At 47.0% G+C, this 72,089-nt stretch overlaps 2 protein-coding genes across 2 annotated transcripts; one reads left to right on the top strand and one right to left on the bottom strand.

The window, feature by feature from the left end:
* The first annotated feature begins 32,408 nt into the window (after positions 1-32,408).
* On the top strand, positions 32,409-35,700 carry LOC115311409. The gene is made up of 2 exons (XM_029970061.3): positions 32,409-32,580; positions 35,241-35,700. The coding sequence occupies exons 1-2, from the start codon at positions 32,451-32,453 to the stop codon at positions 35,672-35,674; spliced, it is 564 nt and encodes a 187-aa protein (XP_029825921.2). The 5' UTR covers positions 32,409-32,450; the 3' UTR covers positions 35,675-35,700.
* Positions 35,701-43,647: 7,947 nt separating this feature from the next.
* Positions 43,648-45,335, bottom strand: LOC121047937 (putative nuclease HARBI1). The gene is made up of 2 exons (XM_040503667.2): positions 44,559-45,335; positions 43,648-44,146 (listed from the first exon to the last, which is right to left on the bottom strand). The coding sequence occupies exons 1-2, from the start codon at positions 45,141-45,143 to the stop codon at positions 43,850-43,852; spliced, it is 882 nt and encodes a 293-aa protein (XP_040359601.2). The 5' UTR covers positions 45,144-45,335; the 3' UTR covers positions 43,648-43,849.
* Positions 45,336-72,089: the final 26,754 nt, after the last annotated feature.

The raw sequence follows: 72,089 nt of genomic DNA, 5'->3' as shown, positions 1-72,089 counted from the left end.
CTCTTTCAATTATTTCAGCGGCATCGGTAGTTCCTGCTTAATATCGGCCTTTCTATTAATGACACCTTTTTTTTCTGCGCTCTACGCTTTTCATTTGTCTTGTATATGAGCATGCAATGAAATTTTAACATAGTTATGCAGACGTGAAGCAGGGGCTAACAATCGTAATGCAGGTGATAATAATGTTCAATTAAGTATATGGCTAGACGACCACCCTTACAACGTAGTTTCTCTCGTTCTTTTCGGTGTCTTAGTTTGTCAAATTTGGAGCCCCTCTCCAAGCCATTTCTTTACGCACGCTTTTTTTTGCACTGCTGGAAGTGGGCTGCGGGCCGGGCTTCAAAGGAAAGACCGCGGTCAGCTGAGCGTTGGTCGGAATACATCCGCGTGCCTGACGGCCATCGGGCCAGTGTTTGGAGATTCCTGCCATGAACGATAAGGTTACAACTCGCTATACAGATAACAAAATATAATGCTCAGATTTCCTTCTGTTTTGAAGCGGTTAGTTGAAATTTCAATTCATAGGTTTTAACACTGCGACATCCCGGTTCGTGGCCGCCTTGGTAGGCTGTAGGCAAGGCGGCGGCCTATGGGTCCTGAGGCAGATGGTTCGAATCCCGAGCAAGGGGCCCACAATATGAGAGATCCTTATTGCAGAGCAGGCGACGTGTAACTGTGATTTTGGTCGCACGTAAAACTGTCCCCTATTGGCCGAAATTTATCCTCCGTCCTTTGCCGGGGAGTGCAGGATGCCCTTCTTTGGTCCGGCATGTACAACCCTCAAATGTGACACCAACCTGTCGTACTAGTGCTTAGGAGTCAAGGCTGAAAAAAAAAGAACAGGTTTGTTTAAACCGCATTAGGACACGAAAGAAGTAGCTCGTTGCCGAGATGCACTGCATGATAGGAGCAGAAATATTTGAGGGCAAAAAAGACCGCATCTACCTGTTAAAGAAGAGAAAGGCCTAGAATTAGTCATTCGAAAGAACGCGATAAGTTAGGTACAGCAACTTTGTTTTGCTTGCGTTGCTTAGCGTAAATAGTAATATCGCAAGCATCGTTAAGGGGATTAAAACTTGAGCCAATTATTTTACTCCTCTAAACTTTTTTTTTAACTTGCACATTGTCGAAAATAATTTCTGTAGTAGGGGAACAAGGGGGACAAAGGACAAACAAAAAACTCCGAATACAGCCAGGGGACTAGTGCGCTACCATAAAAACACGCCTGGTTCTTGTATTGATCCAGTGACCACTCAATTTCCAGCGCAGCGCCCTACCAACTGAGCTAACCAGGGGTTAGGCGTCAGTAAAGCAAACGGATTTTATCAGTTGTTACTAGTGGTAGCAGCTGATAAACTCCGTTTGCTCTACTGACGTCTAGCTCCTGGTTAGCTCGGTTGGTAGAGCGCTCCACTGGAAATGAAGAGGTCCCTGGTTCGGTACCAGGACCACGTGGATTTTTTCGGTCACGCACCAGGCACCTAGCGTTGTTTGGAGTTCTGTATTTGTCCTTCGTCAGCCTTCTTCCTCTTCTCCAGCGATGATTTTCGTCACCTTTGACCAGCTCGTTCGCACCTTTGCATTTAATTGCATCATCATTATATCCACAAGTTTTTTTTTTCTGGCAGTAGCATCTACGAGCGATTGACAGTAAAAGAAACTCACCGACCAACCCATAAATATGAGCTAAGGAGATCAAAATTTAGGGGGCGCTTTATCGAGCCTGTTTTCTCCAGAGCTCCGTGTTTATTTGAAACACAAGGTCCGGAAATTGCATTACCCACGTCGTTTACGTCGATGAAGCTCGCATAGCAGATGGAACATAAGCGCTGTGTCAGTGTGCGGCTACGATTAGCCGAACGCTGAGTTTGAAACACGCCAGAAATTTATGTCTGTTGTTCAAACGGAAGAAGTGAACCACTGTTGGCGTGGCGGTTCGATCTTCTGTACAATAGGGTTAATGAACCGGGATAATGCGAACATCTTAAAACAAAGTAAACAAATATTGTGCTAATCAGTATCTCTATTAATAGGGGCTTGAGAAAGCTATACTTTTGTTTCACTCTAAGTTCCAACTGAACCGCCTCAACAATCCGCTATCTAGCCGCTCAAGAAGCGCCAAAAGTTTATCGGCTGTGCGTTTGTAGTTTTTCTTGGTTTTCTATCGTTGGCAAAATCAACGAGGCACAGAAAAAAACCGCCTTCACTGTGCGTGATTGCTTTGGTTTGCGACTGGAAACAAACGAGGACAAGGGGCACAGAGCGATAAGCTGACAGCTCAAAGTGACCCCCACCAACCGCCGCTGTGTCGCGCATTTTGTCCGCTAGACACGTGAACTTGTAGTTTTACGTCCAAACTTTAATCAAGTACCGCGCACGGACACTTGCTTAAAGTTGTTTCATAGCAGTGCCGACGAGATAAATTATGCTTCCTTCGTTGTAAGTCCAAAAATGTCTTTTTACGACAAAAACTCGGGCAGCGTCGCTAGATGCATTCAGCAGCGGTGCTCTATTTGGGGTTTTTATCGGAGCTAGACACTGTCCTTTTAGGCTAACAGTATTAAAAAATGTATCATGTTGTTTTTTTGTGCGATCGCAATGCAAATCTTGACTTAGTTTTGCGTAAAAGCCTCAGGAATAAATACGGTGACGTGTCTAGTGGTCAAAATTGTACAACATTGCGGCAGCCGGGGGGGGGGGGGGGGTAACAAATTGCCTGGTGAACGGGATACCAGTTCGCTGCCCTAAGCCCCTCTAGCTGAGTGCTGCAAACGCACAAAGACCACGAGCGCCGTGAAGTTGTACATTTGGCTCGGCTTGATTTGTTCTAAATTGAATCTAATGACGTGTGTTCAACTAAACCCGCGTGTCGCCATAGTAATTTATTTTTATGTAACATCGGTGCTGCAAGGCTCACCCTGAGCATAATTTTGTTTATTGTAAAGGCAGCGTGCGCGAAAGGAAAAGCGATGCGCAGCGCGACATCGCTAGATTCTTTTGCAGGGGTTGTGGTGACGCCAATGCGCCGAGACCTTATTAGCTCTGATCGAAGGATAGGGGTAGACTTCAAAGCGAGCTGACTTGAGGTCTACCCCTTACCCTTCAATCAGAGCCATTTAGAGCTCGGTGTCGTTCTGACGTCACCGTTACTCCTGCGCAAGAAGCTGACGACTTGCTCTCCGCATAGGTTTGCAAATGTCTCTTGCCTACCCCTCTTCAGTTGTCAGTGATCTGAAAGGTAAGAAGCATGACCGGTGTATCACGAAAGCGGAAATTGGTTCCAGACTCCTTCTCGATAACGAAAGGGAAATTGTAACATCATCTCTATCTTTTAGTGAGCTTTGCTATGGACGGTGACAATTAGCGTGAAGTGCCAGATGGCGTCACCAGACGTCCCCCGATGAAAACCTGAGACTGAGAAACACATAAAAGTCTGTTTTTTCATTATGAAAACATATTGCCTATAATTATTTTATTTATTATTACAATATTATCTTTACAACAGGGGGATGCAAGGTGTATCAGAATCATATTCACTTGACCAGCGACATATTCTTGAACTTCTGGAAAAAGACCGGGTTCATCCCGCCGGAAGCTCCAAAAACGGTACGTTAAAGTCAATTACCCCATGAATATAGAAACGTAGGGCTAATTCTAGTTGAAAATATATTCCTGAAAACCAACCCCGCTTTGTTCTAAACATAATGGTAAAAAAGCGTAGAGGACCAACTTTTGTTACTGAAGAAATATCAGGCTCTTTCATTCTGTGTCGGGCGAAAATATCTCCAGCCAGCTCTCTATATGTTTGGCACGTCCTCGATCGTAAGCATTGGCTTATGAAATTAACGTCTTTCTTCAGCCATATAAACGATGCCTCTTACCACTTCTAACACAATTTTAACAAAAGGGTACGTGGGTGCTGTCTCCAGTGAGTAATAACGGGCTCAACGGGCGTGAGAGGTGGTAATATTTATCACGATTCGTCGTCGAATTAACTAAACATACCTAAATTATGTTTGAAGTATTGGTTTTAGGAGTCACGTTCCAATTTTAGTTTTAAAACTAATCGCTAATGTTGGCTAGACCAATTTATACAATTTACGAAAAGGCAATGGTCTTTTAGATATTCCTCCAAAAGTTATCGCAAACGGAAGTCACAAATTGCGGGCATAGAAGCGTGCTTGATTATTCAATGTGGGGCACAAAAAGGATTCGTACAAGCGCGACTGGTACGTTACCGTTATCTAGGCAGCTTCTGGTCGACGCTTCCACCAACAACACGCTTCCTAGATATTTAAGAGGTGGCCGACACGGGCACGTAATTCTTCTATCAAATCAAGCGCACTTCGTGCGCGCACTTTATGAATTGCCGAAATATATTCAAAAACGTATCGCTCAATATGTCCATGATTCTTGCCTATTGAAGGTTGTATAAATTTGTCTAACCACTATTAGTGATTGGTTTTAAAAATTAAATTGTCACATGACTCATAAAACCGATACTTAAAACGTTTATTAGGTAAATATCCGACGAAACAGGATGAATATCGCCTAGTTGAAAGTCAACGAGTACGTTAAGTACACAGTAAGACAGGATTCATATAAGGTGCACCACCTTTGAAAACAAATAGTTTACAAGTAAACACGTACACTCCAAAAGGATGTGTTTTTTTTTTTTTTGCCATTTCTTCTACTACGAAAAAGTGCTAACAAGGCTGTAATCACCGCAACAAAGAGACATCTAAAGATTTGTGCACTTTCGTTTGGTTGCAACCGAGTGCACTACAACTGGCCTCTAAACTTCTTTTCACTGCTTAAGAACAGGCTGCTCGTAGTTTCGGTGCATTAGAGAATGTTTATGTCATAGTAAAGCTGGCCTAGATCCGAACATATTTATTATTCTCAACGGTTATTTACTGACGGTACATTAGCGACATTTTCTTTTCTTCAATATTATGTCTATTGGAGAAGAAGGAAAAACGCCAAAAATAAAAGACAGTGATTTTTTCTGTTGTTGTTTTCAGGGTATACCCATGTCTGGAAAGTGTGACTCGGATGACCAAGAGGACAAGTGTGAATTGATGATACTCACGAGGGAGTCAAACGCCTAGGGCAGACGCAACTTGTACGCTTAACCAGCGATCATGCAAATATTTTTATTTATAATGACTGATGGCAAACATTGTGGAGCCTATGTTTCAATTACGTAAATGTCATCATTGAAGAAGTGTGCATGCCTAGGGTCTTGTGCAAATGGCGTACTTCTCATAACCCGATTGTTTCGTTGTTACGTTATGTCTTATGCAATTAGAGAGAACATGGCGATCAATTTCGAAAGTCGTGACTGATATGATTGGACTTCTTATAAAGTATTTCGCATTCAATAAAAAATTACCTACGATTCCTGAATTTTTTTATTGTGGGAACCCCTTAGTATTAAACTTACACACAAGGATATAAGAACACACTTTCTGGCGTAAAGTCTGCTGCTACATATCTCACATTAAAACAAAGGTGTGTCTGACAAAATTCAGAGCCTAGCTACTGTATATATATATAACGAAGTGAAAAAAAACTCAAGTGAGGCATATCGCTGCGGCAAAATACAAGTGAGGGCATATCGCTGCGGCCACGAAAGTTCAAAACTAAAAAAAAAACGTGACAACACAAACGAAAAAAAAGTTTGGGCAACATAGGCGCTTCCACATAGCAAACAACTTGACCTGAGCCCGCTCCTCTTGCGGGGCGGCGAAATACAATGTGTGCTTGAACGTTTACAGAAGTGGCTACAATAGGCCGTGAACGGGCGACATCTTCTTGACCTATGGCCCCCAATGATGCAATGCATCCGCGCGACGCTCACCCCTGCGACGCCGCGCGTGTCAAGGAAACCGAAAAAGCAAAACATCGCAAAAGCATGTTTGACCTTCTCCCAATCGAAAAAAAAAAAGGAGAGAGGGTACGGAGTTTGGGAGGGGGGGGGGGTGGAGGGTACTTTTGTAAGATGTGGTTAATGAAACACGCGTGTGAGAGAAAAGCACGGGGATAGCACATTTTCATAAAAGATAACATCCACAATAGAGCAGTAGTAATAGAATAATCACGTGGTCCAATTCCAGTCGAAAATACAGTACCACTATGAAAGATAGTCTAAATAATGCTCTTATTGATGCAAGTGTTCCTGGACTCGCATTTATTCCTTTTTCTATGGTATTGAGTTTGTATATGATGTATAATTCTCGCTGTTCGCGCACCCGGTTTGATCTATATCCAGTTACCAGTAATGTCACAGATAATTCATCGTAAAAATGCTCTCGGAGACGGATGTGTTTCAAAGAGGGAGGCCTAGATTAGTTCTAGAGTGAGACCTGTGGTTGTTAAAGCGTAGTCTAAACGCTGTCTCGGTCTGTCCTACGTATTGCATTTTGCATACTCTACACTCTAGCAAGTACACTACGTTTGAAGAGTTGCATGTCAGTTCCCTTTTAATTTTCATTGCGTACTGCGAATGCGTGCTTTCGGCTGTGTCTGTTTGTTGAATTTGTAGGCAGATTAAACACTGCGGTGTACTACAGGGCCTATGATAAGTCTCTAACATTGGGGCGATTAATGGTTTCTAACACTTTGAAGAATGAATAGTTGGGCGAGTCGGTGGGAATTCATCGTAGGAAACAGTGCGAAAACGGACAAGGACGTAGAAGAATCACGCGACGAGCGCTGCGCTCATCCCGTATGTTTATTGTACGTCCTCGTCTGTTTCCGCACTGTTTCCTACAATGAGTTACTAACAGTGCCACGAGCACAGCAAGCATCCAAGGCACTATGCATCCCTGCAATTTTATACATCTTACAGGTTTAAAATATTCTGCATTCAAAGAAAAACTGACACTGTATAGAAATGGGGTTGATGGTTGAGCGTGTTAGTTTCTAACTTACGATAAGGAAAGAGGTATATTGAAGACGAACGGACAAGACAGGTCTTGTCTTTTTGTCTTCAATAATCCTCTTTCCTTAGAGTAAAATCAAAATGGCCTTCCTTTATATCTGCTTTGTAATTGTATGATTTGTGTTTTGTTTCTCGTTTACAAAATATCACGAGCAAGCACCCAGTCAAAGTATGGAGCTAAACATGTAAAACTGGCGGATGGGCGCTCCCTATAGGTTCATTGTGGAATCGGCAGGTACTCTCTATTTGGCAGTAAACGAGCAATATCTTTTTATACAACCAAGCACATGCAATTGCAAGCCTGCTAAAGCCCCTTTCATATGCACAATGGATGTGTTTGCAAGCTTGGGGAACAAAATCGGGAACAAAATGGGGAACAAAATCGATATAATTAGAATGCAATTATATTTTCATCTTCAACAAAATCGAGAAACTGTGATTGCTGTTGTGTGTAGTCCGTTGCAACAAGATCTTCAGGAGAGGCTTTGTATGTGGAAAGCAAGCCTTCATCCTGATAAAAGAAGTCTGATATTCCCTGGACTAACTCTATATGGTGTGCCCGTGGCACTTACAAGGGGCAGTTACTAACATCATCGACCTCACAATAAGCAACTGTAAGAGGTATGGGACGTAACGTTTCAGTGTTCCAGTCTGCAACGCGGAAAAAAATAGCACATATGTATTGCATACAGCATTTTTTCTCTAGATAATACGACGCTGAGTTTCTGCAGAGCAACGGTTCGTTGTTTGGCAGCAGTGATAGTTCAAGTCATTACGTCAAGTGCACAGTTGCCTGCAAAATCAAGGCAAAATAGTACCAGAATTTTTCAGTGTTCTGAATACTAAAATACCGCAAAAAACATATAAAAAAGATGGGGAAAAAAACTGCCAATAATATAGAGCATTTAAACCTTGCGGATTTCCGGAAAACCCGGTGTTAGGTAAGAGAGTCATTTTGATAACTAAAAACAAGTTGTGGTTGTTTCTGTGCTCAGGCACTTGCAGCGTCTTGAACTAATAAATTTTTGGTATGAACTCACCATCTTGAAAGCTTCTGGCACGAAATCGTGCTTACGCACAAGTGGCCACTGAGTGCGCGAGCCATTCGTGGGAACCGGCACGACAAGCACAGGCACATCACAGGGCGTCTCATTTCGATGTCCGCTTTCCACATTCGCTCGTTCCGCCATCCTTCGGCTGCACATACACGCCCCAAGCTCGCGAGACGACGAAGTGTGTTCCAAATTATGAAGCTCGAACCGGGGGTCTGGCTGTTTGAGAAAACAGAGTCCTGCATTTTGGTCGAAATGAATAAACTGTATCGCAGAACATGACGACAGCGAGTGTTCAGGCGAGCTAGTGGATGCTGATCATGTTGAAAATTACCCGACTTTGTGGTAAAAGATAGCTAAAAAAGATCATGACGTTATTAGGCTTGGTGGACATCGGCTCGTCGACAAATTTAGTCTTGCTTTGGCGTACACAAGCCATTCCGGTGTGAGAACATCGCCTCGCAAACTTTCGCATTCTGTTGCCACCACTAGCCGCTTAGCGATATTTAGTTTTCTACCACGCGTAGTTTAGTAACGCGCGTCGAAAAACACGGTTCTCTCTTCTACCAAACACCCTCAGTTCCGAACACGCTTGTCGCGCAGACTGCTGTACAATGCGACGTTCATGAAACTAAAAAAAAATCACCAAAACACTCACCAGGACTTTCTCGATGGTTCCCCGCTCGGTCCAGTCGGCAACGGGAAACAAGGCGTTGGGAGAGCGGACTCATGGCGTCCACAACTGCAGTTACCGCTGGCGAATGCCTCGAAGTCTTCGAAGTCGTCCGCACAGAAACCATGAATTGGAGGAGATCCTCGATGTCGTTTTCTTGCCGGTGCAACGTAACCATTCGCGTCTTCGCAAATTTTGCTTCAGGAACGGCATGAAGTTGGAGCCTCGGGAAGAAAACCGATTCCTTAACGTTCTCGCGGCCAGTCGGCGAGACGAACGGCTGGCAACCCTATTGAAAAAGGCCAATATGAACTCGGCTGATTGGAAATATTGTATTCCACTGAGGTTGGTGGAAACCAATAAAAACTTATTGTTATCCGATTAACCCAATACGCGCGATGTGAATTCATATCGGAGCACAATAACCCGATATAGTATGCGGTTATTTGTATACAACAGGATATTGGAGCACAATATCCCGATATTACTTGCGGTTATTGGTATACAACAGGATATCGGAGCACAATTTCCCGACAGAACTTACGGTTATTGGAATAGAATATGACATCGCGTGCATATTGGGGACCGACATGGACATACTGTGCGGCCACACTGGCCACACGATATATAAATATCGTTCGTCGATCACGGGCCCGGAAAGAATACAATATGATATCGCGTGCATAAATCTCAGAACGAATTCCAAGTTACCAACATGAATTACGTCGGCATCTACCGCGGACTAAGAGGAAACGTAACACAATATTGATCGTCCGTGAAGCAACATGCGGATATCGGTATGCCCACATATTCGACATCGCGTGAATGATATCGTAAACCAGCAGGAGTTACCCTACGGCAATACGAGAGAGAACGATATTGGAGGTGGATGCACACAGAAACACGAAAGTTCCGCGTTGCAAACACATTCACATGGATCGAAAGCGCAAGTACTACGTACGGCTGTTGGTACGGCACACAGTACAGACAGCCTCGCGCGCTTGAAATTCTAGACAACCACCAAACCATTCAGAATAACTAGCTGGAACACCCGGGACCTACCTTTTATTGAGAAAGCCCAATAACGACGTGCTTATTGGAGTGATCGTTTTCAAACAAATGTTTATTGCAGTTGTTGTAATGCAACAAAAGTTAGGTTCCCTGTGTTGAAACCCAAATCGAACACGATGCGTGACAATGTCAATTCGCACGATAACATCACGTGCATGTAGTTGCTTCTTACCCGCATATTTATCGATATTGACCCACCTTTCTGGGTAATCCTACGTCGTACAGAAAGTCCACGACCACATGCGAGCACATTTCACCCACCACTCTTCATCGCCTGTTTCGCGAGATGCGCAAACTGTAAAAAACGACGTGAAAACTACGTGCATTTGCGCCATCAAACGATACGTTACAGACTCGTTTTTTTGAGAAGGCAAGTTTCCATTATCAACCCGCGCGCGCGAAAGCTCGAGCTTCGGAAACAGCTCGCGAGCTCGCTTTGGAGCGTTCGGAGGCAGTAGGCGGTTCGCTTCGCCGCGAGCCGGCGAGCCTGCGCGCATGCGCTGCCTGCGCTGTAGCCCATCGAGTCAGCGAGCCGCCGTCCGAGCCCAGCGGCCCCAGCCGCCCCAGCGGCCGAGCCAAGCCTGGCCGAGCCGTTGACGCCAACTGCGCAGCGGCGCAGCGACCGACCCGACGGGACGGCGAGATTGACGGATGACAGTTCATCAAGTTCGTCGCGCACTTTGCTTGTGGGCTCCACGTGAAACCAACGCACTTTCAATCGCTTCGAAAGGTACGTATACACGACTTTATTGCTTGCAGCATTGAGTGCTTTGATATACACAGATCAAAGTGAACACTAAAGGAGGGAAAGGAGACATGATGTTTTGAAATCGCAGCTCTTTACGAAAGTGCGCGATCGACGCTCGGCTCTGAGCTCGTACTTTTTTCTTCCCTGGTAGACTATGAGTGCCGACCACTGATCTGTGGTGCCGAATGGCGCCGAACGAAGTTGAGAAACGCTAGCGAGCCAGTCGTATTTTCGTGACGCCGCCCAACTGCTCTGCTACCGGCTGCGCTCAACAAATAATGTAAAAAAAAACAACAAAAAAAAAGTTTTTTTTTTGTTGTTTTTCACTTCATTTAACGCAAAGTAAATCGCGGCTGTACGTTGGTTGACTCCCGATTACTGTCTCTACATGGTAGATAGTCTCATTACAACAGTGTCTCTTTGGTGTGATCTTATTCTGATATCGTTACATCTTGCTTTTTCATCTTGGCGCACTTCTAGACGACCTTCTACACGTTGCACATCTTGTCGACATGTCGCTGGTGTTTGAGACAAATTGGAAGTCACTGTTTGCTCACTCCTTGGTGCACATAATTCATGTTCAACATCAGGTATCTTAAGGAGGCGGCATGAAACCCTGGAGTTTGTTCAGAGGTACCTCAACATACTGTATTAGAGTGCCGTTTTGTGTGGTGTAGTTTCATACAAAACGAAGTTGCACTTTCTTTGCAATATACCCTATAATTGTTCACTACAATTAGAGTTGCAATGAAACATTGGCCACAAGAAATAACTCGGCCAACGCGGCCGAAAAATTCCTCGCATAATTTCCTCCATTGGTCATTTTGGACGTTGACAAATTTTCTTGTGAGTAATAAGTGTTATGGACATGTGTTTCTTCTACTTTTCGTACAGGCACCTCAGTTAGATAAACCCCAGCAAATGCAGCAAGACAGTCTCATGGGGTTACACGAAGGATAACGGCATTCCTGCTCGAGTCCAAGTCTTGTCACCGAACTTCACTGAGCATAATGGTACATTCCCTTTCCTTACCTTTTCCCTCTAAAATGTGTTTTTCTGTTGTTGTTGTTGTTGCTTTTTTTCTTTTGAAAAAAATGTTAATACAACGTTTAAACACCCGATGTTGTTTATTTTTTTATTTTTTTTTCTAAAATATGTAGTACATCGTTTAAACACCCAAGCGTTCGTAAATGGTCTCTGTACAAGACAATAGGGTGTCTTATACTCCATTTCATACATAGTGTGCAACGCTGTCAAAGGTACTGAAGTGGTGCGCATAAAAAAATAGAATAAAAAAAAATGCGTTACTCCGCGCGTTTCGTGGACGAGTGGTAGAAGGCACTGCTCTGGTGATACTGACCTCTCAGTGGCGGTGGTATGAACCCACTTGACGCGCACGTAGTGTTTTTTTTTTTTTACATAATTTTTGTGCAAGATTGTGCGCATTGCCGAACTGCATATTTCAATTCCTCCTTTCTTGCTTTTTATTTATAAGTCGCCGAGGAGCCAGATTGCTACCATCTGCTCTGCCGCTTTGCAAGTGTTATTTGCCTCCGGCACAGAGTTATATTTTTCTTTCGTGCAGTGTGGAATGAGGAATCGCCCTGATAGCAGCCTTGTCCCAAAATTTATAATAAGACATTCATCCACAGTAGTTGCAGCCTGTACAATTTATTTTGAAATAGCTGTCAAGGGTTGGAATCTCCCTCTCAGAGTACTTGCGAGGCACCTTCAGATGAATGGCGTGTGTGAACTCATCATGCTTGACGGTCCCCGTGCTCGAAACTTTCATTCCTTGTCTTCGCTTCGGGGACGCCACCTTTCCAGATAGGCACTGCGCCTTGCACTTAAACCAAAACTACAGTCTAAGTTTGAAATTTGACACCTTAAACCACTAGGCCCCCACCCAATTTTATTTCCAGGTTGTTTATCGAGGTATATGAATTTCGTTTGCAGCTGTCGGCTGCAAGAGAGATTGCCTTATTTTCATTTATTTTACTAGCCCCACCAAATATGACAATTGACAAAGAATAGAACCTCGTTTGGCGGCCGAGGCACTGTGCTTGCATCAAGGCAAACTAGCCTGGCTTGGTAGGCTTATATTTTGTTTCATCACCCGTTTAGCATTCTGTTGTCGCTAGGTACCCTTGGCAGTAAACTCTGCTGAATGGGGCAAAATATATATATTTTTTTAGCAAATATGCATTGTTTTAGCAAAATGAGCTACACTATTTCACTAAGGCGAAACAGAACGAGCCTCTCCACCTGGGTCTGTTTTTATCTCTTGCAGACACTATTTCCTGCTTTTTGTGGTTTGTATCAGACTTTTGTGTCTCTGTCCGGCCAAAGCATCTGTGTTAGATTAAGACTGGGTTCTTTAGGATATGTGCAGGTATTCTTCGCAGCAAATGGTTGCCAATCAGGAACACGAGTTCGCTCTCGGCCACCAAGAGCAAATAATTTAAATGTGGGCTATTACCCACCTATATAAGTTTTGTGCTTCATTCCTCTTGGATGCCATTTCCTATGTGTAGTGGTCTTGCATTAGTATTTTGTTGTCTCTCTTCTGCAAAAACACCCAAGTTTGACTAAGATCGAGTTCTTTCTTATACATGCAGGTCTTGGTGGCAAGCACCAGCCAATCAAGGCCAGAAGTTTGCTCTTTGCCGCTCATGGCAAGTGTTTTTAAGGTGAGTAATTGATGCCTATCCAAGTATCTGTTTCATTCCTCAGAGACACTCTATTTCCTGTCTTTATAGTGGTCTTGTGTCAGGCTTTTGTGTCTCTGACCAACCAAAGCATCTGTGTTGGACTTTGCTCTTTAGGATATGTGCAGGTATTCTTCGCAGCAAATGGCTGCCAATCAGGAACACGAGTTTGTTCTCGGCCACCAAGAGCAAGTATTTTCAAGGCAAGCTATTGCCTGCCTATATTTTATTTATTTATTTATTATTTATTTATTTATTTGGTGATACTGCAAGCATTCTGTAGAACGCCGAGGCAGGAGGTGTACAAAAACAATATTCAAAAACAAGCGGAAGTAGTATAAACAAACAGGCAGAGCCACTACTCAACAAATTGCGACAGTAGTGCTTCACTAAAAGTATCTAATGATCTCAAATTTACAACACTTTCAGGAAGCTTATTCCACTCACACGTGGTTCTAGGAAAAAGGATGCTTTGAACAAAGTGGTTCGACATAATGGTTCGACAAGTGTTGATTGGTGTTTGCCTCTCGTGGCCCTTGTTTTTGTAAATGAAGTGTAATCACAGAGGCCCGTTCGCAAATTACCTTGTATCAGATTATAAAGAAACTTCAGCCGTTCTGTTTTTCTCCGGGTTGCTAAATCACTCAATCCCGATCTTGGGTACAAATCTGCAACGGATGACATAAAACCATAACGGTTGTACACAAACCGCAGTGCTTTTTTTTGCACAGTCTCTAACATATCAATTGACAGCTTTGTATGAGGGTCCCATACAACACATGCATATTCTAGCATTGGTCTTATGATGGTTTTATAAGCAGTCAGTTTAGTTTCAGGTGAACACAGGTTAATATTTCGTTTCAAAAACCAGAGCTTCCGCATTGCTTTATGAGCCATAAACTCAATATGTGCACTCCTTGACAAATCAGAGGTAATTAAAACTCCGACGTATTGATATTGTTTAACAGTCTCGAGTGGTACTCCATTGATAGAATATGTAAAAAACAAAGGGTTGTTCTTCCACGTCACGGCCATTTGAACACACTTTTTACAGTTCAGAACCATATTCCATTTTATGTACCATGCATGAACCAAAGATAGACAATAATTTAATTTTTCTTGATCAGACAGGTTGTTTAGCTTAGCAAATAAAACTCAATCGTCAGCGAAAAATTGGCTTTGTACAATGGGGTGGTGTATCCTTAAATTGTTAATTAAAATTAAAAACAAAATCGGCCCAAGGACCGAGCCCTGGGGCACGCCCGAGAAAACGGGGGACTCGGGGGGGGGGGGGGGGGGGGGAAACAGAGCCAACACTAACATACTGCGTTTTGGGTTTTATTCCTCTTGGATGCCATTTCTTAAATGTAGTGGTCTTGCATTAGTATTTTGTTGTCTCTCTTCTGCAAAAACACCCAAGTTTAATTAAAACCGGGTTCCTTCATATACATGCAGGTCTTGGTGGCAAGCACCAGCCAATCAAGGCCAGAAGTTTGCCCTTTGCCGCTCATCGCAAGTGTTTTCAAGGTCTGAGTTGTGTTTTTCATTCCTCACAGACACTCTATTTCCTGTCTTTATAGTGGTCTTGTGTCAGGCTTTTGTGTCTCTGTCCGGCCAAAGCATCTGTATTAGACTAAGACTGGGTTCTTTAGGATATGTGCAGGTATTCTTTGCAGCAGATGGCTGCCAATCAGGAACACGAGTTTGTTCTCCGCCACCAAGATCAAGTATTATCAAGGCGAGCTATTGCCCGCCTATATGAGTTTCAGCATTTGTCAAGGAGTGCAAAATCAAAGCCCGTGGGTTGGCCATTGCAAAAATGTTGACTCGGAAGCACATTGGGAGGAAGCTTTACAAAAGTATCTACCTGCCTCTACAAGTGAAACCGAAACAAAGAATGTGGGTTCCATTTGAAAAAAAAGCAACATTGTCAGCCCGAATTAACTCGGGGACCGCACGGAGCAAACAAGGCACGGTGCGAGTATGCTTGGTTCAGGCTTTTGGGGGGGTGATCGATGACTCGGGTGTTTTCTAAAAATTTTTTTTATTTTCTAAAAGTGTGGAGGTCGAATATTCGGGGATGGGCCTTGAGCCGGGATGTTAAGGTAAAAATTTCATCCACATGCCAGGATTCATCTGCCTTGTCCCCCTAGCGAGGGGGACGAGGCCTTCAAAGTTTTAGGTTCGCAAAAGGGGTGCATCAGTATTGACGTTTTGTTTTACATCAGGCCTCTCATTTTAAAACCCACTATAAATTACATGCCTAAAATTCGTTTGGGTGTACTTCCTCCCAACAAGTACACCGTTCTGTCTCAAAAGGTCTAATCTGATGTTGACCGCACCTCAGGTCTCCACCGATGATTCATCAGGACGAGACCCAACCGGGACACTAGGGAGGAGCGGCTTAAGCAGGGGAGGCTACATATACGACAGCTTCTTGCGGACAAGAACCGAAAATAGATAGACGGTGGGTTTTTTCATTTGCTTTTCCTTTTGGCGTGCACATTATGTTTGTTATGTTTCAAGATTGCTGCAGAGTTCAATTTCAACTATTGTAAAATATCGAGCATGCACCCAGATCGCTGAAGCGCCTACCCTCTGATTCGAAACGATCCGCAACTAATCAAAGGGCATACCAGACACCCATCCACCTGTTTTCAGCAATGCTCAAAATATTAAAAGAGCATATCAAGCGCCAGGTGCTGTGGCGTCCTTGCCATAATGGCGCCGGTCGCAGAGCTGGCAGATCCGTGACTGGCACAAGCCATGGCATGGCCTTTGGGAACCAGGGAATCGAGATTAAAGAAGTAGCACAGAAATTCGAGGCGAGTGGTGGAGGTGAGCAGAGTTAACAAAAAACAAGGATGAAGGGAGTTCCGTTGCATGCGTGCATGTAACTCTGAATGTGCTGTAGTTGGCTACTCAAAAAAAGTGTTACTTGGACGTAACTAATCGCAAATCTCTCTTGCAGTTTCCACGGCCCACAAGCCAGCAGGCGCCAGTTCTCGTTCAAAGGCGAGGATTCTAGATTTTCTAGATTGCTCTGAAGCAGCAATACTGCAGCCAGACAAGCGGTACGGCATATTTAATTGACAGAACTCAGAACGATTGGGTATGCTTTCACTGAAGCTTGTTTTGCTGCAATACATGTGTTACGGCATATTTAATTGACGGAGCTCAGAACGACTGGGGACGTCTGTCTGGCTTCAGTGTTGCTGTAGGCGACAAAACATGTGCACGGTTTTCTCACAGGGGGCATATTATGTCGCGCACATGTAATTTTGAATTTATCCGGCTTAGTGTGCTGTAGGTGGCTGGTCAAAGAAATTGGTACTTGGATGCAACTAATCGCAAATCTTTCCGGCAGTTTGCACGGCTTAAGAGCCAGAAGGTCCCAGTTTACTTTTCCTCAAAGGTGAGAATTCCAGATTCAAGAAGCAGGAATACTGAAGCCAGACGACTGGTACAGCATTTTTAATTGACGGAGCTCGGAACGACTGGGGGCTCCTGCATTGCAGCTTATTTTTCTGTAATACACGCGGGCGACATTGACATGTGCCCAGTTACGTCGCAAGAGGATATCTATGTCCCGCGCATGTAATTTTGGATCTTTCAGACTTAGTGTACTTTACGTGGCTACTCAAACTGCTACTTGGACGCAACTAACCGCAAATCTCTCTTCCAGTTTCCACGGCCTACAAGCAAGCAAGCACCAGTTCGTTTTTCCTCAAAGGTGAGCATTCCAGATACTCTAGTTAGGTGCGAAGCAGGAATAGTGAAGCCAGACGAGCGGATACGTATATTTATTTGACCGAGCTCAGAATGACCTGTGGCAGTGGCATTGAAGCTTATTTTTCCACAATCAAACACAGACATAATTTTGAATCTATCCGGCTTGGTGAAGGATTGCTACTTGTCGCAAACTAATCACAAATTTTTATTTTGCAGTTTCTATATGGCTACAGCTAGCAGGTGCTGTTTTTATTAAGGTAAGGATTTCACATTCTGTTTTCAAACATCAAGTTTTTGAATGAGAGTTCTAAACAATTTACTTTCTTTTGCAGTAAATGCCAGATCCTCCAGTTCAGGAATATGTTAAATATATTTGGTATGGATAAGTCCAGTGTTTTGCTTCTTTATTCACAATTTGACAACAGCAACATTTTTTTAATTTATCACTCAGAAATACACACAAGAAGAGACTGCGTTGCAGAGAAATGTTGTGCTGAACGTGATATTCCAGCTCGTATATAGTTTTATTGGTAGCCGATATAATATATTGGATTCCAATATCCATAATACACTGAGTATATTGGAATCGTAAACCCTTATTGGATCCCCATACGACACATGGGGATCCAATAAGGGTTTATACGGTATTGGATTCCAATATTTTCAGCGTATTATGGATATTGGAATCCCATTACAAATCCTTATTGTAATACAATACAATAAATGTAATGTTTTCCAATACACTGTCTATATTGTATTGCAATACAATAAAAAGATATTGTTTACCAATATCCATAATACGCTGTTTATATTGGGGTTTTCCAATAGGGAAGGCACTTCCGCACGGGCACATCACTCCCGCTCAAGGAGAAAACATAGTTCTGTCGTTTCCAAACAATAATAGCCTTATTACGTCACCTACATCCTAAAACTTGACGTCGTTGTCAAAACATAATGTGCATGTGTCTAAAAAGAGCAATAATAATAACTTTCGGAATATCCACGAAATTAAGAATTTTTATTGGTTGAATTTTATGGCGGTGGTTGGGACACAGGATGGACTTTCCAAGAGAAAATAGTGCCTGCACATTTCTATTGCTGCGAGTGTACTTGGGCGTCTGGCCGTCTAGAACTAGTCATTTTCATTGAATTAAGCCAAACAAACAATATGCTTTCGAAAACAAGCTTCTCCAAAAAGCACTTGAGTCCCCTTTAAGCAAACGGCGCATGCCGCGCAATTTACTTGACACCACTTTCTGTGGCTGGCTGTGAAGCCAAAGCATAGTCAGACAGAAGAAGCACTCAATTTTTCGATTCCTCAAACTGGGGGAGGAGCTATCATCATCATCATCATCATTTCCATAACGGAGGGTAACTAATTTTATTTTAAACAAATACGTTTGATATATTTTGTGACTGATAATACAGATAGAGCTATACTAAAACTATGTATTAACTACACATTTGCCTATGAAAATTATGTTTTTTTTTCTTCTACTTTCCATGCAGAACGACGACAAAGAGGCAGTGGCTAATCTTACTGTTATTCTCGCTCCTACTCATAGTCTGCTTTTTTTCCCGTGACATCCCTTACAGAAATGTCATATATGACCCAGATATATTTCATATAGGGCCGTATATGGGCATATAAGTAGACATATACGGTCATATATTGCCATACAAGGGCTGAAATCAGGGCAGATATGGTAAGGTGACACCATATATGACGACATATATTGCCAGATAAAGCCATATATGGTGCCAGTGGTGCCATATATAACAGTATAGGATGCCTGATACTCCTGTATATGGCACTATATGGTGCCAGTCGACATGTAGATGCAAGTAGCACTCCGCGTCGGCCGGTATCGGGACTACGCCGGCCCGCCCATGGTAACAGGATGGCAGCACCCGGCAATGGGCACCGGGGAGCTACCGGCCCCGGCCGGCGTCGGGGTTTCGTCTTGCTCGCTGGCCTGTCCAGCCGTAGAACTGGCCGGCATCGGGTGTTTGCTGTCTTTGCTGAGTAGTCTTTCCATGGAGGTTCCAGTAACTGGCCGGCATCGGTATTTTGCTGTTTTTGATGGGCAGTATTTACATGGAAGTTCAGTGACTGGCCGGCATCGGCGCTTTGCTGTTCGCAGGCTGGCGAGCCCCGGGAACTTCCGTTTACTAAGCGGCATCGTTCTATTTTTTTTTTTGCCTTCTTTAGAAAACTATGCAGTCACGTCATTGAGATTCTGACGAACTGCGGCGATTCATATGTAGCCAGTGGAAATGTTTGCGTTAATCAATCTTTCGTAAATGACTGCAGACGCTGGCGTATTTGAAAAGGCTGACGTGTTTTATCGCGAAAACGCGAAAAAAACAACAAAAAAAAACAATGCCGTGAGGAATATTTCCAGTTCAGGATTTGAAAACCTGACCCCTTACGCCACGAAAATTAAATTAAAAAAACATCACAAACTTTCGGTCATCACTGCGGCAGTTTTACCACTTACATTTTCCCATTTTGCTCTAAATGTACCCATTCTTATTATTTTATTTCTTCGTTGAAAGGACTTGCGCTGTTTGCCTACTACACTGACCCACCTATTAGCACGGAGGGAGCGAATCATCCCGGCAAAACAAGAGGGACAGGGTTTCTGAATTGCATCAATTCAAATGTGGGCTCGCTCTTTTTATTTTCACCTTCTGCGTGATTGTTACCCTGAAGAACGGTGCCGACGACAGCATGAACATAGAAAATATTTAAAATAATAAAAACTAATACACGAAGTGAGAAAACTTTTAAAAAATAATAAAAACGAATTCAAAAAGGCGAGAGAAAAATATTTAAAATAATAAAAAGTAATACAAAAAGATGAGAAAAATATTTAAAATAACAACTAATACAAAGAGGTGAGAAAAAATATTTAAAATAATACGAAATAATACGAAAAAATACAAAAATACACAATAAAACCAAATAAAACAAAATAAAACAAAATGAAACAAAATGAAACAAAATGAAACAAAATGAAACAAAATTAAACAAAATTAAACAAAATGAAACAAAATGAAACGAAATGAAACGAAATGAAACGAAATGAAACGAAATGAAACGAAATGAAACAAAATGAAACAGAAAGGTGATAAAAAGAAATTAAGAAATAAAAACGAATACAAAAAAAAGTGAGAAAAATTATTTACAGGAATAAAAACCAATACAAAAAGTTGAAAAAAAACATTCAAAATAAAAAAAAGAGTAAGAAAACAAATGCTGCTTACCGCGATTCGAACCAACGACCACGAGCTCAAACCAGAGCGTTGCAAACCAGAGCGTTAACACACTACGCTACCGCCGCCCGGATGTCCTCCGCTCTTTTTTTAGAAGGTTAAATATCGGTTAAATTGTTGTTCACGGTTTTCACCATTGCAGGCTTAGTTTCGTATTTATTATTTTGCAACATGTTCAGGACTTATTCATAATATTGTAGCGAAATTGATGTGCGCAATAATTTATTATTGGTGTGTATTTAATGAGTTTTATAATGCGGTTTGCTGATCGTTTTATTTCAAACGTATTGAAGATACGAATACAATCTCATCGAAGCAACGGCCTATGTTTCGCACGTTTTACCGGCCGTGTGCGTTTGAATGCCTGTGTTGACGGCCAGCTAACGGTTCAATTACCCGATTAGTGGTGATGCGTGGAGTTTGCCTTAGTTTCAAACGTGTCCGACAAAGACGGAAGCGACTGTGGGACGTGGAACTACGTCAAATCTGCTCAACAGCCAAGATCATGGAACGGGATCGAAGTAAGTTCGTGTTTTGTTCGTTTGAAGCTAGATTATTTCCTGCGTTCAAAAGGCTTGTTATTGTCTGCAGATCGCTTGCTTTTACCAGTATTACTAATTGTGCGCGAATGGTGTTATGCGAGGCTGTTTTTCTTTTTTCCCCGATGCAGAGGCCGTCTACTCGCTTAAGGTCGATCAGTCGCGGCGGAACTCTTTGGGAGACGGATTGAAAGGTGTGTGTGTGGGGGGGGGGGGGGGGGGGGGCGGCAAAGGCGGAAGAGGAGGGTGGGGGTTGATTTTCTCCCTCCGCCGTATTGTTTACTGGTAAGCTACAATGTTTGGAGGAGCGCGGTGCCCCTCCATCGCCGACGCCACTCTCCGTACTTGCGTGCTGAGAGCTGGACCCGACAAAAACAGCGATTAATTGATTGAGCAAGTTCGTAGCTTTCGCCGCCCCAGTCGTCTGCAGACGCCTTCATTTTCGTAGTTCGTACCCAGAAAAAAAATTGCCGAAAATTGGTGCCGCGATGAATTTACCCCATGGTGATTAATGCAGAGCATACCACTTCCGATCGCAAAAATTTGTGCCCGCGAAATAATTTTTGACGCTGGCATTTATTCCTCGCGAAATGTCGAGCTCTAAAGATCATTTGCTGTACACGTGTTTCGTAAGATCCAACGCACGTGTAACGAAATTCACACCGCCAGAAACACTTTTTTTCCGAACTCTGATCTCCACGAGATCACAATACCAATGTTTCTGTTGTAGTGGCACGGCAGAGTCTATACTTGTTTTGCTCCAGTCTTTATAAGGGGGACGCTGTAATCCGATTCTACTCAATTATGGTGTACTAGATAGCGCTATATTTGCAGAGCTAGTCTTCTTTTTTTGTAGTTGCATCGAAATATATTTCAGCTTTGAAGTTACTTGTTATTTAGCGTGTAAATTTACAAGCTTATCTACATTGAAGGCAGCAAATATCTTGCCAGCACTCATGCTACTTCTTTGAAGTATATTGCGTTAACATAATTGACCAACCTTTGATTTTTATTTGTCAGTGCCTCAAGGGAAGCAAGGAGAAGGAGTGGATCCCCACCCCTGCCCGTTTCGGTCTGGATGAACATCGTACCGGCGTGCGGTTGTGTATCACTACTGCGTGGTGCGCATTAAAGACCCCAGGCTAGCAGTTGTACCGCGCTGGCTAGATTACTCTACAGCTGAGACAGCAGACGCCCACTGGGGCAAGCTAACTTCCTACTGTATAAACATACATACACACAAATTTTTTTTTTTTTTTTTTTCAGAAGGAGTGGGATTATGTAGAGAAGCTAGTGGGTTTTTCTATGGGTACGAAGCTGTCGGAAGTAAGGTTAGAATGGAAAAAAGCACCACGAAGCTCCGCCTGGTCCTAAACAGCCACAATAATGAACACGGAATTCAGAAGAATAGTAATACGAAGGACTTACGCAGGCAGCCACACTTTCTGAGTTCGCAATGACATTTGATTATGATCACAAATATTCCTGCTTTGCTCAAGGTGGCCTAGTTTACACACCATATTGGTGATCTTTAGTGCAGCAAGAATATTTTTTCTCAGAATTAAACGTCGTTGTTAACTGAACAAATGTATGCTGTCTGTGTAAGTCCTTCGTGTTTTTATTCTTTTTACTTCTGTGTTCATTATTTCATTTTTTTTAATGATTTAGTCCTTTTGTTTTTGTTTCTTATGTGTTCATTATTTTATTTTTTATTTTTATGAGATTTTAGTTAAAATATGATGCCCTCGTCATTTCCTAGTCCGGGAAACAGTGGTGACCTCGTCGTGTTCAAGGAGCAGTAACGACCTTTTCATCTTGTATAGCTTCCGCGGCGAACAACGGTGTCTGTGTGCGTGTGTGATATGTTAATCACACGGGAATATTTGACGACCGAACGGAAAAAGAAGGCCAGCGAGAAGCGACTGGTGGCTTTGAACATCACACGGTGCAAAGAAGGACTTCAACGACGAGGCTAGCAAGCAAGCCCTTGTCAAAACTGCTGTGCTCGACCGGAGAGTTGAATCAGGACTGTGACTCCGTGAGTAAGAATCAACGACTTTGGAACTTCCGTATAGTTTACAGCTTAATTGTTGCCTTCCGTTTGTTTTATTTTAGTAGGTGTCTGTGTGCTGATACATTTTTAGTTTATTTTAATGGTTGTCTGTGTGATATTACAGTTTTGTTCCTTATAATTTTTTTCTTGAGCAGGGAAGTGCTTGTTTGGAGTTTTCACGCTTTCTTGTATAAACCTTCCTTTGCAAACCATACTCTCGGTCTGCTCTATCGACAACCAATCCCGCCAAAGGGCTGTGACTTTCCGACGTCGAATGATATGTTACAATGTTTTCTAACTAGCGATCGCCTATGTTCTATCTTTGTAGCATACATATTTGTTGAATGACAAATTCCGAACCAGGCCAATAAAGATTGGTCAGTGGACTATTCTGTAGATATATCTACGTGAACACACGTTTGGGGCAGTGTGGGATAGCAGTACGATGTATATTTTGTGGAAACTCATAGAAATGCGTTATATGATCCCATGTCTGGACCTGGAAAGTATGGTAACTGTCCCATGGCAATAATTTTCATGTGATGCCAGAAGGAGCATCACATGAAAATTGCTTTATATGGGGTGGGTACCCTATCTACCAGACCCAAACACGGGATCATATAAAGCAGTCTATATATGGTATATAAGGAATTGGGCAGATATGGATATATAAGGAATTGGACAGATATGGGTATATAAGGAATTGGGCAGACATGGCTATATCCATCCAGATATGGCCTGATTGTGCATATCTGGCCATATCTGCCCAATTCCTTATATATCCATATCTGTATTTTTTAATATAAGTCCAGATATGACATTTCTGTAAGGGATCCAACATGGACGACGGATGGACCGAAGTCACCAACCTCGAGATTCGCCAGCAAGTATAGACCTTTCCAGCGCTGATCACCTTGGCGAAAAATGCTGAGTCACTGAACTGTGGACGCATGCGCAGCGTCTAATGGGCTGCACAACGGTGCAACAGCACATCTTCAGAAGGATATGCACAGCCCAGCACACAAAGATGGCAGCGCACAGAAGGCTAATTTTCAAAAGGCCGATACTGCACGATCATTGCCAAATTGATCGGCGGCATCGACATCAGCCATTTCAACCTCAGCCAACGTTACTAGAACACTCAGTTGGGAAACTGTCCGTTAAAACTTGGGCCACTGGCGCTCGCCGAGCCCGAGCTAAATACGATAACTCCATTACCTTTTAGCGACGACCTTAAACATGAAAGTTGCCTACTTTGGCTACTGCTAGAGTCACTGAATGTTTCCCAGAGTATTGAAACTCTCAGGCTCGGGGTACAAAGAAGGCGGTCCAATCTTTTTTTTTTTTCTTTGATGTGATCACCTTGAGATTTTAGGAAGCATGTCTTTGCGTAAAAACGAACGGAAAAATCTTTTTGTGGGAACTTTTATTGGAGTTTAGTACAAAATGGCAGGCCATGGTGTTTGCAAAAATATCTAGCTTACAAGGTTTCCCGGCACAATTAGTATTGTTTTTATAAAACCATGCCTCACCGGTTATTTCAAGTCGAGCGTCCCGACCTGGGCGCATACTAACCTCGGTATTAAATCGCGGCGCATCCGCTTAAGAAACGAGGGTTGGCATCCCCGAAACCCCTTCCACCTTACATGTTTAGGCGCCAAAATGAAAGCTTAGAGCAAGTATCGAGCAGATACAGCGGGCGCTATCGAATGCGATACTCGTAAACCAATACAAGCAGCCCTGCAGTTCCCCGAGTGGCCGCTGCAGGAGAAATGGGGACGTTGCTATCGCGATTAGCTCTTGTATCGAGTACAGATAGGTGCCACGTTTCGAGAGGAGGTTCTATGGCAGTTTTCCAACTGAGTTGTTCTGGGCAAGCGCCTTTAGAGCGCGCGCCACTAGAACGTCGGCGTTAGAGCGCGCGACACGAGGGAGCTGCGTCACTAGCCTGCTTGACACTAGAGCGCACGCCACGAGAGCGCACGACCAGTTGAGCGCGCGACACGAGAGCGCTCACCACGTGAGTGAACACTGCGAATTGTGGGATGTGACCGCGGCTTCACATACAAAACAAAATTGTGCGACTCATTGAATCGGAGCACTGGTGATTTTTTATTGATTAAATATGCCTTTAATGAAATATAAATAAAAATAAATTAGGTGCGACTCTTTCTAACCAATTGTTTGGCGGCATCGGAGAGTAAGGAGTTAGGGAGTTGGGGTGGGGCGTATAGGTACCATGAATGTCGGCAGTTGGGTGGAGCAACAAGTTTAAGATTTATTCACAGTGCTGTGGTGCGCCTCCCAAATAGGCTATAAATTGTTTACTTTTTGCTATATTTGGTCTATTCTTGACAGTCATTCGAGTTCCGATTGTAGAGATGTTAAAGAAAGGACTAGAACTGCTCCGTACCGTTTGCGTCCATTTTATCTACAAGAACAACTCGATCGCCGGTGCGCCGGCTCGCGAGCCCGCGCTGTAGCCGGGCTCTCCTCTTCTAATATTCAACATCCTCGCCCCGGCGGCGTTGCGGATGGTGTTCCCGCCTCGAGGAGATAGAGGTGCTGAACAGGGCAGCGCAGTTGCGAGAAGTTAGAAAGGCGTAGCGCGCATGCTCGAGTTACGCCGTCCCTGCCCGGGAACGTAGTCGTCACCCGGCCAAGTTTCCATAGCAGAGGAGGTGTGTTGTCGTCCTCTACGATGACCACGTCGCCGATCTGTAGTCGAGGCGGTGATGTTGTGGTGCTGATGTGGGCGGAGCGTAACTGCAGCAGATATTTTTTTCTCCACCGCGTCCAAAGGTGTTCCAACGTCCGCTTCCACACTTGAGCACGGCGGTGAAGGCCCACAGGTGTCGAGCTCAGCGATGTAGGCTCTACTTCCAACGGTAGACTGATAGCGCGTTTTCCTAGGAGGAAGTGCGAAGGTGTCAATGCCTGAAGATCGTCGGGTTCGGAACTTAGATAAGTCAGTGGGCGGGAATTTAAAACGGCTTCAACTTCAAGAAGCACGGTGGTCAGTTCCTCGTATGAGAGACTGTTGCAACCCAGACATCGCTTCAAGCAGTCCTTTACAGAGCGGATGACGCGCTCCCACCATCCTCCCCACCAAGGGGCTCGCTCCACGTTGAAGCGCCATTGAATTCGGAGTCCGCTTGTGTAGTCTTGTACTTCAGGAGACGAGGCGAGGTTGAGGAGTTTCGCGGATTGGTGGAATGTTCGAGCGTTGTCCGAGTAGACTATAGATGGCAGACCTCTGCGAGAGACAAAACGACGAAAGGCGAACAAAAAGGCTTGAGACGTCGTGCGCGAAGTAAGTTCGAGGTGCATGGCTCGGGTGACCGCGCAAGAAAAAACTGCGATGTCGGCCTTCGTATCGACCGCGGTGTTACGAACATATAGGGGTCCACAGAAATCGGTGCCGACGACATTAAACGGACCTGTTTCTGTGATTCGCTCACGCGGGAGAGGAGCCATGGGTGCAGTTTCTGGTACGAGCCTCCGGCGCTTGCGTGGTAAGCAGGTGTGCAAGACCCTTTTGACGGTCTGCCGTCCCCTCGGTACCCAAAATCTTTCCCGTACCTCAGTCAGGGTATCTTGTATTCCATCATGAAGCAGTCGGTTGTGTGCGTCCAACACTAATAGGTGTGTAAATCTGTGCTTGGGCGGTAACAAATAAGGGTGCTTCAAATCTTGTGATGCATTCAGCTCCTGTAGGCGGCCTCCAACACGCATTGTACCTTGTGGTCCGATGAACGGAAGTAGACGACGGATGCCTGAGCTGGAAGGCAGGGGTCGATTCTCTTGTAACGCTGCGACTTCAAGTGGAAAGGCTTCGATTTGGACGACGCGAATCCAGTAAGTCTCAGCAGATATCAGTTCTGTCGAAGTTAAGGGTCCCGAGACAGAAATACGACTGGGCGACGCATTGTTCCTGAAGCGCCGAATCCACGCAGTGAGACGGATGACGCGAGATAGCGATCCGTAGTTAGACAACTCGAGTAACGGGCTCGTGTTGTTTGACGTCGTGACCGGTGCGATCGTGCTCGACGATGCTACCGTCTCTGGAAGAATGGTGAGTTGGTTGCGAGTTTCTTCGACGGGCCAATCTGTCGGCGACTGGGTTAACCAGAGGGATCCATTCCACCATTTCTGACTTTTGAGTAAAAAGGTAGCTGATACCCCTCGTGTGAGTAGATCTGCGGGGTTATCGTGACTCGGGCAGTGGGACCAAGGGAATCCTTCGGTGAGACGCTGGATTTCGGTCACGCGGTTGCGGACGAACTGTTGCCATCTTGCTGCGTCACCGGCGATCCAGCATAAAGCAATCTCGGAGTCCGTCCGAAATTGGACTTGCAGGTGGGCAATTCTTGTTGTCTTCTTTACGTAGTCGAAGAGGCGAGCTCCTAACAAGCAAGCTAACAATTCCAAGCGGGGTAGCGTCACTGGTTTAATGGGCGCGATGCGGGAGCGGCTGATTAGGATGTTTGTCGTGAACGAGCCCTGCTTGACGGGTGTTCGCAGATAGATTGCTGCACCGTAAGCGCGGGGGCTAGCATCGACAAAGATGTGCATCTCCACCGGCGTATCTCTCTCGATTGCTAAGGGTAGGGCGTTTCGTAGTAGACGAAGAGAGGAGAGCGACGGAAGCTCGGAATACCAAGATTCCCATTCCCCTTGTTCCTTGGGGGTAAGGACCTTGTCCCATGCGTGGTTGATAATCCAAAGTGTTTGAAACAGAAGTCGTGCACGGATCACGAATGGCGCGAGGTATCCTAGGGGATCGAAAATTCGTGAAAATGCCTGAAGGAGTGTGCGTTTTGTCGCTCGATGCGGTGGGAAGGAGGCTCCATTTGTGCTGATAAGGACGTCGTCAGCTGTGCGGTCCCATTCCAGACCTAGCACCTTTATCGTGTCTGTTTCCGTTGTCGCATTGTCGTACGAAACACCATCCTGCAGGAACAAACTCTGGAGGCGAGAAGAATTCGATGACCACTTACAGAGTTTCATCCCAGCCTTCGCCAGGATGGACGTGGCATCGCGGTAAATGTGAAGGGCCTCCGTTTCTGACGCAGCACCCACAACGAGGTCGTCGACGTAGAATGAGTTCTGTAGCTCGGAAACGACTGAGGAATAGTGATTCTTTATTGATTCAAGGTGATAACGGAGCGTTGCTGCCAGAAGGAACGGACTCGATGACGCTCCAAATGGAACACGAGTCATCCGCCATTCGACAATGGGAGGTGGAAGCCCATCTTCTGGTGGCAAGTGTTCGATCCAAAGAAATCTAAGGGCGTCACGGTCTTGTGCTCGGATGCCGATTTGAAGAAAGGCCTTGTGAATGTCAGCGGTCAGGATGACTGGACTGCTGCGGAACGTGAGGAGGAGTTGTACCAGGTCCGTGTCCAGTTTGGGGCCCTTGTCCAGAACACTATTCAATGACGGCATGTTCGGAGCGTGGGACGAAGCGTCAAAGACTACGCGAAGCTTAGTTGTGACTGCCCCCTTGCGCACCACGGCGTGATGGGGTAAGTAGTATACACTTTCAGAAGGAGTGGAAGAGGCTGGAATTCGCTCAGCGTGCCCTTCGCGAAAATACTGTCGGATAGCGTCGTCGTACTGTATAAGAAGTTCTGGATTGTGCTGAAATCGCCGAAGTTGAGCATGTAATCGAGTGACAGCTGTCAGGCGATTGTTGTCACTGATACCAAGTTCTGGGTGCTTGAACATCAGAGGTACTTCATAGCGGTCCCCCTTTTTAATGATCTGTTCTCTGAATTGAAGCAACGCTGGGTGAGTTGCCGGGTCAGTGGAGGGAAGGTCAGAGATTCCGATTGCATCCAGTCGCCACATCTCGGATGGATCAAGAAACGGTCCGGTGTTCGCTATTTCGTAGCTGATTAATGAAAGGGCTGTTGTGTTACTCCGGCAATCAGTTGAGCAATTGTAGCGACCTTGTACCATCCACCCAAAAAGGGTATGGACTGCTGTCAGTTGTTCGGTTAGACGACGGATTTGTCCAGTTACTACCTTCCAGTAGAGGTCGGAGCCGACAAGTACGCTTATCTCTGTGTCGGCCTGTAAACTCGGGTGAGCGACGTCAGCCACAATCAGCCCTTCGGAATGTAGCTGATTCAAGATATCAATGTCGAGGCGAGGTGTTCGTACGGTACAGAGGTCGGGTACTTCGAGCGCCTCCATGGTAACCTTGCTCGTACTGTACTGACTCTGTAGCGTCAAGCTCACACGGCGGCAACGATAATTTGTCGGGTGTCTAGTGTTTCCGAATGTGTAGACTGTGAGCTCTTCGGTACCGAGGACTTCGCATTGAAGCCTCTCGGCGGTGTCTCGCTTTCTTGGACTCAACCGCTTCACCGACTTGAATTACTTCGGAAGGCGGAATGTAGCCCTCATTGCCAGTGACGCCTGGCTTGACTCCTGAGCCAACCACACAGTTCCAGAACCTTGGTTTTCGGTGAGCTCAGCTTTCAACTTGCATCAAGAGTCAAGGCGATGACACCGGCTCTGCTCAGACCCCGTCCATCTTGGGGACGACGACAACGACCATTAAGTTTCCCGAGTTCTGGTCGGCCGACTCTGAACTATGGTTTCTGACGACAGAATCCATTTTCCGAAAGCATAGAATTACGTCGTCCTCGACGAAGTTCGATTACGTGGTTTCGGCTCTTCCGCAAGCAACAGCGGCCATGGTACGGGATATACTGCGCTCACCTCCAGACGATCAACCTTACGAGAAACTACGAGTCGGGACACAACCTGGGAATCCTCACGACAGTGGCTTCCGCAGAGACGTAAACGCTCGTCACCTCCGCCTCCTCACTAGGGGGGGAGTACTTGTAGTGACCGCTTACGAAGAGAAGAAAGAGGAGCGGTCACGGGACTCGAAGCAGCGAGACCACATTCAGAACGGCGTAAGCCAAACTGTAGATATGTAAAAAAAAATACGTGATGTAGAGGCACGCACCTCTACACGATCTATTTAGGGGCTATTTAGATGTCCCTCACATATTTTTATATAGTATTGTGACGTCCATGACCGTAATGAAGAAAGCTCACCGCTAAAAAACTATCAGTAAGGAACTCGTCAAAGGAAAGCTGAGCGCATTTTTATCGGATACAGAGCTTTCCAACCTTTTGACGGATACAGAAAAACCTCCATATTGTCATTTTTGACAATATGAATGGTTTGCGTATGACAATTGGCACGAGAACTACTTTCCCGAAATTCATCTTAAAAACCCCAAAATACGGGGAAGAATTTTCCATGTTGCTTCTTTCCTTTTGAACGTTTTAGAATAATTGAAAACAAAAATTTGTGAAGGCTGTCATGAACGTTATTGATTCAAATCAAAGAAATAATAAAGCTAGGTTAGCAGCAATGCTTTTTTCTGCAGAAATAGACGCTACAAATATTCCTTTTTTTTCTGCTGTCAGCTTTTTGCAATCCTTCTTGGTTTGGCACGAACAAAATTTCTTCGACTCATTTCACAATGTTCTTTCTGAATGCCGCGGCATAAATCCCCGCCTATTTCACGTAAAACATGGGATGTCCGAACAAGTGGTCAGTCGGGTCGGGCCACTTGCGCTGGACTGGTTGTGCGCTCTCGTGACGGGCGCTCTAATAGCGAGTTTTAGTACACCGTGTTTCCCCGTCCGCTAAACCCCTCCGCTACCCGGAACTCTACAGCCAAGGCCATCGGCGCGCAGGCGCACTTTCGGTCCCTTCGTAGAGAAGGGTTAGCGGAGGGGGAAACACGCTCTATTAAAACTCCCTAATGACACGCGAACTAATAGCGAGTTTTAGTAGACTGTGTTTCCCCGTCCACTAAGCCCCTCCGCTACACGGAACTCTACAGCCAAGGCCATCGGCGCGCAGGTGCAGTTTCGGTTTCTTCGTAGCGGAGGGAGAAACACGCTCTACTAAAACTCACTAATGACACGCGAACTAATAGCGAGTTTTAGTAGACTGTGTTTCCCCGTCCACTAAGTTCCTCCGCTACCCGGAACGCTACAGCCAAGGCTATCGGCGCGCAGGACAGTGGCAGTTTCTACGAAGCAAAGGGTTAGCGGAGGGGGAAACTCAGTCTCTTCGTCTCACCTTAGTATGGACTGTTAGCTGCGCGTGCTAAAAGCGCGAGCTAGTTGCTTCGAATTCAGCCTCGGCGGCTGAACGAGCGCTCGTGCAGCGAGTGCTCCAGTAAAGGCAGTCAAGGCCTGCCGCTCGCGCTAGCACAACATTCGCGGTTAGTCCATGCTAAGGGGAGACGAAGTATTATACCCCTGTCAGACGGGCTAGTTTAGTGTCACTACAAGCGAGTGCACTTTAACCCGTCGAAACACACTCCAAGTGTGTTGGTGCTACACGGGAAAACTTACCCCCGAATTCATAGATGTAACTTAACTTGAAGCCGCGCCTCGACTTGCTGAAGACCGCCTCAAGACCCGCCTTGACTTGAACGCGCTCAAGTTGGCTTTTTCATTTCATAGACCCACCGGCGCACTTCCTTCGTCAAGTCCGGTTGAAGTCACGGCCAGTCGCGGGACTCCACCTCTGGGAGCGAGAGTATCGTGCTCTTTTACACTTAAAATGTGTTGTATATTTGGAAAACAAATTATTTAGTAAAGCTTTTTTTGTTACACTTGTTTAGCACTCAGAAATTGCCAAATCCATTATCATAAATGTTTTAAAAACGAAAGTTGCACGCGCATTTTAGAGAAAACGATGTTTTCATCTGGCAACGTCCGCACCGCGCGAGCGCAGGTGGGACTCGCGAGCGTGCTTCAAGCCGATCGCCGTCGTCGCTCTCATCTTTTCTGTTTGAGATTTCCCCAACCTCTCAATGGCAACTAACAAAAAATCCGCGCCGCGCTTTACTCTCGATGAGAAGCATATTCTAATTGGGCTTGTGCAGAAGCATAAAACTGTATTAGAATGTAAAAAAACCGACATTTCGTCAGCAACTCTGAAGGCGGAAACGTGGGAGCGACTCAGCACTGAGTATAACTGCATGCCTGGCGTGAGTCCACAAGACTCTAAACAGCTAAAAAAATGTTGGGGAAATCTCAAACAGAAGTGGAAAGAAGAAGAATCAGAACAGAAGAGAAAGATTCACAAGACAGGTGAGTAACCGAGTTACTTTAAGCAATCGAAGCACTTCAACGAGTGCGATTCGCGGCTGCCTTTTCGCCAGCTTGTGTCATTTCGTATTGTCAGAGCTTCCCCATCAATATTTATGTTGAGAAGTTAGATCAACGAGTATGGCAAGACCGTAACATACGCACAGTGTGACGAGCGCAGTTGAGTTTTTGATTGTCTTCATAGCTATGTCTGCTCAGTTTTATCTTAATCTTTTACAAATAACACGTTGTGGAGTGTGTGGGGAACGATTGTTTTGTCTGTGCAGTGGCATAACTTTATTTTCGTGACGATTCAGTCGTTGTCTTTAGGTTTTTACATAACAAGTAAACATGCTAGTATTCCCTTACCTTGTCTTTGTATGGAATTAGGTGCGCGTTATCCGTGATTTTATCCAGTGCCTTGACATATATAAAACTGCCATTAGGAGGGGGATGCCCCCCTGCCCCCGTGAGTGCCATCTCACTGCTTGTCGGGGCATTGGCGGGGCACATGGCCGCTCGCCTCCCCAACGAGGACGACTGCGATGGGGCATCCTACCTGCCCCCTGTCCAGAGCGAGCCGGTGGTGCGGCTGCTTCAGCCAATGATCGACGGCGAGGAAGAGCATTACGACTACATGGGTACAGTGTTACATGCATAATGCGTCTGTGCAAGTTGCAACACATTGGTACAGATTTGTGACCGTCAGACTTGTATCTTCACGTGCGACTTACGTGCAAGTTGTGTGCGGTGCATTCTGGGTGCATCACCATCTTTGGGTCCCTGACAGCAGACAATCGCGGCCGCGCGGACATGAACATGAACGATAAGATTTCCACAAAACCTCGCCCGTCGCTGCTGGTTATCGTAACATGCGTCGGTTGCATTTGGTTTTGACAGACCGAGCGACAGCGGTGTTGTGTCGCATCTTTTGGAATCAACAAGAAAAGAGCCGTATGAGAGCGGAAGGGGAGTTTGATTCTTTTTGCCCAAACTGTGGCAACCAAAGGGTGGCAAAAAGAAACTTGTGAGTGGAGATTTGTTACAGTGCCGTTTTTCCGCTGCTCCTGAGATAAGCTCACATTCGAGTTTCTTGAACATGTTTCTTTGTTGCTATTGAAATTTCACAACTAAGCCTAAGGTATGAACCACATATTGCCGCACGCAGGGCTGAGAAAGCGACGCTCAGTCACGGACCTCTAGAAAGTTCTTGTTTATTCTTGTTCTAGACGTAACTTCTATCATTTATTCCTGCTTTTGTTCTCCCTTGGACAGCGCCCGGCTTGCATAAGCGATTACTCTCTCTGCTCCTTCTTGTCGCTGAACGAGTACCGCACCGAGGCCAGTATTGCTGGCGTCCATATGGATTTCTGTCTCCGCCGACTGATCAAAATGCCCGAGGATAGGGGGTGACTGGAGCTTTCGCTTGAGTTTGCCGAACGCTGAATCGGCGTCCACACTCAAACTCTGTCTCCGGGCTGGAAGTGGACGTCGCGGCGACGAAGATTGTACCGGCGAGCGTCGACACTATGTTGATCGTGGATTCGAAGGCGGGCTAGTTGGCGGGCCTCTTCGGCTCTCTGACTGACCGCATGGGCATCGTCGCATCCGGCATCCACTGGCTCATGGGGCAGCATCGCGTCCAGCATGGTCGCCACTTTTCTGTCATGCACCAGCTCGAATGGTGTAAACCCGGTTGTTTCTTGAACTGCAGTATTGTAGGCGAACGTGACGTAGGGTAATACCTCGTCCCACGTCCTGTGTTCTACGTCGACGTACATGGAGATCATGTCGGCGATCGTCTTGTTGAGGTGCTCCGTTAGCCCGTTGGTCTGCGGATGGTATGCGGTGGTCCGGCGATGGCTGGTGTGGCTGAGCCGAAGGATCTCTTGCGTGAGCTTAGCCAAGAACGATGACCCTCGGTCCGTGACCGAGCGTTGCTTTATCAGCCCTGCGCGCGGCAGTATAAGCAATTCTTCCAGGCAAAGCGACCAAACTGGACCCCCTGTCACTCGTTTCATCGAGACCACATGCAAGCGACGCACGTCACGATGAGCTGCAGCGACGGGCGGCTGCCGAAGTTTTGTGCAAATCTTGCTGTTCATGTCCGACGAAAGCAAATGGGGCCCACACTTACTCGAGATGAAGTGCCTTGAGCACACTCGGTACTTGTCGGCGTTTACGTCGAGGTATTTCCGGTTGACGCGTGCAAGCCATTTGCGGTGCCTTCTTACAGAGAGCGACCAGACTTTCTCGCACTCGAGTCTTCAAACTCTCGAAGTCTTGAAGAAATGGGAGTCCCCAAGCTTGCTCTCTTCTTTTTTCTTCTTCAACTGCAACTTGCTTCGGCAGTCGATCATTACGAACAACACCATACTGGCGCTGAAAATTCTGGTGTCAACAAAACCAGAGAAAAGTGAGTTTTCATAGGTTATTTACGCTGTCCCGCAACGTTCTCCGCAACCCGCTATGAGATCTGGGACTCTGCAGGCAAGGCTAGCGCCGCTCAGGTGCAGTTCTGGCGTCCTTGTTTCGGAGAGCGGAGGTGGGAAAATGGTTTACGAAAACTCTCTAAAGATTCGTGGTGTAGTGCGGCTGATCCTGGTGTGGCCACGCGACTGTCTGCTGTCAGGGAATCCAAAGATGGTGATATACCCAGAATGCACCGCACACAACTTGCACGTAAGCCGCAAGTGAATAGCCTCTATACTTATAAAGCTATGAAATGTGTATCAAAACATTTGCACTTTCAAAATACACTTGAGCTGCAGACAAAGTCACGCTAGGAGAGGGCCATGGCATCTTTCCTAGTGTAATGTTACATAATAGCTTGACCAAATAGACTGCTTCCATAAAACCATGCACGCAACACTGCATGTTTTGGTTTAAATTCCTGTATTCACTAAGTCGGACATATATAAAGTGTGGACCATGTGAAGCCTGGTTCAGAGTTGCGTTCAAAGCGACTGGAATGACAGAACAGAGACTCACTGAGACAATTGTTTGCTACACTTCCAGTGTGACAACCAGTACAATTAATAACATTATCAAGCCATCACAGGTTCTGGTTGCCTCATCTCTGTCATTAGAGTAACTTTTGTTACTTTGCATGCAAGTGACTTGAACAATGAACATTAAGCAGAAAAATTAACACCAGAATAGAGACATGCAGTGGAGTGAAATATGGCTGATTGCCGTAATCAACAATTGAGCTCACTACATAATTTCTGGTATGTAAATTGTATGCAACGTGCTGCATATAATTCCTCAACCAGATATCTGCTCACCCTTTTTATTTCAGATGCCCACAATCGACCTACAAGCCCAAGCCCCCTCAGCGAGCCGGAGGTCACATCAGCAGCTTGCACAAGCGCCAGTGTTGTAGACACGGGAGCAGCTCAAAGCAATGGGCACTCTCGAGCTCATGCTATCCAGCCGCCTGCAGCCGCCGCCGCTAGGTACAGCATTGATGGAACTGACGCCTCAAGCCACGCCGCCACTAGGCTACCCAAAGGCAGGATGGCGGTCCTAGAGAATAGCTTAGCCAAAGAAAATGAGGTGAGAGAAACCTTACTGCGAGAGGAGCACGCACTCCGCCTCCGTCTCATGAAGGAAGACCACGATGACAAACTGCAGAAAAGGGCAACGGAGCACAGCTTGGAAATGGAAATAAAGCGAGCCAAAAAAGAACTCGTACTTCTGAAGCTCGAGCAGCTCAAGCAAGCTGAAAAATAAAGAGGGTGCTCAAATTTAACCTGGAACTTTAAAAGGTGGTTTAATTTCTTTCATAGAACTTGCAAGAGGAAAGCTAGGGCTATATCACATGACTCGCTCAGATGAAGGTAACATCAAATATACGTGAAAGGACCACCACAGAATTTCCCACCATCATTGCTTAAAGGGGCCCTGCAAGGACTTTTTACTGCTTTTTAATTTGCACCGAACCTGAGCGCACTGAACATAGTAACTTAGTGAAACCTTTCTTTTCGCGAAATTCGCTTTATTTTAAAAGTTATAGGCAATTTAGAATTACAAAAACAAGCAAAAAATAACCTCCTTCATGACGTCGTAGGTCCTGGCTTGAGTGGCCGTGAACTAGAGGAGGAATAGTGAGCTCATCGAGCGCTCACGGCCGCCGCACTCCGTGTCGACGGCGCCAGAGGACTCCACTAAAGCATGTTCTGGATAGGCTGTATGCAGCGGGCAGCCAAAGCGGCTTTCATTTCGTTTGCTGCGCTATTAAACACTAATACCCTTGTTACACGGGCACACTTAACTGCAGTTACGCTGAGCCACAGATAGCGCACAATACTTGCGGACAACATTCTGCGTTAATGCAGTCAAAGCTATGGGCGAACGTGCGCTTGAGCATGTTGAGCATTTATCGAAGCAGGGCGCGCGCGCTCTTCACTTCTTCTGAAATAGCTGTCAGAGAGTATAGTGCAGTATCTGTGGTGCCGCGCAACAGCAGTTAAGCTGAGTTAACCGCGGTTAAGTGTGCCCGTGTAACAGGGGTATAATTCTGCATGACATTTCATTGGCCACAAACGACAGCAAACACGGGGTAAAGATCAGTTCAGAATGGGAGCCCACTTCGCGCTGCCATACCGCGAAACGGCCAAACCGCAAGACAAAGCCTCTCGCGGAAGGCCTTCAGAACGCTCGGAGCCGGTCGGATCCTCCTGTCCATACGACTGCAGCGCCACCGCGTATATCCGGGATTTTTCCGTGTCGGCGCCTTATCCCACTACTCTTTTCTAGTATGCGCCGCCTTTTCCACCGCTTGGCGGTGGGTATGTTGACGGGTCATTTCTTGTTTCCGTACTTTATAAACTGCATTTCTTTCTTTTTTTCATCTATAATAGTGAACAAAAACTACTTTTATAAATAACTGAAACGGTTCGCACCACTTATATTTTGTATTTTGACCAAAAAGAAGTTTTTAGTGGCTCTGACCAGTAGTAAGCCCAGGACCAAAGACGTCACATTTTGCGCGCTTTCGGTACCGTGGGTCGCCCTCGTCGGTGGAGGAGGTTTCCGTGTCGTCCGGTCAAAATATGGCGCACTGATATTTAACTACTCCTTCCGTGCCCGCTGGCTTGCCCGAACCCCAAGAGACGTTGAAACCGCATAAAAGGTAGATGCTTTAATATGATTGCAAGGCCCCTTTAAAGGGGCACTAAGGAGGATTCTGTGATCGTCTGTTCTTGGTCATAACTGATTCTATCGGCCCTAAAGCATTGTAAAAATCCAAAAATTACAATCACGCAACACTGATTTCTTTATTAAAAACACAATGAAAGGTCGGGACACAGCCCTTTCCGAGCGAATCTTTCCGCTCGGGCAAGGCTAACACCAGCAGCGGTGTGAGTGCGGCGATGATGGGCGCTCGTCGGCCAATTGCAAACCCCCTCTCCAGGAGAGGCGGCTTATTGGCCGACGAGTGCCCATCGTCACTGTGCTTGCACTGCTGATGGGGTATGCCCCGCCTTTCCCGAGCAGAAAAATACGCTCAGTAAGAGGTGTGTCCTGGCCTTCCATCACGTTTTTAATAAGGAAATTGGCATCACGTGATTGTAATTTTTGGAATTTTAGGATGCTTAGGGCCCGTGGAATCCATTAGGACCAAGAACAGACGATCGCTGAATCCCCTTTAGTGCCTCTTCAAATCTTGAGCTTGCACGTGCAACAGAAACACTACTGAAGCCAGTACCCATGACCTAGGAGCAAGATGTCAGTCAATCCTTGGATGATCTAAAGAGGACTGAATTCACTCAGAAAGAGTTCTCATACATACCCATGCCTTCTAGAACACTCGAAGGTAAATATATTCCCAGCGTTACTTAAGGCCGGGGCTATGTCGCAGTGCACAGCGATTCGTCTAAGATTTTCCATACTGCCAAGTGAGGAAGCGCCCGCCTCGGTTTTCTATGTGTTTATTTCTATTGTTGCCTTCACCTGAACGGTCATTTCAAAGAATTTAGATTTATCTTATAGGACCACTGCATTCCTCGACGTCAGAAAATCACTGGGTCGTCGTGGCAATTGATCATATGGCCAGCCACGTCGAGAGATCCGCACTGCCAGCTGCCACTGCTCCGGAGGTTTCAGATTTTTGACTCGGCATTATTATGCCATAGAGCTCCACAACAATTGATGAGCCACTGTGGTGTCTTAATTTGATCAACACGTGTACAAGAACTTCTGCAGGCCTGTAATGTTGTTTACCGCACCATCACAGCTTCGGCCCAGTAAGCAAAAGGCCTAATTGAGCGGCTCAACCAAACGCACGTCGACATGTTTTCAACGTACATAAACTCAAACCAGACAAACTTTGAGAAAGTTGTCCTATTTATAACATTACCCTACAACACCAGCGTTCTAACCATAACCAAAATTTCTTTATATTTTTTTCTGTTTTGGAAGAGAAGTTTTGTGCTCCCTAGTACAGTCTTACCGTACTGGTTCGACTTTTTTAGAGCACCAGTCAGTCTCAAATGTAGCATCACACGCTGAGGAATGTGTTACATAATGCACAGTCTACAATGTTGACAACACATAAATTTTCTGTGTGGAGAGTAAAATTGGAGCGTCATGTCAGGATGCTCAAAACGGCATGCTCTGGCAAGGTGCTGTTTGAGCCCTAGCCAGAGTGCGCTGTTTAGCAGGGATGTGGGTAATCACATATAACTTGCTCATAGATGAAATAGATACATTTTAATTTTTATTGCAGTGCTCCTTCAATGGATACATATGTTTTGCGGCACAGTGGCACCAACACAGCTCAGTCTGATGTTGTTGCTTTGCTGCAGCAATGATGGAGCTGGAACTTATGCAAGCTGTGGCAGGAATGTAGGTAGGTAGCCGTGGTGGTTGGCAGCGATTGTGACCAGGCCACCCAAAGGCCAAATGGTTAATGGTGTCCCTAGAAAAGTCGCCAGGGGAAGAAGGTTGGCTCTCTCAGGGCAGGAGCATGCCCTCCATCTCTGCCTGCTGCAGTGGCACCATGACAACAGCCTGCAGAAATGAGCGAAGGCAATCAAAATTGAACACGCTGTGAACTTCCCCACTGTGTATTGCAAGGCCACTTGTCTTGTCGTACACAAAGTTGAGGCCGAAGTTTGCAAAGCACTTTAGTTAGAACTCTCATTCCTTCGAGATGGGCAACCTTTGTAAAACGTGGCGAAGTTCATCGAAGAGCATTTAGAGTGCGTTGATGATGTAGCAAGTTTGTCCCTGCATCCCTGCGCAACACTAGAGCAATGTTTTGTAGATTTTCCCTAGGCGAGCTGTTCAATGCTCCAAATCACTCCGAAATAATTGCACACAGCAGCATAATCTACAGCGAATCGCATTTCCAAGAAATGCCTTCACATTACATGCGTCTGTCGTAGCAATGGCGCTGCTTATCACATGGTGCACGTGCAGATGCTTCACGTCACTCAAAGCTGGCTTATGCGCATGCCCAGTGCCTCCACTTGTGTGTGGACTAGTTTTTAAATAATGAGCTTTTTCTATAGGACAGTTTCATAAAACGCTATTTTATATATTTACAAACCCTCGGCAACCTTACCGCCAAACATCTTCCCTCATTTTACCAATTTATTTGCATGAAAGAGATTCTTTATTGAAGCATGTTTTAGGTTTTCCAGACTCCAGAGGCACGGTACATGGCTCCGCTAATGGCACGATTGGATTCGTATTGCGGCTGTCACTTTCTTCCTCGTTCTGAAAGAGCAAAGATGAAGAGGAAAAGAACATGCCTATTTTAGCTCGCAAATTTGTGGGAATCGGGCATTCGACTAATGTTTTTGGATATTGGAGTGTTTAGCCGGTATGGGTTAGGATAGCCACCTGCTTGAACAAAGTCAAACACCTTTTTGGCGAACCTCTAATAAGTGAAGTTTTTCTCAATGATGATCTCTCGAGTCTGGATGCCCGTCAGGGTGTCCTCCACGGCATCAACGGGGGGCAGGTGTACCGGTCGCCTGGCCCTCCTCCTGTTGTTGCGGACCCTGCGCCTGACTGGTGGAGGTGGAGGCGGTGGAGGCTGCGGCTCCCTCCTCAGGCATGCCAGGTTGTGCAGGGCAGCACAGGCCGTCACAATGCTGGCTGAGCGACCAGGCTTATGCTGGAGCCGCATATCCAAGCAAGGGAAGCGCCGCTTCCAAACTCCAAACGCCCTTTCGACAGTGTTTCGTGTTTTTATGTGGGCCTCGTTGTACCTGGTTGAATGGGAAAGTATAAATAAGTTTAGGTGATGTACATCTTCAACTTTACTTGCAATGTGCAGTTAGAAGGTTCACCCTATAAACAAGCATGCAAGTCGTTGGAGGCCTGCAACTTCTTTCTGCAGATAAACATTGTCGTTTCATCTCCCGCCCGAGCGAGCTGGTGAGAGCTGAATGTGGTGTTCAACCGGAGAGTGAGATTAATGACAAGGAATGCTTTATAAGAATAATTGAAAATGAGCAGATTGGTGAATAGATATGAATACACGAAAGGATAAAACATCGAGTTCGGGGACGGAAACAGGACTTCTTTTATTATAGTGGCCATGTTTATGCGAATGCGATACTAGTGCATTGAATCGAGCTAGCGAATCAAATTGGTCCATGTAGATGCCCCGATTTGCTAGCCAAGCACATCGAATCGGAACTGATCTGCTTGGTGGGAGTGGATTGAGTGCTTGCGCGAGGAATCATGGGTATGTTTCATTGCATGCGAAGAGCAGTGATGTGATTGGTCGCAGTCATTTTGGAGTAGCTATTGGAGCAGCGAAAACTTCATTTTGGAGATGGAAAAAGAGCTTTTGGAGCATAACTGCACTCTTCATTTTCATTTATATCACTGCAAATGCGAGGAGGAGAGACGTCAAATATTAGGAGGAGAACAAACACTAGCTGTTTAGTTGCGTGTGGAGGCACCAGACACGGTAACAAGAAGACTACAGATGAAGGACAGTGCAAACTGCCGTGAATGATTATTTTATGTACAAAATCCCACTGAAGAAATGTTAAAATACAATCATTTCGAGCACCTAGCCCACCAAAACAGACCACGAGACTTATTGCAAAACTTCTGAGTACTGTTAGTGCTTGGTACAAAATCAAACCAAATAGTATGTTATTTGAGGCGATTATCGAAAGTCCTGACAACCCCCGCACGAGCCTACCCTAACAATCCAACTCGGTACCAAAGCCTGCAGCTGTTATATTTTCAGTAATATTTAAGTGAACTTAAGTTCTGGTGCAATGTTGGCGCAAATTCCTCACATTTTGGTCAAATGTAGCAGGGTAAGCATTTTGGCACAGTTTGGTGCAAATGGCGCAGCAATGAGATCACTGCAAGAGTGGACGTAGATGACCAACATGGCGGCAGTCGCAACAGCAGCTGGCGAGAATGGCCCCATCGTTTTCAGCTTCTAGAAAACAGACGTTTCTTTGGCTGATGGGAGAAATAAATGTAAGTTCACTATGCTGACAACGCAACCAGGTGCACTTCTAGCAGTTGTAGGGGGAGCTCGTATTGTAAAGCCGGGGCCTCGCCGCTTATACGCCATATATCAAACTACCTGCAAACAGATTTGAATTAGAGTCACCACGACATTCGTGCTTCTATGCTGGATGGAAACCAATGCAAGCAGTAGGTTGGTACACAGCATAGGGAGCACAGGTATCACGGTGACATGTGCTGGAAGGGTGTTTGAAGACTGCTTATACATCACAAACAAAGTCCGCATGATGAACAGTTTTCTATGCGACAGTTAGCGAAACAAAACCAAGTTGCTGAAACCAGAGACACCAAGCACAGCAGCCGCTAGCAGCACACTACGCCATTTTCGCTGCTTCAAAAAGCCAGGAGCTTTGAAATGACGTTAATTCAGGCCTGGCTTTTCTTTCCCACATCCTTGTACTAGAAGTGCACATGGGCGTACCAACCGGGGGGGGGGGGGGGGGGGCAAGGCATGTGTTTTGCCCCCTCTGAAACAGCCGCCACTGGGCAGGGCAAACACTGGCTGGCAGCGCCCAAGGGATACCGAGGACACCACCCCCGGTCCTGGGGGGGGGGGGGGGGGGGGGGGGGGGGGGGGGGTCTGGTTTGCCTTCCCATTCAAAAACAAGTTGGTACGCCATTGGAAGTGCACTAAAAGCACCACCGCCTCGGAGTGACGTACGAGACCTCAGTTGGGGCATATAAATTGTAACACTGCTTAAACGGAAGTTCCACAAAACACTGTTTCCTTCCAGTACAGTTAGTTTTCACAAATACAAACCATTTGCTAGTGCGCTCTTGTCTGTCTACTTCCTCGTACTTGTGTAGTTTTCTTTTGGTGCTTTTTTCGGTGTTCCTTCCATTGTGTAGTTTTCAAACACGTAGGTGAATTGGTGAACCTCCTCCACGCTTTGTTCTATACGCCTCGCAAGTAGGCTCATTTTCGTCTTCTGCGCATGAGAAAGGAAGTAGCGATGACGTCAGAACGCCGAGCCCTGATTGGCTGATCGCGACCCTCTATCTGAGCGTCTTCTGCTCCTTGCAACGTCATCTGCTCTCAACGTCGTCTGCGTCTGTCTTACCTTTCCTGCGACTTTCGGAAGTCGAGCGAGCTCGACTTCGCCTTTCAGAGAGGGCAGACGAAATAACTCGAGCAGTACGTTGTTTTTGTCTGACAACTAGCAGACGCGCATCATGCAAGGAGGGAAGTCAAAGGACTCAACTGGCGAGGTGTCCCGAGGCGCCGAGGTTTGTTTGCTAAGAACCGAGAGTGAGGGTGGTTAGTGTCTGCAAGTTCCCTCCCAAACACTTTTTCCCTCCTTTCGTGTGCAGCGAGACCCCTCATTCTTTAACGGCGTCGGCGGTTTGGCGCAGGTAACGTCGTCTGCTTTACATCTGCTAGTCAAAGCGATGGCTGCTTCACCTTTCCTGCGTCTGTCGGAGATTCACCGCTTTTTCACCGGCGAGAGTCAGCGTTGCCTCGGGAAACAAGGAGATAACAATTAAGAGGAAGAAATTGACCTCTTAATCTAAATTTGAGGTCAGCGATCAAAGTATAACACGGGAAGGGTTCACAAGGGTCGCGCGGGCATATTCCATTCAGCACGCCAGCCGGTCGTGGGCAGACGGTCGCCGAGTCGCGGAGTGCCTGCTAGGCCTAACTGCCGAACTCTCTTGGTCGCGTTCGGTGGAATCGTGGCCATTGGAGCTTTTCCCGGGTGTTTGTGGATCCAGCGTTCTTGTTCGTCGTGGTATGTTTTCAGTACTTTTTACTTTTTTCTTGCTGATTGAAGTCGGGACGCATGAGAAGCGCACGTAGAAAAATAAACGTCCGTGGGTCGTCGCGACCGCGACGCTGTCGGCCATGCTGATCTGATCGTAAGAAGTGCGTAAGACAGCTTCGGAGCTGTCGTAGGATTTCATCGTAACCTGCGCAAAACTTACGAAAATTTCGTTTCGTGAGTACGAATTAGTTCTTAAGTTTTGTCTAGCGCACATTTTTAGCGTAAGATCTTTTCGTGAATCTGGCCTCTGCACTTCCGGAAGTCGCAGGAAAGGTAAGACAGACGCAGACGACGTTGCGAGCAGACGACGTTGCGAGCAGACGACGTTTGCGAGCAGACGACGTTGCAAAGGAGCAGACGACGCTCAGATAGGGGGTCGCGATTAGCCAATCAGGGCTCGGCGTTCTGACGTCACCGCTATCCCCTGCACAAGAAGCAGACGAACTTGCCCTCCGCATAGATGTGCACTGATTTAAGTGGTAGGCCCTCGCTTTATTCCCTTTTTAGAGATTCACTGCGGATGCATCCACCAGTCATCTTGGCTATTGACAAGCCCTCTGCTCCCATGTCGGCTCCTTTGAACTCCAAATAATAGTCTATGTTTGCAAAACCAGCGCTATTTTGTTTCCATCTACTCCCCAAAATGCATTTGATCATAGGAAGTGCTTGTGCAGACCAGACCAAGTGCTGAAGCACTTCTAGGATTTACTTGCCTGCCCCGTGGTGTGTCTGCTCTAACGGGCTGTGCAAGGGGAGTCATTAGAAAGCGGAAGCATGCATAGCCCATGTCTCCCAGCAGATGCCCGGGCAGTCGGTGCTCCTCGTACATGACCCGCAGCCTCGAATTGTCAAAGATGCGGCTGTCGTGGACAGACCCGGGCCAGCTTGCCACGACATCAAAAAACTGAAGCTGCGGACCGGTGACAGCCTGCAAGTAGATTGAATAATACATAGAATCTGGTGGCGTCTCTCTGGTTGACATTTTGAGAATTCTTGACAAATATATTCAATCTGGAATAAATGTGTGCCAGCTACTGAGTGCAGACACCTTCATGGTTCCATGCTCTAGTTTTATTAAAATGGAGAGCGCACATCGCAAACAATTTACAAACTAGAGATTCTATTCTAGCAGAAGCTGCAAATTCCTCATCATGGTACAGCCAATCAACTGAGCTATTTGCAGCTTGATAAATACCTGGGTGTACAATACATTTTCGGACTTGGCGCTTGTGAACATGCACGCATCATTCGAATATACGATCGCACAATCGTGCCAAGAACGCGCGAACACGTTTTCGTGGATAGCACATTCGCTCGGTTTTGATAAACTGGGAACCCACCTGGACATTGATGGAGAACACTCCTTTGCGGTTGCGGTATACTTCCGCGTCGTCACCGCCGGGGCTGTTAATTCGCACGTGGGTACAGTCAATGCAGCCCGTAACGCCGGAGAATCCGGCGATCTCGAAGAATTCGCGCATCACAGTGTTTAATTGGGAAGCGTCCGGAAAATGCACGAGTTCTTTGAACAGATGCCGTGCGATCAGGCGCGTCACGACTCCGACCGTGCGGCAGACTGTCGGCTGGGACACGTTGACGAGGTCCCCCGTGACAATCTGAAACGCCCCGGCACCGTAGAACCGCAGGGTCACCAGGAGTTGCAGCATTGGGGGCAGCGGCAGACCCCTGTTGTCAGCGCTCGCTTGAAGAGGTAGCGTGGCGAGCAGCTCCCGCACGGTTCCCTTCGTGAAGCGGTACCGCGCGAGGAACTGCCCGTCGTTGTACCTCTCCATTGGGTTTTCGCGGTCTCGAACCGATGGCCGCGGGACTCTCGGTAACGCGTACACGTTGCCGAAGATGAGGTCAGAGGCGCGGGAGGCAAACTCGAACGCCGCGATTCTCCGAGCGACGTCGGAAGCCGACATCTTGGAAAACTCGCCCAAGTCAAGCTCAAGTCACGTTCAAGACAGGTACAACGCTGTCTTGAAATTTTGAAGATTTGGATCAAGTCAAGATCGCTTCAAGTTCGCGTTTCAAGTCAAGGAGGATTTATGAAACGCGATGGCGTCTTTTCAAGACGGCTTCAAGTCAAGTTCGAGTCAAGTTACATCTATGAATTCGGGGGTTAGTGTCACTCCGAAATGATGGCAATAGGCCTCCTGCGCTGAAGCTTTGAACAAACTATAGCGCCCTCATTTTGGGTAGTACAAGCTCACCTGATTGAGCACAGCCCTACTTATGGCACGTTGGTCGAGCTTTTTCAATTCTATGTGGTGCTAAAGAGCGAAAAAAACAACTGTGGACGCCAGAAATTGGCCAGACTTGACGTTGCAAGAGACTCGAAAGTGACAAATTCATGACACCACCGCTAGGGCACGCGTCGCTTACCTCTGGGTGGTGACGTCACAACACCTGTGTCGCGACGCTTTAATTTTTTTCTCTTTTCGATGTTTACTTTGGAACGCGTGAAACGGCATCTCTTGGCTCACGCTCTCAGCGTCTTAGCTTTGACGGCGTTCGAATTTTTGTTCTGTCTTTGCATTTTCATCGTGATCTCGCGCTCCGCACCAGAGCAGGCACGCTTCTGCATGCATGGCAGTTTGAGACGCTAAAATTTGTACTACCCAAAACAAGTACTAACAAGTCTTATTCGCAGCACCCTCTGGGCAGCGCAGGAGGCCCATAACGATGGGTAAGTAATGGGCACGCAACATATTACAGTGCATACGCATTTTTTCATAAATAACGTCTTCGTCTTATTAGAAACACGTTACCGCACATTGTTGCGCTAAGTCACGAGTTTTAATCCAAATTTCAATCCAATTTGATCATTACGATCAGCCATTACCAGCCAGTGATACACGTCCGCACGCCGGTACGATACTCTGTTGCACGTTATGATGTACCGCAGAAAAGGCTACAAGCGCGAGCTCCTTGCTCTAGGGCACATCAAGGCGGCACATGCTCTCGTGTGTTAAGAGTACCTCCCAACGCTATGAGCTTGCGCTTCTAGCCTTGTCTGCGGTACAACATAAGGTGAAACAAAGTACAGATCGAAACGAGCAGAAGTAGGGATTGAACCCAGGATTCCTGGGTTCTGCAGCGCGAGCTTTCGCTCCGCGTGCTCCGAGCTGGTGTGCGCGAGCCCACTCGGCCACTCGCCACAATGAAACATCATGGAGTGTGTGGAAGACGAGCTGGAGGGCGATATCCGCGATGTTGGACAGTGGAAGCGCGTGGTTGGGGCACTTTTCTCCGTGAGTGCCCAACGCCTTTCAGATAAGACGCAGCTGGACCATGGATGCCGACGCATAGGCAAGAATTTCAAGTGACATCGATCAGCAGCTACAGGACAATGCCTTCACCATAGCCGCTCTCATGAGCGACAACCTACTATTATGTTGCAGCCCTGGTCGCCGGCATAGCGACCACGAAGTAGAAATGCGTACGCCGCGAGCTTCGAACCCAAAATCTGATCTTTATCGCGATGTGGATGCTCTATATACAAAATGACAATGTTGCCGACACAACATATTCCCTCCCTAAAAACAACAACCCAAGAAACTAAATACAAAAAAATAAAAAAAGGAACAGTGTAACTGATAACAAAACAACAGCAACATAGTTCATTACGGAGTCTCTCTGCCAGGCAGGCTTTCTCCTCAGCAGAGGTGCTCTCGTTTTCCTTGTATTGACCTGGGCCGAAGCTGCCTCTGACTCCGAACAAGCCGCGGTCTCGGTTGTCGCCGAAGAAGCCACGGGACCAGTCTCTGGGATCTCGGCTACAGCCGCATCAGCCGACTCTAGCGTTGACGCCGCTTGCTGTGATGCTGTCGACAGGCGCTTCCGCTTCTCCACAACCGGAAATCTTCGACGCATTCCAGGTCCGGTTGTCGCTGAGGATATAAGAACCTGGTCCATGTGTACCAGTAATAAGCACAGGGCGCGTATAGTGCGATGTCCCTTTCTTCGGTATGTTTGGCTTGCGAACCCTGACGGAATCGCCCGGCTTGAATGCGGGCGCCCTTGCTCCCCTCCTGGAGTCCGTGTAGCGCTTGCTGTAACCCTGCCGCTGCTGTACTCGCGCTCTGAGGTCAGCTAATTCAGAGCTAGGGTTCACAAAGAACTTTGATGACGGGAACACCACAATGTCCAGCCTCGACCGAGGAACTCGACCATGCAGGAGCAGAGCAGGCGAAACCCCCGTTGGGGCATGAGGTGTGCACCTGTAAACGCCCAGGTACTCCAGGACGGCCACTTCAAGAGGTCGGTGCTTCAGTGCTGCCACCTGGATGAACCCCTTGAAGACCTTGCCCGTTGCACTGTGGGTAATAAACCGACGAGCAGCGGTGACAAATTCCTCGTTCTTTCAGGAAGTCTTTAAAGGCTGCCGACTTGAACTGCGACCCATGGTTCGCCAGAATTTCATCTGTGTAGCCTTCTCTGCTAAGCGTAGCAGATAAAAATTTAATCACCATCTGTGTTGTCACAACTGATGCGAAGCATACCTCTGGCCACTTTGAGTAAAAGTCTACCAAGCTAATGGCATACTCGTGTCCACTCCCAGTTCTGCTGATTGGCCCAACAATATCCACAGCCAGTTTCTGCCAGGCCCGTTCTGGAAGCGGAATTGGCTGAAGTGTTGCTGTGACGGGTTTGGCAGACTTGTCTGCAGACTGGCATTCACAGCAGTTCCTGATGACTTGCTCCACCTGTTGGTCGAAACCCGGCCACCAATATCGCTCGCGCAACCTTTGCTTGGTTCTGACAATGCCAGGATGGGTCTCGTGTGCCAGCTCAATCATGGTGGCCATCAGCGACACTGGGATGACCAGTCTTCTCCTCGTAGCAGCAAGTTGTACACCACTGCCAACTCGTCTCTCACTCGAAACAAAGCGAGTAACTTGGAAGTCAAGCTTTTTTTGTCTGGCCACCTGGTTGAAATGTACTTCATGACAAGTTGTAATGTCTCATCCGTCTGTACAGGCTCTTTTAGTTCATGCTTTGTGATGCAAGATGACACGAATGATACAATTTCTTCCTCCTCTTCATCACCGGTAGGTAATGGCAAGCTTGACAGAGCGTCTGCTACTTTGTTGTCGCTTTCTCGGTGATATCCAACTTCGAAGTTGTAATGAAGAAGGCGAGATGACCACCTTGAGATCCTCAGTGGCCTTCGGCCATTCCCTTGAGAGGATAAGAGAGTTACTAGCGCTTGATGATCCGTGCGTAGCTTGAACCGCCGTCCTCAGAGAAGCACGTGCCAATGCTCGCACGGCCACAAGCAGGCAACGGCCTCCTTCTCTCCTACGGAGTACTTCTGTTCAGCCGGCGAGTGTGTTCGTGAGACAAACGCCACTGTTCTCAAGTCATCGCCAACACCCTGCTGAAGCACAGCACCGAGCCCATGCAGGGATGCATCTGCAGTGACAACTACCGGTAGTGCAGGATTAAACATCTGAGCAGCACCGCATGTAGAGAGCGATGTCTTGACTTGCTCGAAACTCTGTTCTGCTTCTTTGTTCCATATAAATGGGACCTCTTGAGGCAACAGCTTCCTTAGAGGCTCTACTACTTCTGCATAATTTGGCAAAAATCTTGCGTAGTATCCGACAAGTCCCAAGAACGACCGCAAAGCAGCTGCATCTTTTGGTACGGGAGCCCGTGATCAGTCGAGAACGGTGGACTTTCCAGAGGAACGAACTGTGGTTCGATGACACCTTGCCCCATTTGGGCGAGTTCTATTTCAAGCCAGCATTTCGCGTCTCTCCTGCCACCTTCAGATTCCTGGTGGAGTCTTGCAGCTGCCTCCTGGCCGTCGCTGGCCGTCTCGCAGGGGCCAAGGCTGGAAACTAGATTAACCGCTTGTTTTTCTTTAATGCACTACTTCCCTGCCCACAGAAAATAAGCGCGCATCTAATATCTCTCCTATCCAAATAATACTAATTTTACGCAGCGTTAATTTCATCTATTATTTTAACTCCTTGAACACTGCTATCGAGATTACACACTTGGTCTACCGGAGCGAGCGTGGTGTGCTTCCCGAACTCACTTTATTGGAAGAGTGTTCTTCGGGCAGGGCTGGGAATTTAGCTCAAGATTACTGGGTTTTCCTTCTCTAGCGGGAGCTTTCTCTCCACGTACTCCGATCAGGTGGGCGCTAGCCCACTCGGCCACCGATACCCCTTAATAAAGAGACGTTAAAAAAAATTTGACGTTTACAATACTCTATAATGCCGTATTGGAGCGCAGCTCTTGAGGAGGAGGGAGGAAGGGTACGAAAAGGAGGGTATGCCAGCTGCTCCCCCTCCGTACTTTCCCACCCTCCTCTCCTGTTCCCATCCCACTTAGCGTAAAATTTCCGCTAAATTTCCCGCTAGATTTAGCCGGAAAATTTTCGCGCTGAATTGACGTGTGACGTCCCATGACACGTCATCTGAAATTTCAAGTGTGACGTCACGTGACGTCACACGGGTAAAATGTTTCGTCTAAATCTAGAGGAAAAAGTTTCCGCCAAACGTAGCAAAAACTTTTACCGCAAAATATAGCGGGAAAATTTTACCCTTGTGACACCACACGTGACGTCACGTGTGACGTCATTTTGGGAAACAGCCCTTAATGCAATGCGCGGTTACGCCGACGCTGCTCAACCCAGAAACGGGTGCCTAGGAGCTGTGCTATAAAACAACGTTACATTAATGAGCCATTTTGAAGCCAATAGGATGATTCTGATCGATCATTGCAAGTCAAGATAAAGAACGAAGCATATCCAACCTTGGCGTTCCGCTTCGTTCCACGGAAGTCTACGAGTAGGCCCTGACACTGCCTAATCAGATCATAATTATCGTGTTGTCTCGAATAGTTACATGCTGAAACAAAAGTAGGTGCTATCATTCTCTGCTAACCAAGATAGGCATGAATGACTGACTTTGTCGTCGTCTTTTATCAATTTAGCGCTCCGCTAATCTTGATTCAGATCAGCCTAAACTCCAAGTCAACCCCACTATTTTTTTTTTTTTTTGCAATGCCACTCTTCTACATGTTGCCTCTTTCACGAATTTCTTTTTCTTTATAAAATAAAACTTACGCCACGCTTTTGGTTTCTGTGTTGTTATGTTTTACTGCCGAAACATTCTTATTGATGCCACGGGCTCGATCGAACGAAGTGAGTTCGTCAAACTCACTCCAAGTCAAGTGTGTTCCCCAGGAAGGAGCCGTGTGGCACACTACAGAAATGACACTAAGGGCGAAGTGCACTCGCTTGTAGTGACACTAAACTAGCCCGTCTGACAGGGGTATAAAACTCCCTGATGTCGCTGCGCTCTCGAGTCGCGCGCGCTAACGGCGCAGCGTCCTCGAGTCGCGCGCTCTAACGTCGCGGCGCTCTCGTGTCACGCGTGCTAACGCCGGGCGCTCTACTGTCGGCGCTCTACTGTCAGCGCTCTTATATCGTGCGTTCTAGTGTTGTACAGCCAGTTGTTTTAGTAACGTTGCCCTCAGCGAACAGATCCTTTATATAAGATGCCTGTCCTGTGGGCCTTTTAGACCCGATCACGCCCTTCCCGGTTGCGCTGGCTCCATTTGCCGCTTATTGCCGCCCGGGGCGTTACGCAGCGTATTGGAAAAGAAAAAGCGACCGACCAACCCAAGACAAGCCAAGCACAAGCGGGCACGCGGTTCAGTTCAAGCGCCATCTTTGAGCTTATACCTCGGCCTGCCTTTGACTCTTTTACAGGTATATCATGCCTTGCTGTTCTGTGCCGTCGTGCACATCGAAATTTAGAAACGAAGTACCCCGCCTGTTTTTCCATAAGATTCACGCCAACCTCGACGTGTGACAGCATTGGATGTAGCTTATCTTCCGCGAGAACCTTGAGCCTATTCCACCCTCTTGTTCTCCGGTCGTCTGCAAAAAGTGCTTTGTTGCCTCAGACTTTAAAGAAAATAGAAACCAAAGTATACTTAAGAAAGAAGTGGTACCCAGCCTATTCGCAGACTACCCTTCGTACATAAATCCAGCGCAGCACAGGGTACATCCTGAGCTCTGTATCCTCAAGATCAAACTTAGCTCGACGTTGAAGAAGGTGGATCTGTGAATAAAATACAGAAACTAGATATAACTGGCGCATGTGACGTTCTGCCCGTTGACAGCACCGCGGTTTTAGCCGACGGCTTCACTTTTTTATGTTGTGTGTACTCCAAAATGTGGAAATGCCCCTTCCTTGTTGATCACGGTATTAAAAGAAAAAAAAACGCTGCGGGGCGTTCAGTTTTATTTGATGTCTAATTCAACCGTGCTCTGTCGTACGTAAGGAAGTCACAAAAAGCAAGGAGGGCGATAAGAGCAGTTTAATCGGTTTAATTTTTTCACTCCGGCCTATGTTTTCATATACAACGTCGAGCCTCGCTTGCCATCTGCTCCGCCAAAACTCTTCCAATGAAAACTGCCCACCTTTTTCATCGTCTCCGTTTCTTTTGTTCCCCGCAGGGGGCACCTGTGAAAGCAGGTGTTTGGAGAGTGGCGTCTCCACGGACCCCGAGCTCCACAGGGGGCGCCTGCACCTTAGGTGCTAATTGCTTGGTGAGTAGCGTCAGCACGGACCCCAGCCGCGTGGGCCACCATACCCGCACGCAGGGGGCACCTGCTTTAGTAGGTGCTTGGTGAGTGGCGTCACTACGAACCCCGAGCCATGTGGGTTCGCCCACCCACGTCTGGCTGTGCGTGGCGTACCCGTGTCCGGGGAAAAGGGGACCCTGGTGGTTGAGCTAAGCCCGGGGTATGTTTGGACCCTTCCGGGCCCCCCGGGTGAGGCAATACACCGCTTCGACCCCTGCTTCTCGTAGACGGGTGTCCTGGCTTGGCCCGACCAGGATGATTCAGTCAGTCGCCTCTTCTACCCTCTTCCTTCTTTCACTTTTCCTTCCACCTCTTTCTCTTTTCTTCTGCACTCTCTTCCTTCCTTTCTCACCTTCTTAGGCGGCAAGGGCTAACCTTGAGTGGAAACAGGTCCTGTCCCTGCAACCACACTAGGGTATAGTGCCCGGGCAGCACTGGTAGAGTAATTGTGTCAGCCAAGCCTTTCTTGCTATGGCACATTACCTACCCCCTTGTTGGGCTCCGTGGTGGGCGGTGCACCCGGGCACTGAACGTTTCTCCCATCTTTATGGGTTCTCAAGCTAAACCTCCCTCTGATCGGGCCCTGAAAAGGGTCCGCACTGAAGTCCCTAGAAAAGACACGACCCCATCACCTCCTGCGTTCCCCGAATTTTTGGTTGTACACTCCGAAGATGACACCCCACTCTCCAAGATGTCCCCCTTTCTTGTTGCTAAAGTGCTAGAAAGTGCGGTCGGTAGGAACTTTAAAGCCAAAAAGATGCCCTCAGGTGACCTGCTTGTGGAAATTGAATCCAGACAGCAGAGTACAGCACTTCTCTCGTTGAACTCTGTGTCGGATCACAAAGTGACTGTTGCACCAAATCGTACACTCAATACTATTCAGGGCGTTATCTCTGAGGATGACCTGATCGAGAGTTCCGACACTGAAATCCTTGAAGGGCTCTCTGACCAAGGAGTTGTAGCCGAAAGGCGCATCTCCCTGCGTCGGGATGGTCAAGAGCGAAAAACAAAACACATAGTTCTAACTTTTGCTTCCACCACACTCCCGGATGCTGTTAGGGCTGGCTATCTTCACTGCAGGGTTAGGCCGTATGTGCCTAATCCTCGAAGATGTTTCAAATGCCAGAGGTTTGGTCATGGCTCCCAGCACTGCCGTGGAAAAGCCACGTGTGCGAAATGTGCCAAGTCTGACCACCCCGCAGAGTCCTGCACCAACGACCCACACTGTGCAAACTGCAATGATCCCCACCCCGCATACTCTCGATCATGCAGAACGTGGAAAGAAGAAAAGAAAGTACTCCCTCTTAAAGTCACAGAAAATCTTACGTACCCAGAGGCACGCCGCCGCCTCGCATTCTTGCGCAAGGGCAGCTATTCGCAGGTGGTGCAGCGGGGACCTGCACCACTGATGGTAGCAGTGGCGACCCAGACGTCCTTTCTGGACTATGGGAAGCCACGGCAGTCCCCTACGCCCCAGCTGAAAATTCAGCTTCCGGGGCATGCTATCTCGGCTGGGCAGTCTACGGATCCTCCCAGCCAGAGCGCAAACACTCGCGCTCCTGCGGGAAAACAGCCTCAGCCCTCTCACGTAGAGGGTATGCAGGTTGCTTCCCAAGCTCAGGATGGGCCGGCGGCTACGGCAACCGTCCCTCCTCCGCGATCTCCTTCCAGGGAGAAGGGTGGACGCTCCCGCCCACACTCCCTGGAAAGATCATCATCGAAGGAGCGGCACGGCTCTCGTGCTGCTCCTGCAGCAGCACCTAAGCGGCAGGAACGGGTGCACTTGGGCGATTCCCCGCCCAGCACCTCCTCCGCCCATTTGGCTGGGCCTGGTCGTGGACGGGGCATGACGCCCCATTCTCCGAGCCTGCCCAAACCTGCAGCAAAGGCCTCACCTCAAGAGGCAGAGGCCATGGATGAAGATACAGAAGTCTCCACTCATGCGTCTGAGCAAGACGACATGGAGTGGCAGACTTCTAAAAATAAACACAAAAACAAAAACCTGTAATCCCTCCAAAGTGATGTTGTCTTTTGTTGCCATATGCGGCAGATTTACGGCTTTTTACATACTCTTACCTAGTTTTACTTTTTAGATTAGCAACTTTTTAACTTCTTTTTAGAGGATCGACCAACTTTCACTTGATGCAGTGGAACTGCCGCGGTTTTTTACGTAATATTGATGATGTTAATTTTTTTATGGATGAGCTACGTCCTATTGCACTCTCCTTACAAGAGACTCATCTAAGCGATCATCATAAGTCAGTATTGCGTCGCTATCAAGTTTTTAGAAAAGATCGCCTCGCATCTAATTCATCCGGTGGAGTGGCGGTGGTTGTCCAGAATGGGGTTGCCTGCTCTCAGGTTCCTCTCAATACGCCACTTGAGGCTGTGGCTGTGCGCCTTCTTTTGGACCGCCTTATCACTGTTGTCCCTATTTATATTCCACCAAACATTCCGCTGCATCTTCATGATCTCCAAAGACTTGTTAACCAGCTTCCTCACCCTTTTTTACTTTTAGGCGATTTTAACGCTCATCACCCCTTGTGGGGTAGCGCCCGTCAAGACTCACGTGGTGGGGTTCTTGAGCGGTTTTTATTAACTTCTGGGCTGTGCCTTATGAATAAGAGAGATCCAACCTTTTTTAGTGCAGCTCACAATTCATTTACATCTATCGATCTTTCTTTCTCATCCCCCTCATTGTTTTCTTCATTTACGTGGAAAGTTTTAAATAATCCCTTCGGAAGTGACCACTTTCCAGTCGTCCTGGAGAGTTTGGTTTCTGTACCAAGCCTTATGAAACGTACCCCTCGTTGGAAACTGGAAAAAGCTGATTGGAGTCTTTTTAGCCTAAACTCGGACCTGAAACCTCCCATGTTCCAGTCCTTAACACATGAAGAAGCAACGACATACGTTTCAGAACAGATAATTAATGCCGCTTTTCATTCCATCCCTCAGACTTCCTCTAAAATAGCCAAAAAATGTAAACCATGGTGGAATGACGATTGTTCCACCACCAAAAAGAAACAGGATAAGGCTTGGAGCATAATTCGCAGGTATCCAACATTTCTGAACTTAATAGAGTTTCAGCGAAATAGGGCTCAAGCTCGTTGGACAAGGAAGCAGGCCAAGCGGAAGTCTTGGAGAGGATATTTGTCCTCTATTAGTAGCTATGTCCCAGCAAAGGAAGTGTGGGACCGACTTCACAACGTCGAAGGCAGATACCGCTATTTCACAGTTCCTCTCTTTCCATCTGCATCCTCATTGCATGACCAGGCCAATCTGTTAGGTGCACATTTTGCAGCCGTTTCAAACTCCTCGCACTACTCTTCGGCGTTTTTGAAGTTTAAGTCTGATGTAGAGGGAACAAAAATCAGCTTGGCAGGAGGAACCTCCGCACCCTACAATCAACCGTTCACAATGGTGGAACTCCAAATGGCTCTGAATGTCCGGAAGCACTCTTCCCCAGGTCCTGATCGTATACATTACGACATGATTGGACATTTATCAAAGGAATCACTCTCAGCTCTCCTAATTTATTTTAATGGTTTATGGAAAGATTCATACTTCCCTACTGAATGGAAACAGGCAGAAGTTATCCCGTTATTGAAGCCTGGAAAAGACCCTTCCCTCCCGTCAAGTTACAGGCCGATAGCATTGACGAGCTGCCTGGGAAAAACATATGAAAGGTTAATCAACAAGCGTCTTGTTTACTTCCTTGAACAAAATGATATTTTGGATGCAAATCAGTGCGGCTGCCGACCTGGACGCTCCACGACCGACCACTTGGTTCGGCTGGAGACTTTTGTACGGGAGGCATTTGTGTACAGGCAGCATTGCGTATCGGTATTTTTCGACTTGGAGAAAGCTTATGATACCACTTGGCGACATGGCATCCTGCGTGACCTTTTTATGTATGGAGTACGCGGCAGATTGCTTTACTGCATTAAAAACTTCTTATGTGATCGCTCTTTTCGTGTACGGCTAGGGACAACACTTTCCGACTTGTTTGTTCAGGAGAACGGGGTTCCTCAGGGTGGAGTCCTGAGTGTTACTCTTTTTGCTGTAAAAATTAATTCTCTCTGTCAGGTCATACCTTCTTCCGTGTCGTACTCCCTATATGCGGATGATATTCAAATGTCTGTGGCATCTTGTAATATGTCTAGCTGCGAAAGACAGTTGCAGCTAACCATAAATAAAATGACTAAATGGGCAAACGAAAATGGTTTTAAGTTCTCTTCAGAAAAAACAATCTGTGTCCCCTTTTCTCTGCGGCGTGGGCTTTGGTTAGATCCGATTCTCAGTTTAAATGGAAATAGCATTGCAGTAAGACCAGAGCATAAGTTCCTGGGACTGATTTTCGACCGTAAACTTAGCTTTGTATCTCACCTCAAGTGGCTGAAGCAAAAGTGTATGCAGGCTATGAATATCCTAAAAGTTCTCTCTCACAAGTCTTGGGGCTCCGATAAAAGGTGTCTTCTTCGTCTCTATTCCTCTCTCGTAAGATCACGTCTTGATTATGGTGCTGTTGTGTACACATCTGCTCGACCGTCTGCATTGAAGATGCTTGATCCAGTGCACCATCTTGGGTTGCGTCTAGCAAGTGGTGCTTTTCGAACATCCCCTATCCCAAGCTTGTATGTTGACTCTAATGAAATGTCACTCGAGAAAAGGCGGCAACTCCTTAGTCTAGTCTATGTTTACAAAGTTTTGTCGGATTCTAGTCATCCAGCTCACACTCATATCCGAGAGTCCAGATTTTGTCGCACCTTTGACCATAAGCCAACTGTTGTTCGACCCTTGAGTCTTCGTTTTGAGAACCTGCGTCTATCCCTTGGCCTGCCTCGTGAAAATGTCTACCTCATAGAAAGTGCAAGTCACACTGCCCCATGGGATTTCAAGCCTATAGCTTGTGATTGGTACTTCACAAAATTTAATAAACATAATGTCTCGCCACTTGCTTTTCAACAAGAATTTCTTGCACTGCAAGAAAAGTAAAAGACTTATCACCAATTTTACACTGATGGAGCCAAGTCCTCAACGTATGTAGGCTCATCTGTTCATTCAAACTCGTTTACACATGATACACGGCTAAATAATATCGCTAGCATTTTTACTGCCGAGCTATATGGCGTGCTCTCAGCACTTGACTATATTATCCGGAGCAAAGTGATGAAAGCAGTTCTTTTTGTAGACTCCCGGAGCGTTGTTACCGCAGCATGTTCACTCAATCAAACCAACAACAAGCTAACTCAACTGGTACGTGCTCAAATTCAACTGGGCCTCGGAGATGGGAAGGATATTAGGTTTTGTTGGATCCCGAGCCATGTGGGCATTGCAGGCAACGAGGCTGCAGATAGACTGGCCGCCTCCTCGCGTAACCTCTTACCATCACACGCATGCATTCCATACCAAGACCTAACAAGGTTCATACGGCTTGCACTTCTAAAACTGTGGCAGTCTGAGTGGGATTTGGCTGATAACAACAAACTTCATATCATCAAGCCAAGCATCGGTACCTGGGAAAGCTCCTATAACCGGAGCCGTTTCCGTGAGGTTCTTCTGTGCCGGTTGAGGATCGGACACACCTTCCTCACCCATCGATACCTACTTGTTGGTGAGGAACCACCGGAGTGCGACCACTGTGGAGACAGTTGGTCCGTTCTACATATTTTTCTTGGGCCTGGTCTTCTACAACAACACAAGTTCTTCTTTCCTGAGCTTTTCACGTACAGTATCCCTTTCCATCCTACCCTTTTCCTAGGGGAGCAACCTCTAATATCAATTGACCGTCTCTTAGCTTTTCTAGAACATATAGCAATTTCACACAAACTATAGTGGAAATACCTTTTTGGTACACTGTTTCTAGTTGAATTTAATTTACCTAGTTTGGCGCTGTATGGCCATCGTTGCTCTTGCGCCATAAAACCAGCAAACAACAACAACAATAACGTTTCTTTTGTTTTCCATCCCCTCTTTCTACAATTTAAGCGCCTGGTTGTTATTCCAAATCTAGATGTATTTTGTCTCAGTCATGTGCAAGGAAAGCTAGTCTAGCCATGGCTTTGATTTGGAGACGTGCACGGTATCACTCAGGGCGGCGTGAGGCCGCGGTGCCGCGGGTGGCTCACGACGCTGGGCCGCGAGTGGCTTACGACGCACTTTGCCTATTGGAGCGTATGACGTTGAAGCCGAGGGTTGCGAAGTCTAAGCACCCATTGATGCTGGTACACAGAGTGTCTTGACAACCTTCGTCCCCGTCTTTTCGGGGTGAGAATAACCATCATCATCATTATCATGCGTCGGTACAGTCAAGGCCCACCTCTACTCTCGGCAAAGCACGTGGTCTTGACGCGGAATCGGTTCCGAGCCCTAGTCGAAGTGGGGGAAGAGGAGGAATATTATCACCCGGTGTCATCTAACGATGGCCTTGAGGAACGAAACCTTTTTACGCAGCGATGGTCAAAGCCCCGGGGAAATGTAAGCGACCACCACGAACGACAGGCACATTGCAACGTTCGCCTCAAGCCCTATACGGGGTTTCGCAAGGCCCCAGCAGCCTTGATCAATTAAGGGGAACAAAAAAGTGAAAGCCGTTTACAACTTCCTGTAACGCCGAATTGGAGCGCAGCTCTTGAGGAGGAGGAGTGGAGGGTATATTCCTCCTCCTCCCTCGTGATCATGCCTGCTAGTCCTCCTCCCCTCCTGCTCCCCCTCCCTCTCCTTTACCACCTCCTCGTCCTTCAAGCTCCTCCCCTCCCCTCGCCTCCGCCTCCTCGTCTCTCCTCCCCCCCTCCTCCACCTTCGTACTGCTTTCCTCCTCGCCGCTGAAGTCATGTGACCCCCTCCCCCCGAGGTCACTTGACCCCCCCGAACCAGACAATGAGGGGAGGGGGAGGAGGGGGAGGAGGAGGAGGGCAGAGGTCCGGGGGGTCACGTGACCTCGAGGGGACGGGATCACATGACCTTGGGCGGGCCGTCACGTGACTTCGGCGGGGGGAGGGGAGTCACCCCCCGGGGTCACGTGACCTGGGCGGGGGAGGAGGAGGAGGAGCGGGGGGAGGAGGAGGGGGAGGGGCGTCGCCGACGCCGACGCCAACGCCGACGCCGACGCCGCACAGGCTGGAAACGGGTCATGTGACCCCCTCCCCCCGAGGTCACGTGACCCGCCCGGACCATACTACACAATGAGGGGAGGAGGAGAAGGAGGGGAAGAGGAGGAGGAGGGGAGGAGGAGGGGGAGGAGGAGGAGAGGGAGGGGCGCGGTTACGACGACGCCGACGCCGACGCCGACGCCAACGGCGACGGCGACTCCAACGGCGACGCCGACGCCGCTCAGGCTGGAAACGGGCCCCTAAGAGCTGCGCTCTAAAAACACCCCGTCTCATACGTTCCCATGTGCCACACGGCTTGATCAGAAGACCCGGTCCCCCTCGGCGGCAGAAAATTTTAACACTGATGAAGAAACCGCTCACTTGCTGTCCGTGGCCGAAGTACTGGACACACTAACAAGTAAAATCGCTGCAATTAAATATTCCCTACACTGTAAAAAATTTCCGTAATTTTACAAACACTTTTTCGTAATTCTGACGGACAGTGTGTCCGTTTCTTAGTTAACGGACATAAAACCCGTTTTTCGTGAGGTTGAATAAAATAGTACAGTTGTGTGCCAAAGAGTACCATAGTAGAGGATAAAAGCGTTAGAAGTGCTTTTATCGTCTAATCCTGCTAAGAGCAATTCGTTATAGTAAAGAGGCCAAAGACTATACCAAGAAACCCGCAGTACCCTGCAAAAGGAACAAATAAAAGTGGGGGGAGACACAAAATAGGAATTAAGTAAAAGTCTGTAATTCACGTTAAAGCACATAGGCACTACTCTACCTCAGTGGGAGTGAAGGTAGCGAGTTTCCTGTCTACAGATGTTTTCGAGCTTGTAATGATTGTTAGGGGGGTTCTGCGTGAGTGCAAATAAAGGGATTGCCAGAACAGTGAAGACCACACCAAGAAGGAAGGGTGTTGCTCTACAGTACGAAACGGTTGAAAGGTACCGGCACAATTCTTGCAAACAACTCCCTTCAGTGCCGTCTCGTGAACTTGCAGTTCCACAACGCTGTTTAGGAGGCATAATAAGACAACCCGCTGGAGGGCCACACTTGAGATCAACTCTGGTCGTCCGGTGAAAGGCCAGAATTCTAGCCAATGTCAAAGCAGTGAGTGATCCAGTGTGACCTTGGCTGCCGAAGAATAGTGTATAGTTGCCCTTCGATGAACACTTGCAACTGATCGTACAAGATCAACCTCACAGGAGGCTCATATGGAGCTCCGATACTCTAGGTGTGGCAGGACCAGGGCTGTGAAAGGCACGGGCGTACCAACCGGGGGGTCAAGGGGGGCTCTTGTCCCCCAGTTCTTAGAGTGGGGGGGGGGGGGGCAAGTCATGTGTTTTGCACCCCCCTCCCCCCCCCCCCCCCTAAAACAGCCACCACTGGGCAGGACAAACACTGGCTGGCAGCGCCCAATGGATATTAAGGGCACCGCTTCTCGGCCCCGGGGGGGGGGGGGGGGGGGGAGGAGGGGAAGGGAATGGGGTTTAGTTTGCCCCCTCCCCCCACTCAAAACTAAGTTGGTACGCCACTGGTGAAAGGCACCTAAGTCTGTTATGGCCTGGTCTACTGGACACGCTAAGTACAAAACCCAGTGTTCCGCACGTTTTGAACAAAACTGTTGTCAGGCTGTGCTAAGAAGCATAGCTGGCTGTTTATAGTAGACCTTGTCGATGTTGTTCTGCAAACCCTGGTGGTTTCTGGGGCCACCTGATAAGCGGCACCAGTATCAGGTCGTCCGTAACAGCAGTGGAGTTGATTGCAGGGATCACGATTAATAAACATGTTGAGAACAAGTGGACTGAGCACACTGTACCGTCGAACTGTCGAGTATTTGGGGCAACTGGAAATGGTTCCATGGTATACACTGCACTCCGAGCGACTCAACTTGAAGACGTCTAGTATGCACACAATTAATTAAATCATGTTAATGAGCACCAGTGGCTCGCTGGGCAGGTCATAGGACTCAGCTTTCACGGAAGCCAGGTAGCGTGCACAATATAGCAGCCCCTTGCCATGCTTGTGAGAGGTTCCAGCTCCAGGTCGTAGCGTCGCCACAAAGGTAGTAGAAAAGGTACCACGAACAGCACACCCCTACAGTTCCTAGCACGATCCTTTCTGTAAGCAGTGTGCTCCACTGTAGCAATTGACAAGCTGACTGCCATAAACCGAAATCCTGCATCCACGCTTTACATGCCGCTAGAACTGTTGAGGGATGCGTCTCATGGAGTGAGTGAAGGTGCAGCAGCTTATTCGGGACCAAGTGCCCAGTTTGAGAACCACACTGCGAGTTGAAGCAACGCAAACCAGGGAGTACAGGGATGGGGTTCGTCTGGGCGGGCCAGGGTGGTGGAACACAGGGGGCAGCGTCGCTGGTTGCCCGGGCAGGCCAGAGTACGGTGTCCGTACTCGGCACATCGGTTGCAATGATGGGCTTGAGGTTTGTGGGGACGGCAGCGAAATTCAAGGCGGCGGTAGTACACTGTGTAAGGGACATGGGTTCCAATGAAAGTGATGATGGCTGAACCTGTTGTGCCTACTCGACTTGCGTGAAGGATGTCATTTTGATAAGACTCCAGATCATTGATGATCTCGTCGGGGGTGGCCTCCGAGGCAATTCCACGTATAACACCTCGGCAGGAGTTGTTTGGAGCGGGTAGGTAGGAGTGGACGGGAGGGGAAGTGTTTTGTAAGGTGATATTGGTGATGCGAAGTAGCCAGTTGACGATCGCTTCATGATGGGTGCGGAGGACGGTTATTTTGCCGGAGGTGGAGCGACACGTCGGTACATGTATGAGCAGGGAGCTGTGTGGCTTGCAAGAACGCCGGCGAACTGTCAAGAGGCAGCGCAGCTGCGCCAGCAGGACGGACTGGGAGATGCACTATAACTACGTGAAGTTCGGGGTCAAAGTCGGCCGGAAGACGAGATTTGCGGGGCTTTCCAGGGGTGATCCGTTTCCCACCTTGGTCGTCTCACTCTAGAGAGATTTTCATGTCCTGGCTCAGGATGGACGCAAAGATATTGGTGAGCTGCAAAGCGGCGATGTCAGCTGTAGCCATATTCGAAGCAGAAACGGGCGTGCCGCTCGCAGAACGAGACTCGAGCGAACCGATCTTTCGGCGGACGTGCTGCGGCGGGCCGACGGAGCGCGGCGATGTTTATACCAGGATCACGTACAGTCGCGTACAGTTCTCTGGGGTTTGCAGAGCCCGGAGAAGACGTCCGCTCTCGTCGGAGGTTTGCAGCAGTCTCCGGACACTGAAGGTAAGGGCGTTCACATCGAAGAGTTCACTATTGAAGGGGGGCCACTGAGGTTTTAAGAGCCACTGATCGTAGCAATCGCATTCCAAAGACACCGCGTTGTCGTAGATTGTTTTTCACCGGCTACGTCCTGTAGGGCTGAGGCCAGGGCTGGGGGATCCATCGCCGGAAACGCGGAGGAACCAAGCAACGATGTGAGTGTTGCCGAGTCGGTTCGTGGGTGCCCACGACATTCGAGCAACGCTTCCAAGAAGACTGGATATTTTTTCCGGCGAGGACACAACACTTAGCATGCTTGGGGCTGATGAGGATCGCAGGAGGTGGATAACAGGACAACCAATGCACAGCAAATAGGTCGAGCACGGTACACGGCACAATAGTGGTCGCCGCCATGCCTGGCCATGCTAAATTGAAACGAAGCTGACGAAGCCAAGCTCCAGTTTAGTAGACAATGCGCTTCGCCATGCTTTATTACAAATAATTTTATAAATCTTAAAAATTTCTTTGTATTTTAAAGTTTTAATTTAAGTCGAATAAAACAAGCAAATTTACGTTGCGTCAAATAAACTTGGTCAGAACTCGAAACCAACGAGCATCGCCGCATCGCCATCGCCATAGTAACAAAACGCAAAATCTTTCAAAAACGAAGCGAGTTTCAAAACTTTCGCAACTTTAGGGCGCTTTCATACTTTAGAAACAAACATCGAAGAACGTTCTTGGAAAAAGGAAGTGTCCTAGGTGCCGGCGTGCCCATGAAACCAGCTGTGGATATGAGTCTAATTGGTGAGTGCTCGCTCACTCGTTTTACTTTTTGAGTCCTTTCTGTTCGGAGCGTTTATGACGTGATCCTTTTGTGTGCAGTCGGCGTGAAAGCGAACGTGTGCGGTTCCTTGTCGCACAGGCGCTTTCCGCATTGGATGACCCTCGAGCTTTTGCCAAGGAAGCCACGGAACCGACCTGTCATTGCACGACCACTCAGATTGCGGGAACGCAACCAAAGGCAAAGGTCCCACCGGAGACAGGGGAGCCAAGCGAGGCACTTGGTGAGTGTATCAGGGAGCTTGATTTCTGCAAATCGAGTGGCGGCTTGGTACCAGATAGCTAGGCGGTGTGTTTTGCGGAACCCATGACTGCTAAAGGTACCCGTTAGTGTGATGGCGCTTGTATTCGCTTCCACTGTGGGAGGTTAGATTCAAGTTCGATTTTCGTCCTCGGAAACTACTCGATACATTGCGTGACGTGCACCTTTAGAAGTAAGGTCCGTATTGATGATGTTGCTTGCGAAGAGTATAAACGAGTTCTCTCTCGACTGGGGCACTGACTTCTTATAAAAATATTCTGTATATGGTGCACTTATTTACTAACCCCCTGGCAGTACTTCAATGTAAAGGTTAGGAGAAAAAACAAAAACGCGCATTGACTAGTGTCAAAAGAAAGAGAAAAAAAAGTGTTTTAAACTACTTCATCCTCAGCTCATAAGCAAAGGGAGAAATCACGTGGTCGTATTTCACTGGAACCCAAAGTTATCCCAGCAGTCTGAGGGTCAGCAAGGGCAAAGCCCTTAATAAAATGCATGCTTCACATTTTGGCAAGTGCCGACAACTATAAAGTATAAAACGCATGTAAGCAATTTAGCGAGCAACAAGAAAAGTGATGGCGACCCTTTTTGCTATCGCTCGATCAGCTGCACGACGAGGCAAGCCACATGAAAGCGACGGGAGCAAGCGACCGAGGCGATGAGCAAAGCCTTCCAGAAATCCAAAAACCGAGCAATGAGAGCTCTCCGTCGCTCATTGCCGTCACTCGCTAAATCGCGTACATACGGTTCAGCTTGAATGGTATGAACGCGAGAGACACATGCAACTCACTTTCATTTCAGGGCTACACTGCCATTTGCGTCCAAGTGCTGCACGGGCCTCGTGCACTGGCACTTTGACACCACTTAAGAAACTAACACAAACATATCCAGGGGTTTTAGGTTGGGTTAGCCATCCTACAGAAAGGTGCTGCTCGGTTAATAGACGATTTGCTATTTTCCCGAGCGCCCCGGCCTGCCCACGAGGAATTGTGGGAGAGATTGTCCTCACCTGGCCGCTCTGCCTTGAGATCGCATTGCCTTGTCGCTTGCCTTCTCTTAATCCTGTTTTTCGATTCCATTACATATTTTTTATCTATTCCAGTGTATTTTTTATTGCTTCTAAGGGTTTCTTTTCTCTTCTGTGCACAATATTTCTTGTATATATATAGTATTTGTGGCTTTATTTTGCCTTTTTCGACGGGAGTTCCGACAGACAACACGCCGCTTCGCGCGTCGTTTCCCGGGATGAGTACTACCATTGCTACAGATTCCTATCGCGCTGTTAGCTGTTTGTGTTGGTTCAATTTGGCCTGCGTACAGTCGAGAGGAGCCGTTTATGAACACCCGCACACATGTCATAAGGATAGGCACAGCTCTGAATCAACTATCGTGACGCGAGAGCCGAGTGCGCTGTGATTTGGCCACCCACGCTCGCTCCATTTACTCGCACTGTGGCGTATGCCTTCGAGTGCCGCTTACTTAACTAAGATACAGCACACCGCTGTATCTTAGGGGGGCAGGGCAGGGCCCGAGGGTGGGGCCCTGCCCTGCCCCCCTCATCCCCCCGCGGATCTCACCACGGGGGGCACGAGACCCGATGCCCCACCGAAGTCTACGCCTATGCTTAGAAGCAATAAAAAATACATTGGAATAGATAAAAACAGGTAATGGAATCGAAAAACAGAGGATTAAGAGGAGGCAAGCGACAAGGCAATGCAATCTCAAGGCAGATCGGCTAGGCGAGGGACAGTCTCTCCCACAAATCCTCGTGCTTGGGGGATTTTGCAAAAGGGCTATTTATATCAAGTTCAAAATGAACAGCGCTCTTCATTGATGGCTGGTTCACAGAACGAACTGATCCACAGACGGATTGATCATGTCCGCTGTTCGTCCGTCTCCCAAGCGCATCTACACGAAGGAGCAGACGCGCAAATGACAGCCAGGACGAGCCGAACATGTTTGAGACCACACTGTGGCACTGTTGTCCAAGATCGAAATCGACATTTGCTGCTTTGAACAAGAACTGTGCGCCACTGTTACGTGCGGAGTGAGACATAACACCATGATAGGCTTAGTGCGAAGCGCAACTACCCTTACTAAACCAAACCATGGCAGAGACACAAGCATGGTCGTGCTCGAGGAGACTTTGGCGTGGAGGCGGTGAAGTCCTGGGCCCGCTAAGTGGCATTTGGAGAAGCCTTCACTCACTTTGCACTTGTGCCTTCAGTACACCACAGCCACAAGAAAGGTCTTGCTGGATGAAAGGTTGGAGATTCGAAGTGATTGCGGCGTGGTAGACGCGTCTTTACAGAAGCTCTGCGACGCAGATGAGTACCAGATTCTGCGTCGTGTCAGTTGGGCAAAGTTCCTCATGCCAACCTTTTTGGTATGAGAAATGAAATGAAAGACTATTTTGTTGCAGTAGTTTGGGTCATTTTTCTTCTTACTTGCAACTTTCAGGAAAGCACAAGCATTACAGACCAGCTGCCCTCACAATCATGACCCCCCCCCCCCCTTCTCTTACTGGTAGTTGCTGTCGGTGAGCAACCTGATAGCCTTGGGCTTTTCCGCTTTTCTAATAGAAATTAGCGGTTCTTGTACATGTGCAAAAGTGAAAAGTATGTTACTGCCATGTTTGTCAGTTTTGTAACTCTTTATTCCCTCAGACCGCAAATTTGTCTTCAGCTTGGTTCACATGCACAGCATATTCATGGCACTTGTATCCAAAAATATCTATTGTGGGTTGGATATGTATTGGGGGGGGGGGGGGAAATTACTTTGCTGGTTGAGTTGGTAGGCAGGAGATTGCGAGAAACAAAAGGGTAAATAAAATACAACCATCACTTTTACTATGAAAACCTTTTAATACAGGACTGGCGAAAAAATGAGAACATGAAAAGGTATGACATCCCGTCCTCCACTTACTCTTTACTTTCTGTAACATAGTCTGGTAATTTAGGATCACATACTACTACATGAGATTCAACGACGTAGAAGGTGTGGGTGCACCTTTACCCATTTTGGACGAGCCTCGCTCGTCTACCTAGGGCCGCTCCTAAACCGCTTAGGATGAGTGTAACTCATCCGCGCACTATACCTCGCCCCTTGGCTCTTTTTGGATATCCCAGTCTTGTTCCGAGCATAGTTTGCGGTGCTGCTCAGAGATGGCAGCATGTATTTTTTTATTGTACGCATTTTTAAGGATGGCGACTGATTGTGAAGACATGTGCAGCTTGGGCCGTACGTGCATTAAATATAGAAAAAAACAACTTAGGATCAAAAGCTGAAAAAAAAAAGAAACGGTTAGGGTAAACAGTGTGCGCCATTATTATGCAGTTTCCTCGTTCCTTCGACAATGTCTAATTGGATACGAGACACACTTTTATGACGTGCAGCAAACGTCGACTGAAATGTTTGGCGTGAAATGACACGCCAAAAATACAATATAAGATAGCTATACTGCTAGGACCCATTGTATGTTCCTGAAACCCTGCTAGATTTGTTTTGAGAATGGCGCGATAGTTTCGTGGATAAATCCACTTATATGTGAATCCCTCGGAGGGGCTGATCCAAGCAGAACTGGAGGCTGGCTTTGTAGCCAGCCTCCAGCGCGATGTCTCCTTGCACGCACTCACAGATTTGGCTATCTTGCCGTCTCGAGCTTCAGCTTTCTCGTTTACCTTCCACGTTTCGAGCATGCTGTTTGTGATGATTACGTCTACGACATCGCTCGCCTTGTCAAAGTGTTCGACATTGATTGTAGCAGCGATGAGTATGATTGCTATCAAGAGATGTTGAAAGCTGTTGAAAGATATGTTGAAAGCTGTTGAAAGCTACCGCAGAAACTTGAATCACCTTTAAAAATATCCATCTATGCGGATGACATATGTATATGGATCTCTAATTCATCTCGCGATATCCTAAAGATTAAGTTACAAACGGGCTTAGACACCACTTTTAGATTTCTAAAAGAACGAGGCATGCAACTCTCTGCCGCGAATTCAGCATTTCTGCCATTTACAAGAAAGAAACTTCCTGGGCTTAGGCTAGATCTCAACGGAGCATCAATTCAAAGGGTTAAATCTTATAGATTTCTTGGTGTAATATTAGATCAATCTCTCACTTGGTCCAAACATTTAGACATGTTAGAGAGTAGAATTAATTTTGTGATTAATGTATTTCGCTGCATTGCGGGGGCAAGATGGGGAGCATCAATAGATGCGATGCTCAAATTCCACACGGCGCTAATACGACAAGCGATTGCATACTCTATTCTGGTGTTAAACGGACTTTCCCGGACATCAGAGTCTCGCCTTACCTACATGCTAGCAAGAAGCTTGAGAGTATGCCTAGGTTTACCGCGATCAACATCCAGCGCGCTTGTACTCGTAACGGCAAGAGAGCCGACTATACCTATTCTAAGAACACAGGAGATATGTCGTAATTTCTTTCGACTCTCCACGTGGCCTCTGTTCAATGATATTTTTACTCGCAAAGGGACAAACTTTCTTTCCACACTGAATTCTCTTCCATTATAGATTCTCGAACAACCTAACTGGATTCAAGAGATCTGTAAACCACCCTGGACGCTACCTCTACTGGAGATCAACATGGACATTCCAGGCATGCAAACAAAAACATCAGTTAACACACTGATTGCAAGAACATTGACTCTTTTACATCTGGAAGAAAAATATAAAGATGACTTCCACGTGTATACTGATGGATCAACCACTGACGACTGATCGACATCATCCTTTGTTGTGCCTGATTTTAACCATTGGTCATGCTTTCGACTATCGCATCCTACTTCCTCAACCACTGCAGAATTACATGCTTTACTCGCGGCTGCAACGTACATACAAAACAACTCGGCAGCGAATTCTTGGGTAATATGTACCGATTCAAAGGCAGCTTTGCAATCTATTAAGACTATGAATAGTCGTAGTGAACACAACTTCCTTGTACACAGAATTTACTGAGAACACTCTGATGCCATCGAATTTGGCAACACTGTTCAGCTACAGTGGGTCCACGGGCATACCGGAGTTTCAGGAAATCACCAAGCTGACCAAGTGGCTACCGCAGCCCATACAAGTAACAACGTCCATATTGCACCTTTCACAAAGAGCGACGCTAAAAGATACATCCGTCGACTACGTGAGCGAATGTCTCACGATGAATGGCTTAGCAGCATCCCACAAGACAGCCTGATCCGTCTAATCGATCCGGACCTCCGTTGCCCAGTTTACACCTATTCAGCCAGGTCAATCGACACTCTTATCCATCGCCTACGACTTGAGGTAGCATACACGGGAAGCTTCCTTCACCGGATAAAACAAGTAGAAACACCGAGTTGCAAGTGCGACAACCTGGTCGAAGACGTCGAGCATTTAATCGTGGACTGTCCGAGATATGATCAGTGGCGCGCCCGCTTACGGATTAGTCTCGGGATACTCGACATTCGTCCATTTTCTCTCGCCAAAGTTCTAGGCCCTTGGCCCGACTTAAAGAAACAAAAGCGTGAATTAGCCTCACTAACTGCATTTCTGAAGGACTCAAAGATAGAAGCCAAATATTAAGTTCAATGATTGCGAGTTACTGGTATAGCAGGATTTAATTGCACATATTTTGTACCACTGTATAATACTGTACATATCGTACTTCTCAAAGTGCACTTGCTTGTGATATTAACGCAGCACGTTCATAGTTTACTTTGTTATTCATTATGCCCAGATTTCATATTTATTGAGCATATCATATCATACTTTACCCCATTACTAGCATTGAAGTAGCCGGCCCCAAATTATGGGGCTAAAATCTTCATCTCAATAAATAAACATTGAATTGAAAGCTGTTCGTTTTGACTGCGACCCGCTGGCGACAAACTCCAGTGACGGCGAGTTACGGACAAACTCGTTGTGGTCACTGTCGCCCGGGAATATCTCGCAGGCGCATGCAGGGTGGAAGGTCAATGGGCCGGCGGCGAGAGCGAGAAAAGCATTTGGGTTGCCGAGTTGCGCGAGTGGTTTTGATCGTACCGCGGCGAGGAGAGCTTGGGCGATCATGGGGGCCCCTAGAATGAGAGAGCGTTCATGGTCACATGCTTTATGGGCACCATATGTGACTAACTTGGGCAGTGTTGCCTGGTCGCCAGATAAAAATGATACAAATTCGTAAATTGAATAGCGCAATTACCAGAGCTCTCAAATTGCGTAACTTGGTGTATATACTAAGTAGTCTATGAGCAATCCATTTAAAAAATAATAGATCCGTTTAATTTTCGTGTCATAACCCCTTTAAGTCACTGCAGACTCCGCTGTCCACTTATGGCCGATTCACTGATGAACTTATCCGCAGATAAATTGATCAAGTGACAAGATGTCCACGGAACATCAGTCCCCCAAGCACATCCATACCGAGGAGACGAGCAGATGACAGCAAGGACACACTGAACCTATTCCCGGCCCTGCATTTGCGCAAAATGCCAACATCGCACTGTGGCACAATTTTCCAAGGTCTAAAGTGATGTTTGCGACTACGATCACTGTGCTATTATGAAAAAGTATTGTGTGCTGCTGTTACATACCGAGCGAGACGAAGCATCATGACAGGCTTAGCGTAAAGCGCTACTAGCTTTACTAACCACATGACACAAGTATCGTCCTGCTCCAGGAGGCTTCAGCGTCTAAGTGATGAGGTCCTGGTGTTGCGGAGGGGCATTTGGAAATGCCTTCACGCACTGCTTGCTTGTGCACTACTCTTCAGCACACTACAGCCGTAAGAAAGGTCTTGGCTGGGTTGAAAACTGGGTGGACATGCAGGGAAGCTCGCAGCTTGCTAGGCAAGTTTTCACTGAAGCTTCTTGACACCAACCCAGAGGAGTACCAGAACCTGCGGCTTGTCGGCTGGGCAAAGTTCTTGCAGCTTCTTTCACAAGTGGAAAATAAGAATGGTTCGACAAAATGAAACAGCGAATGGACAAAGTACAGTGCACTATCTTGGTTTGGCTCATTTGAAAACAAAAAATATTGCTGTGCTGTTGGTGCTCTACCGTAAACGCTTTTACTGTTACTCACCCGCTAAAAATCTGGGCATGGAAGGGCACTTTGCCCTTAAGTCTGGGCGTCTGCTGACGAGGTGCAAATCGGAGGAATAGCCGACATGATGGTAACGTGACAAACGGTCCACGGATGAAAATTGCGATTCAATCCATCGCGTGAATCTGCCATTATTTGACAATTGTCCTAATATGATTAATTGATCCCTATTAAAACAGAACAATTGTTCTTTGAAACAATGTAATGAAAGGAAGTTTTTATAAACAATGCCTGCTCCTTTGACAACGGAATAGTACGAGCCTTGGTATAACAGGAACTTTCCGTAGATCAGACATACGTTTATTCATTGCTCAAAGTAAAGACATGAGTTTGTCTTGGCAATGCCAACCTCCTGTGTATGATCTGTAAAAAGTCCTTAATGACCGTGGTCAAGGGAGAGGAGTTTCTGCTTTCAAGAACAGGATGGGGTGAAAGAAAAAGTGCCTCGATGAACAATGAATGCTCCAGCTTATCCACTCAGCCAAGTTTCTGCAACATGAACTAGGCTCTAAGAGAAAGACGTAGTATAAGCACTTCGAAATCTTTAGGATTTGCCAAGGGATGAAATTAATTAAATGCACAAAAAAGTAGGGGGAGGAGGATGGCAAGAGAATTTTAGGGCTTGTGTTCTTACACTTGAATTGTTTGTGCAGGAACCATTACTGAAGCAGCACCTCATTCCTGAGGCAATAATTTATTGCTAGTTAAAGCCTGTTTCCAGAAATGCACATAAGGTGAGCGGCTTTTTTTTTCTCTTAAACATGAGGTGCTTTTTGACGTTGCCCTCCAATCCCAAAATGTTGTCCATCCGTCCGTGCGCTTTGCCGCTAAATTTAGTGGGGACATTTGTGTTGCGTGACTTCTACACAAGTTCAGTTTCCTCTCTAAATTTAGCAGAAAATTGATGTCACAGGACCTACAGACAATTTCAAGCTCTCTGATAAATTTAGCGGAAAAATGGATGTCACGTGAACTATGCAGCAATTCAGTTTTCCCTCTAAATTTAGCGGAAAAATTGATGTCATTTGACCTATGCACCAATTCAGTTCCCCTGCTAAATTTGGTGGGAAAATTGATTTCACATGATCTGACGTCATGTGACCTACAGACAAATTCAGGTTACCTGCTAGATTTAGCAGAAAAATAGATTTCACGGAACCTATACACCAATTCAGTTTCCCCACCAAATTTGGCAGAAAAATTTATATTGCGTGATCTGACGCCATGTGACCTAGTGACAAAGTAAGGTTCCCGCTAAATTTAGCAGAGCGATTTATGTTACGTGACCTTTGCACCAATTCACCTTTCCCACTAAATTTGGCAGAATAATTGATGTCGCGTGATCTGACGTCATGTGGCCTACACACATTCAGTTTAAAGGGGTCATGAAACGCTTTTCCAACTTTTTCCTGTTTAGCTTTCCTCCTCAACTCATAAATCGCGCATTCCACCAAACAGTTCAAGAAGACGAAAAGAAGGGAGGCTCCTCTTGCTCGGAATCTGGATTGCGTACCCGGACAGAGTTATTGTCCCCCTGGAAGATTAGCCCGTCGCTGAAAATTCAGACAAAAGTCGCTTTCCCAACCCGTTTACCCCGAAGCTGACAGTGCTGTGGAAGCTACGTGCTCGTTGAGCCCGCCACACATGCCGCGTGAGCGTGGCAAATGTGGCTGCAGAGAATGAGGTCAGGTGATGAAGGGGAGGCGGCTGATTG

This window comes from Ixodes scapularis, unplaced genomic scaffold (assembly GCF_016920785.2).
Source record: "Ixodes scapularis isolate PalLabHiFi unplaced genomic scaffold, ASM1692078v2 PGA_scaffold3__209_contigs__length_174095766, whole genome shotgun sequence".
NCBI lineage: Eukaryota > Metazoa > Arthropoda > Arachnida > Ixodida > Ixodidae > Ixodes > Ixodes scapularis.
The sequence above is the reverse complement of the archived record's forward strand: the minus strand, read 5'-3'. Positions and strand labels throughout refer to the sequence as shown.

What these genes read in the sequence shown, in the direction of transcription:
- LOC115311409 (XM_029970061.3), top strand. Translation starts at nt 32,451, where the DNA reads ATGGCCGCTCGCCTCCCCAACGAGGACGACTGCGATGGGGCATCCTAC. An exon ending in AGAGCATTACGACTACATGG is followed by an intron (nt 32,581 to 35,240) that starts GTACAGTGTTAC and finishes TTTTTATTTCAG; the next exon opens with ATGCCCACAATCGACCTACA.
- LOC121047937 (XM_040503667.2), bottom strand. Translation starts at nt 45,143, where the DNA reads ATGTCGGCTTCCGACGTCGCTCGGAGAATCGCGGCGTTCGAGTTTGCC. An exon ending in TGTTCTCCATCAATGTCCAG is followed by an intron (nt 44,147 to 44,558) that starts GTGGGTTCCCAG and finishes ATCTACTTGCAG; the next exon opens with GCTGTCACCGGTCCGCAGCT.